The 67,089-nt window shown below is 46.3% G+C and overlaps 1 long non-coding RNA gene across 1 annotated transcript; it reads right to left on the reverse strand.

Annotated features, from left to right (window-relative positions):
- Positions 1-21,603: 21,603 nt before the first annotated feature.
- LOC135001353 (uncharacterized) lies at positions 21,604-60,639 on the reverse strand. Its single transcript, XR_010202859.1, has 3 exons — positions 60,220-60,639; positions 59,944-60,016; positions 21,604-22,219 (listed from the first exon to the last, which is right to left on the reverse strand). It is a non-coding gene; the product is annotated as an uncharacterized LOC135001353 (long non-coding RNA).
- Positions 60,640-67,089: the final 6,450 nt, after the last annotated feature.

The raw sequence follows: 67,089 nt of genomic DNA on the forward strand, positions 1-67,089 counted from the left end.
TCCATGAGGGCTAGGCAATCATGTGGAAATGTTTGTGTTGTATTTTCTGCGTCTGTAGCAGCATTTTCCTCCTCATCTGACGATTTACCATCATTACCATTTCCCCCTCTCCTCCCCTCTTTTGAATCGTTGATGGGAAGGAGTGTAGCTGGGTTTAGTACAGTGCATCTTGTGATGGTGACATGGGAGGCGCTTAATAGTGCTACTTCATATTTGGCAAGTCTGGCTGCAGAAAGATGCTTGCTTTTTTCTTCACTTAGTATTTCTGTTACAGCGTGCGGTACTTGTATACACAGTGGATGATCAAGCACAATGATGTCTGTCACCTTTTCCTTCAGTATTGCTGCTGGTGCCACTGCTCGGACACAGGATGGTGCTCCTCTGATAATCAGATCCAGCTGGGCTGAACAGTATGCCACTGGTCTTTGTTTTGGTCCGTATTTCTGGGTGAGCACCCCTAAAGAATGCCCTCTGTTTTCATGGCAGAATAGGTTAAAAGGCTTTTTGTAATCAGGCAATCCCAATGCTGGGGCTGTTATTATGGCTTGCTTTAGTTTTCTTACTGCTTCTTCAATGGTGTCCCTGTTTTCTGCTGACGCCTCCATTTTTGTTAATTCATATAGATGTTGCATCAGTAATGAAGCTGAGGGTATCCATTCTCTGCAATAACCAATAAGGCCCAGAAAAGCTCTGATTTCCTTTAATGTTCTTGGGGTTTTTGCTTGAGTTATTGCTTTTGTTCTTCCATCAGTAAGATGCCTTGTTCCTTGGGATATGCAGTGTCCTAAAAAGATAACTCTTTTCTGTACTAGCTGTAGTTTGGCTTTTGACACTCTGCAATCTTCTTCTGCCAAAAAGATGAGTAGTGCTGCTGTTTCCTTTTTTCACTTCTCTTCTGTCTGTGCAGCAATAAGCAGATCATCGACATATTGAACTAACTGGGTGTCTGTAAAGTGCGGTCTCCATTCCTGCAGGATTAATGCCATTGCCTCTGAGAAATCTGATGGACTGGTTGCTCCCCCTTGGGGTAATCGTGTCCAACAATATTGTTTACCTTCTGTTTTCCCCTCCTTTTGAATCTTGAGATTCAACACCTTTATTGATTAATGTTGGAAAAGGGTTGCTGCGTTGAGAGTAATACATCTTCTGATGGTTACTTGTCGCACTTTGGCAGTGCTACTTCATACATGGTCAGCCTTGCCACTGACAGGTGTTTGGTTCTTGCTTGTTGAAGCTTCTCTGTACCTGCATGTGGACCCTGGATGATAAGTTCATGATTCAGCACTATGCCTGTGCTCTTGTCCTCTTCTAGGACTTCTGATTCATCACTGTGTCTGTGCTCTTATACTCTTCTAGGACTGTTGCTGCTATCACTGCTCTGATGCCGGTAGGTGGTCTTTGATTACCGCTGTCAAGCTTGCTTGAGTTGTAGGCCACTGGTCTTCACCTCAGTTCATGATTTTGCATAAGGACTTCTATGTATGGCCTCCTTCTTTAATAGTCAGGTAGTTCTAGGGCTTGAGATGAGGCAACTGCTGTTTCCAATTGTTCAATAGCATAATGCATCTGTTGCTGTATGTAGGATGCGGACCCTCCTCCCTTTCAGTGTTATCATACAATGCTTGCATGTAGACTGGTGCTAGAGGTATCCGTGTTCTGTAGTGTTCTACTAGGCCCAGGAATGATCATCTGACTTGCTTGACACTAGTTGGCATCTTAGCTTGCAGTCTGAATCTTTTCCTTCTCACTTTTGTTAGATGTCGGGTACCTTGGGATTCCTAGGAAGATTACCTCTTGCTTGACTAGCTGCAATTTCTCCTTCTGAGGCTCTGCAGTCTTGGTCTTCCAGAAACTTCACTAAGGACACTGCCCCTTCTTGGTACTTCTTTTAGTGGTGGTGGCAATCAGCAGTTCATTCACATCCTGTATTTAGCTGTGTGTTTTGTGGATACATCACTTGGTGATATAGCCCCTCCACATGGCTATCCTGGTCCAGTAGTATTGCTTCCTTTCTTCTTCTGGTACTGCGGGAATAAGCCAATACTGAATTTCTGTTCTAACTTGCTTCTAAATGGCTTTTTGTTCTTTCCTTTGATAAGTTGCTGGAAAGTTAAACTTCTGCTGGTGTGTACTGTATTCTCCTTGGATAAGCTTTAGTACATTGTGCTTCAGCAAAGTCACTGGACATGTACTCCGAGGTCAAGAACTGGGCTGGTATTGGTGACTGTATTTCTTTCATCTCCTGTCCTTTTAAGAATTTCTGATATCATCAGTTCTTGTGGTATTTCCCTCTGCTGTCTTCTGCATGTGCTGGCTCCAGTATTCATTAGGCACAAACGTATTTCTCTAGTGGGCAAGGTGACTGTAATCATACCTTCTGCTGTTTCCTCTGGAGACATTATGTTCACTGGGGAGTACCTGAAGAAGCTTGTACTTCATATTGGCAGAAGAAGCATCATTCATTTGTCTTCTGGAACTTTTTCTGTCTTGTTCCTTATTATTTGCTTTAAACCCCGGAGCTTCTGTTGCTTTAAATCATGGCATTATCTCTGTAATCTTGCCATGTAGTACTGACCACTTGTCAGATGTCTTTCTTTGTCCTTCTTAAAGCAGACTTCCTTTAGTCTCCAAACTTTCATGCGACCTTCATATAGTTTCTCAACTTTTCTTTTTCCAATCACCTCTCTTTATGATTCATTCATTATTCTTCATACTTTGTCCTTTCTTTACTTGCATATTCTTTCTCACTGCTGCTGGCATGTCATCTTCTTAGTCCAAGTCCACCCAGGCTGGTGTTTAACATAATGATGTTTATGCTGGGAGTTGTTGTTCCTCTTTGTCTTACTTTTCCTGTGAGATAGTCTTGTATAGCAGCTTGTATTTTAGGTTACGTCTTTGCTTTCTTGCAGGGGTAGGGCTTAACCTCTCAATCCAGTCGTTGCAATGGCTTGATCTGTAAGTAAACGTAGAGGAATCTGGTTGTGCATAAAAACAGCTCTCGAAAACCCTTGGGTCTCCTGTGGGTAAAGTCACTTTTATCGAACTGCCAGTGGTGACTGAGTATACTGTTGCCGACACAGGAGTTGCACACCTTCATATTCTATCATCTTGTGTGTCGTATAGTGACTTTATCATAGTAAGTTCTGATGGACTCAGTCTTTTCCTGTTTCAAATCTGGGGCTGTTGGTGCTCTGAGTGTCTGTGCATGACACCATCTCTTAAGTCTTGTCATGTACATCTTTCCACTTTCAAACGTTGTTCTATTTTCCTCTGTCGGAACGTCCGTTATGGCTGGGCATTCATCTACTGCATCTGCTTTTAACATGGTGCTTACTGTTTGGGCAGTTGCTGGTCCTAGTATAGCCTCACACAACTGGTGGTAGTCGACCCATGCCGGTGTCCATATGGTTTGAATTCTTTCCATATAGGCATAAAATGCTGTTGGGTTTTTTCTAGGATCTGGGGACTCTGCAACTATATTTGCGAGGCCATTGCCATACCATGGTTTGTGGTGTTGGCTCTGTACGATGTATGGTTCGTTCGTCCTGGCTGCATTATCTGGGTTGCGTATTCTCTGTACTTGTGCTGGATACAGAGAAACAGGCAATGATGACCGTCTTTCAGTATTTCTAGTCGCATAGATATCTTGGCATGGTGGTTCATGGGGTGAAATCCAGTTTCCACAATTTGGGCAGTGTTCATATCCTTCTGGAACGCAAAACTGACATACCGGACACAATCTTTCTGGAAAATATGTCAGTTTATTCTGTACATTATGCACCTGGGCATGAAAAGCTGTAGAGGCTGTGTCTTGACCCCTTGCTTCTCCTCTTCACCTGATTTTCACCCTTTTGCCTATAGTTCCTGATTGTGGACAATTGTTTACTGGATTCCAGGTGTCTACCACTCGTTTAAACATGAGGGGAACTTTAGGTGCCCAGTTTCTTTGGTTTGATCTTGTTGGGGTTTCTTGTGATAAAGTATCAGGACACTGGGGCATACTCTGTACACATAGCTCAGGTAAATCATTCGGGTTTTCAACCACAGATCCTTCCAAGATAGGGCTGATTATTCGCCACTCTTTTCCTGGTTCATCTCTTTTCAATTTCACTGTTAGTGAGCTTGCAGATGATTCAATTCTGTTCATACTAGGGGTACCTGGGTGTGCATGCATGTCTGGGTATAGGGGTGGGGTATAGTGTGGAGGTGCTGTTGCTGGACTAGGTCTCAGTGGTCATTAATTCACTTGGTACCTCTTGCTGCTTTAAAATTGTTCGGCTTGCTCCCGAGTCTATAATGCATTGATATTGGTGACCTGTTGGCAGTACAAGGGTCACTTGATCATTTTCTTGTTCAGATGGTGTTTTGGCAGGGAGGTACCTCGGGAAGCCACTTCTTCATGCTTTAGGTATTTCTTGCTGGTTTTCACACCATTCCTTGTATTTTTTGCAATTCTTCTTGAAATGTCCTTTTTGCTTGCAGAAATAACACTTTCTGTCATCTTGCTTGGTTCCTTCTTTTGAGTTCCTTCCTGTGGCCCCTTGCGTTGGGCTTCTGATTTTCCACTTGCTTTGTTCCTGGACAACGTGAACTGTTACCTTCGGTATGGCATTCTTTTCTTTGGCTTTTCTTATGTTTTTCATTTTCTCTTTCTTGTGCTACAGTGATCCAGATGGATACTTGATCTCTACAATTATGCTTAATTATCCAACTCTTGTTACAGGAGGCAAATTTTTCCCATTTCTCTAAGTCTAGTGTCCCTTCTGACGGAAAACCTGCTCTTTTGAAAATTTGTACTTATTCCTTTCAAAGCTTTCCTCCCCTCCCTGTTACTAACAATATCCACGGGTTTGTCGGGCCCTGACATCTTTACAGACCGCGCTCCCATGCCTGGGTGAACGTGTGCGGAACCCCTCCTGATGTGGTATTTTAGTAACTCCTTTTGAGGGACTTAAAATCTCCTTTTAGAGTTTTCCTCCCCTCCCTGTTACTAACAATATCCACGGTTTTGAACCCATCCTGTTGTGGTATTTTAGCAACCCCTTTTGAGGGACTTAAAATCTCCTTGTGAGACGCTGACTCTGAAGAATCTCTTCTATCCTTGTACCTAAAAAGCTCCTTAAATCCATCTGTGGACAAATGACTGGGGTTGTAGTGTTGTCCCTTCCTCCCTGTGTTGGTGGAAAATCTGTTAGTACTGCTCCCCAAGTGAGACTTGCATAATAGATTATTTCTTCTGGATCACTGAGATGCGTCCCTAATATTAATGTTAAGTCACTCCAAGGGTCTATCCCTCTGCCTATATGGACTCCTGCTTGTACCAGTACCCCTGTTGTTCTTTGGGTTCTTGGTAAACTCCCCACTATTCTTGGAATACGTTCACCTTGTGTCTCTTTCAGATAGTAGCTGTTCTTTATTACTGACCCAATCCTACCCCTTAACTGTCTTGCATAGGGACATACAATATATACAGTACAATGTGTGCAGGAGAATCTAGTTACTGACACTGGTTTCATTATTCAGCAGACAACCCGACTCCCCCCCACCTTTTCAAAAGCATATTGACAGAGTACATACAACAGTGCAAGGATCCAAAAACAAGGATGATAGTAAATGCTATCTTCTAAAAGACGACCACTTCTTATATCTGATTTCTCTGTCTTCTGGATACCCTCTCACTGCTATATCTGTTATCTGTGTGCACGGCAGCTGTTTGAGGCTGCACGGGCAAATGGGTCTTAGACCTGGGATTATGTGGTTCCTAGGCCAATAGGTTATGATGTTAGATCAATCATTCTTAATGTAATGTTCCAACAATTCCCTTTTTTAAATGACAACCTATTTTACAATAAAATTCATCATCATTTTCCACATAACCAAATGAGACTTCAGTGCTTGTAATTGCCACCAATCTCGGTGCTACGGACCCTTTGTATTTTCTTAACACAACAACACAGGTACAAGATTTGCATATACCTCTTTGGTTATTAATCAATTCAAACTGTTTATCAGCATTAGAATACACCTTGGCCATACGCCACCTTTTAAAAATGTAAAATTTTTCTGGATATTTGATTAATTCCCCCTGTACACTTGTGACAAATTAGCTGAAGATATTTACCCACAATTCAACAATATAACATAAATGTATGGTACCTTAAAAAATTTCTTCTGACTGACACTGGGCTCTTTAAGATATTCTCTAACCTTCCCGACTGGACTTCCGCAGATTCATTCAAGAAACGCTGATTCAAATGAGCAGGTAGAAATCTACACATTAAATCTCACTTACCGGTTTTTTTTTATCAGCGGTTCCTGAAAGATCAGAGGATTTATTGCCAGTGGAGGAGATGCTGGAATATCTCCGGACGATGCTCCCAAATGTTAGGGTATGTTAACTTATTCAGGTCTGGTCTATAAACTCTCTGCAGTCATCAGTCAGAATTCTGTTTCTTTTGCAACCGGTTGGAGATCAGTGAATGAAAAGGTGACACAGGATCATGTGTAACCTAAGCAGTCCATAGTTGACCTGCCTTAGGGGCCATATAAGGTTTATTTTTATAGCTCAAAGACAAAGGATTCATGTTTGCCAATACATTTAGCCAATCAGAATACACCATGTATGTCTCAAAAACTGTAATACATCAATTGTCATACAAGATTATAATTAGCAATTAGAACATTCTAGAAAATGGTTAGGGCTTCGTTTATCAGTCTTTCGGACATAAACTTCTTTCCAATTAGCCTTGGATACATCTGGCGTTGTCTTGTCCTTGAACACGTCATACTTTAAAACAAGATATTCGAGGTATAAAGTCTGAATATATCTGTCCAATATTTTTAAGGGCACATGAACCCATTTTGTGATTAACAGTAAATATCTTAATCAATGCAAAAAAGCGTGAATCAATATATTTGCTATACTGCAGAAGCTCCTACACCATCAATATCATCACCGATGGTCACACATACTGAGATAATATATCATCACCGATGGCCACACACACTGAGATAATATATCATCACCGATGGTTACACACACTGAGATAATATATCATCACCGATGGTCACACATACTGAGATAATATATCATCACCGATGGCCACACACACTGAGATAATATATCATCACCGATGGTTACACACACTGAGATAATATATCATCACCGATGGTCACACATACTGAGATAATATATCATCACCGATGGCCACACATACTGAGATAATATATCATCACCGATGGCCACAAACACTGAGATAATATAGCATCACCGATGGCCACACACACTGAGATAATATATCATCCCCGGTGGCCACACACATTGAGATAGTATATCATCCTCGATGCCCCCACATACTGAGATAATATATCATCACCGATGGACACACATCCTGAGATAATATATCTCAGCGATTGTCACACATACTGAGATAATATATCATCACCGATTGTCACACATACTGAGATAATACTTTATCACCGATGGCCACACATACTGAGATAATATATCATCGCCGATGGTCACATATACTGAGATAATATGTCATCACCGATGGTCACACACACTGAGATAATTAATCATCACCGATGGCCACACACACTGAGATAATATATCATCACCGATGGCCACACACACTGAGATAATATATCATCACCGATGGTCACACATACTGAAATAATATATCATCACCGATGGCCACACATACTGACATAATATATCATTACCGATGGCCACACATACTGAGATAATATATCATCACCGATGGCCATACATACTGAGATAATATATCATCACCAATGGTCACACACACTGAGATAATATAATATCACCGATGGCCACACACACTGACATAATATATCATCACCGATGGCCACACATACTGAGATAATATATCATCACCGATGGCCATACATACTGAGATAATATATCATCACCAATGGTCACACACACTGAGATAATATAATATCACCGATGGCCACACACACTGAGATAATAAATCATCACCGATGGCCACACATGCCAAGATACTATATCATCACCAGTTATCACACATACTGAGATAATATATCATCACCGATGGCCATACATACTGAGATAATATATCATCACCGATGGCCACACATACTGAGATAATATATCATCACCGATGGTCACACATACTGAGATAATATATCATCACCGATTGTCACACATACTGAGATAATACATTATCACCGATGGCCACACATACTGAGATAATATATCATCCCAGATGGTCACACATACTGAGATAATATATCATCCCAGATGGTCACACACACTGAGATAATTATTCATCACCTATGGCCACACACACTGAGATAATATATCATCACCGATGGCCACACACACTGAGATAATTAATCATCACCGATGGCCACACACACTGAGATAATATATCATCACTGATGGCCACACATGCCAAGATACTATATCATCACCAGTTATCACACATACTGAGATAATATATCATCACCGATTGCCATACATACTGAGATAATATATCATCACCGAGTTCACACACACTGAGATAATATATCATCACCGATGGCCACACGTGCCAAGATACTATATCATCACCAGTTATCACACATACTGAGATAATATATCATCACCGATGGCCATACATACTGAGATAATATATCATCACCGATGGCCACACATACTGAGATAATATATCATCACCGATGGCCACACACACTGAGATAATATATCATCACCGATGGTTACACATACTGAGATAATATATAATCACCGATGGCTACACATACTGACATAATATATCATCACCAATGGCCACACATACTGACATACTATATCATCACCGATGGCCACACACACTGAGATAATATATCATCAACGATGGCCACACACACTGAGATAATATAGCATCACCGATGGCCACACACACTGAGATAATATATCATCACCGATAGCCACACACACTGAGATAATATATCATCACCGATGGCCACAGACACTGAGATAATATATCATCACCGATGGTCACACATACTGAAATAATATATCATCACCGATGGCCACACATACTGACATAATATATCATCACCGATGGCCACACATACTGAGATAATATATCATCACCGATGGCCATACATACTGAGATAATATATCATCACCAATGGTCACACACACTGAGATAATATAATATCACCGATGGCCACACACACTGAGATACTATATCATCACCGATGGTGACACATAGTGAGATAATATATCATCACCGATGGCCACACACACTGAGATAATATATCATCACCGATGGGCACACACACTGAGATAATATAGCATCACCGATGGCCACACACACTGAGATAATATATCATCCCCGATGGCCACACACATTGAGATAGTATATCATCCCCGATGCCCACACATACTGAGATAATACATCATCACCGATGGACACACATACTGAGATAATATATCATCACCAATGGTCACACATACTGAGATAATATATCATCACCGATGGTCACACTTACTGAGATAATACATTATCACTGATGGCCACACATACTGACATAATATATCGTCACCGATGGTCACACATACTGAGATAATATGTGATCACCTATGGTCACACACACTGAGATAATATAGCATCACCGATGGCCACACACACGGAGATAATATATCATCCCCGATGGCCACACACATTGAGATAGTATATCATCCCCGATGCCCACACATACTGAGATAATATATCATCACTGATGGACACACATCCTGAGATAATATATCATCACCGATGGTCACACATACTGAGATAATATATCATCACCGATTGTCACACATACTGAGATAATATATCATCACCGATTGTCACACATACTGAGATAATACTTTATCACCGATGGCCACACATACTGAGATAATATATCATCACCGATGGTCACATATACTGAGATAATATGTCATCACCGATGGTCACACACACTGAGATAATTAATCATCACCGATGGCCACACACACTGAGATAATATATCATCACCGATGGCCACACACACTGAGATAATTAATCATCACCGGTCCTGCGGTCGATCCCTCTGGAGCTAATGGTGTCCAGTAGCCTAAGAAGCCCAAGCTAGCTGCAAGCAGGTAAGTTCGTTTCTTCTCCCCTTAGTCCCTCGTTGCAGTGAGCCTGTTGCCAGCAGGTCTCACTGTAAAATAAAAAACCTAAAATATACTTTCTTTCTAGGAGCTCAGGAGAGCCCCTAGTGTGCATCCAGCTCGGCTGGGCACAAGAATCTAACTGAGGTCTGGAGGAGGGTCATAGTGGGAGGAGCCAGTGCACACCAGGTAGTCCTAAAGCTTTCTTTAGTTGTGCCCAGTCTCCTGCGGAGCCGCTATTCCCCATGGTCCTTACGGAGTTCCCAGCATCCACTAGGACGTCAGAGAAATCACCATTTAATGAGTTTTCAATGCATTTATTTAATCCATATCATAATCAATCATAAATAGTTCAGATAGGGTTTAATGTAAGTTAATAGTAAAATGAATATTTAATGTAAGAACCACACACAGAAACAAAACAAAGTTGTTGTTTTTTTTTTTTTCTTTCAAGAGTCTGTTTAACTCTGCTACTTGTGAGATGGGCCATTGAGATGCAAATGAACCTGTGTAACTGGTGATACTTCTCAACTGTTTTTTTTTCTCCCAGCAGTGAAGGAAATCGCCTTCATAGATAGTTAAAAGCACATTCATATGCAAATTAGAAGCACTGAATAAGGTCTCATAGATGTAATAGTGATTAGTACATATATGTAATATTATATGTGTGTGTTACATTAATGTATGTTATTAAATTAACTTAGAATTGCATTCTCATCTGTGTATTTTCACCTATCTACCTTCCTGTTTGCCATTTATCATTGATAACGTGCTGAGAAAGATTTGTGCTATTGGTAGTTAAAAGTAAAATTAATACATAAGGGAGTAATTTGTAAAACACGCACACGGCTTTGCCTAAGATACAAGGGAGATCTGTGTGGTGCTCGGTAAATGATTACAGTTAAATAGCATTTGCATTGATAGAAACGTGTTACTTGTGTTACTGTGGACGTGTCTGGCCTGTGTACACGTGTCCCTAACAAAGGGCGGGACAAGCGTACGCGACGCAAGGGCTTACACACGTAGCGTATATTACGCAACGGAGCGTATGGGTACGCCCACGTAATACAAATCACACGATAGTATTGTTTTAGGCGATACGGAGGCAACGCGATAATAGCACAAGTTAATCTCAGTGTCCTAAATTTTAGCGTAAAAGAACCTTCTCTAGTTGCAACTCCTCTGGGATTAGCCTGCGATACTGAATGAAAGGAATTTCTGTACAGAAAAGAAAGTAAAGAGTATATGAGGTGAAAGAGTGTGTGCATATATATATATGTTTCTCATTTTTGTTGGAACCCCCAAGTCGAGTTCTCGTGAGGTACATCCGTGAAAGTGACAGCGCGTGGTGGCTTAGGAGGCATCCCTTGTTAAATATTGAAATAAGAGCATTAGAGTATAGCAGATTAGGAGGTCTACTGTAGGCACAGACCAGGAGGTCACGGACCAGGAGGTCCAGAGAGACAGACCAGGAGGTCTAAGTTCAGCAGACTAGGAAGTCCGCTATAGATAGAGTCAAGAAGCACAACCCCAGGAGGGTTGGTGCGGTACCCATATAGGCCATTACGCTCTGGCTGAAGGAATTCGCAGCCACAATTATCGATTCCGTTGGTCGTTCCGCACATAAGATTAGTTGCTTATGTGCAGTACGATTGTACCGCATGTAAGTGTGTGCATTAGTTTGTAACTTGACCCAGTACCGTTTGCGTACGCTAGAGGTCATAAACGCTATTTGTACATTCTAACGTGATTTGTGTAATTTTTTTATTTTAAGGGAGGTTTGCTGGTCACTCAGAAATTCTCCAGCAACTGATATTTACTGGGAAGGGTAAGTGCTCTGCGGATCACACCCACATGTTCCAGTAAATAGAGGTTCAGGTTGCAGGGGCCCTGGGTTGAGTACGCCAGCGCTAAGACAGCGTGTGGGCATATTGGTCGACGTGGGCGAGTGTGTGAAGGTACTCGGTAAACTTTCACCGTCAGCCTACCCCGGACAACTTGGTTTTTGTAAGGGTTCGCTGAAGACCCTGATTTGAAGGTCAGAGGTAGTGAAAGCAACACCTGCAAGGATGGGGGCCAGTTGTTCAGGTAGGGGGCGGTCAACCCTGGTTCAGGTTGATTTAGTAAACCGGCCAATAGGGTCGGCAAGGTATATCATGTTTGAAAAATATGGATCACACACAGAGGTTTTGTGCAATGAATGGGAAAGAATGACTGTGCATGATGGGGAAAAGTTCCCACAAGTAGGCAGTTTTAGTCCCGAGGTGTTACAAAATCTAAGGAGAAGGATATGTCTAATTAAGTCCGCGAAGAGGCGGATCCAACATTATGATTACTTACAGTTATGGCAACGGGAAGGTGAAATACAAGGAGAATTAGCTTACACAGCTGACTCTCACTTTGGTAAGAAAAATATGGCAACAAGAGAGAAAGTGGTTACAGAGAATGGCACACTGGTATATGATAAAAATGCACTTAGGAACTGTATTGATAATTATGGTAGTAGTAAATGTAACAATGATAAAAGTAAAACTGTTTAATGTACAACTGTTAACCCGTGCAAGTTGCACCCCATGTTAAACTTCCCTCAGGATTACAAGCAAGAAAGTGAGCCCAGCACGATGTCGGCACCGTTTCCAGCAGCCATCATACAAGACATCCAGGTTGACGCAACCAAAATCGGTAAAGGCAGTAATCAAACCCCCTAACGGAGGGTCAGGTGAGGTCGTGTCCACAAGTAAGTACGGTGTTATATATCATGCACAAACAAATGTACCTCATATTGTAGAGCCAACACAAGATGATGTGGTTGAATTTAATCCTGTCAGGGTGATCACAGTCCCAAATGGACAGACTGACGCTCTGGGAATCACTCCCCCAGGAGCAGTGCAATGCCCTGCCCCTGGTCCCGGACAGAATTAAAGACAATTATGTCTGAATTCCCTGATCCTAGGAAAGATCTAGTTACATGTCAAAGGTTTATTAAAGAACTAGGAAACTCCACAGAACCCACCAACAAAGGTTGGCGGACAGTGCTGAGGGCATGTTTGCCTTCCAGTGTTGACCCTGCGAAATTTATTACTGATTGTAAATTAGACACAGAAGTACCTCGTATGGAGGAACACAATCAGGAATGTATTAAGCAGATCAACCGACAGTTAGGAGTATATTTCCCAGCCGTTGTCGAGTGGAACAAAATCTTCTCCATAAGACAAAAAGAAGGGGAAAGTACTTCTGATTATTTCAATCGAGCACTGAAAGTAATGGCTAGAGACACTAGGATCACGGATATTGAGAAAAATGCACATCATAGAGAAGTAGTGGTTTATGTGTTAATGGAAGGTTTAACAAAAGTGTTGAGAACAAGGGTACAGACCACCAACCCAAACTGGAGAAATATCTCGGTGGCTGTTTTGAGAGAGTCTGTTAGTGACCATGAATGGAACATCAAAAGACACCTGGAGTCACAGGGCAGTAAGCAAATGACAATCAGTAGACAAGCCCTGACAACGAAGCCACACCAGCTTAAGCCCCAAACCCCTGTGAGAAATTCAAATGTGGTAGTTTGTTACTATTGTCACAAAGAGGGACATTTTGCACGGGAATGTAGATCAAGAAATATACAAAAGTCATATCAACCCCCTAGACAATGACATGACCATGATATCCAAAGAAACAGGGAAGTACAGGGAGGTAAGAAGCCTCAGATCCCTGTGGGTAAGTCAAAGGTGATAAGATGTTATAATTGCCAGAAGGAAGGTCATTATGCACGAAGTTGTAGGTTTAAAGATCCACAGAAGGTAGATAAACCCCCTAGACAAAAACATGAGCAAAGTCATGATACACGAAATTGTAATCAGGAATCACCTAGGAAGAAGTTTGGGCCGCACCTGTAATGTGCAGTCAGTAAAGTTGATCATTAGTCGTGACAGTAAACTTGAGGTTAAAGTTAATGAAATTGGGAGGTCAGTTCCTTGTAGACACAGTGTCACGATCCGGGTATCTGGACGCCATTACTTACCCTTCAGATGCCTCCTGAGGCTGGCTCAGCGTTCCAGGACCGGATCCCATCTGTTGTACTGATGTCCACATTCCTGCCTCCTCTCCTGTCACTCTGAGACGCGGTCACCGCGGCGCCATGTTACATCTGGAATGGCGTCTCCCGCAGCCTCCGCCGCTGTTCCTGAGTTTCTGCATGCAGAGTGTCGATGACGTCAGCCGCGGCCTCCGCTGTGCCCGCGTGGTTTAGATGTGCACTCATCAGTCTGGCGTCTCCTGTCTCCTGTGGCCGGCGCCACCATTACTGTTTTAATTCCCACATGGATTACAAACCAAACTTCCCTCCAAGTGTCTGCATGGGCGCAGCCATCTTGGATTCTGTCATCTGTTCATTTCCACCAATCTGCTGTCTGCATTGTTAATCTGCATAATTGCCTAGCCAATGCCTTCCTTGCTGCAGGTATAAGTATGTTGTGCCTGAGCAGGGAAGGCGTCAGTGCTTTGGTTGTCAAACCTAGTTCCAGTTTGTCTCTCTCCTGTGGTTGTTTTCCAGGTTCCAGCTCCTGTCTCCACACTTCCACTAAAGAGACCCGCACCAGCATTCCACCTGCGGTGTAGCCTGACTCTCCTATCCTCTTGGATTCATCTGCTTCCAGCTACAGATCCACCTGCTTTCTGCATCGAGCTTCCAGCAGAGGTCAGCTCTTCTTAAAGTGCTGGTACCCTTTTCTGCAGATTATAATTTATCACCGGCATTATTATTTCACCGCTCTCAATCTCCAAACATCATCCCATATTTCATTGCTCTCAAATTACATTTATTATTTAACTGGTTCCAGCCAGTATTCACTCCGTGTCAACATCAGTCTGGTTCCAGCCAGTACCCACAGCAGCCGTTTTACCCTCAGCAGCCCAGCTTTTCCTGGAACACCAGCTGGTACGATCCTGGGCTATTTCCATTGCTACAGTCGGGCCTGGTAAGGACTTTCCACCTAGAAGATTATTACAACTATCTCATATTACCAGAGCCCTGTGGTCCCTGCCACCCTATAGTACCCAGGAACTGTATTATTTCCCTGCTGACTTTTATGTTTTCTTATTTGCTGCTGTGTTACGGAGTTTGTCATAATAAACATCATTGACTTTTATCCTGGTTGTCGTAGTCACGCCTTCGGGCAGTTATTCTACATGTTACTTACATGTCTAGGGGTCTGATACAACCTCCCAGGTTCCGTTACATCTCAGCCCCTACAACTGAGGCTGCCTCCCGTCAGCCCAGGCCCTCAGTTGTGACAGTAAGCACTGACCATATGAATCCAGCCGGAGACCAGGATCAAGCGGCCAGGCCGATGCAAGAACTGGCAGCCCGACTTGAACATCAGGAGGCTGCATAGGGCCACATCATCCGCTGTCTCCAGGATCTCTCTACTCGGCTGGATGGGATTCAGACAACCCTCCGTGGATCAGATGCGTCCGGTGCGTCAACCACAGTGACTCCAGCTATAACCCCACCCACCTTACCCATTTCTGCTCCACGTCTTCATCTTTCAACGCCAGCAAAATTTGACGGATCTCCAAGATTCTGCAGGGGATTTCTCAACCAGTGTGAGATTCAGTTTGAGCTACAACCTGGCAATTTTCCCAGTGACCGTACAAAAATTGCCTACATTATCTCTCTTCTCAGTGGCTCAGCCCTTGATTGGGCATCACCGTTATGGGAGAGGTCCGACACCCTGCTATCCTCCTACACTGCATTCATGTCAACATTCAGGCGTATCTTCGACGAGCCAGGCCGGGTAACTTCAGCTTCATCTGAGATTCTCCGTTTACGCCAGGGATCACGTACTGTAGGACAATATCTTATACAGTTCCAGATCCTGGCATCCGAACTGGCATGGAACGACGAGGCCCTGTATGCTGCATTCTGGCATGGCTTATCTGAGCGTATTAAAGATGAGTTAGCTACCAGAGACTTACCTTCCAAGTTAGATGAGCTAATCTCACTCTGCACGAAAGTTGATTTACGTTTCAGAGAGAGAGCAACTGAGCGTGGAAGATCATCTGCTCCAAAATCTTCTGCTCCTCCTCCTCGCCAACTGTCGCCATCTAAAGACGAGCCCATGCAAATTGGCCGTTCCCGTTTAACTCCTGCTGAGCGCCGAAGACGTCTCTCTGAGTCTCTTTGTCTTTATTGTGCAGCTCCGTCTCACACCATTAATGCCTGTCCCAAACGTCCAGGACTCCAGACCCTAGCTCGCCAAGGAGAGGGCCGGCTAGGAGTAATGATCTCCTCTCCATCTCCTCATGATTGTAATCTCCCAGTCTCGCTTCAAGTTGCTCAACGTTATCGGAACGTCATTGCCCTCCTTGATTCCGGAGCAGCTGGGAACTTTATTACCGAAGCCTATGTTAAACGGTGGTCCCTACCCACCGAGAGACTTCCTTCGTCCATCTCCTTAACTGCCGTGGATGGCAGCAAGATTTTTGATGCAGTTATTTCTCTAAGGACTCTACCAGTTCGTCTGAGAGTGGGAGTTCTTCATTCCGAACTTATTTCTTTTTTAGTGATTCCAAGAGCCACACATCCTGTGGTCCTGGGCCTTCCATGGCTCCGTCTTCACAATCCTACAATTGATTGGACGACTACGCAAATTCTGGCATGGGGTTCTTCCTGTGCTGAGACATGTTTGTTTAAAGTATTGCCTGTCTGTTCTTCCTCCCCCAGGTCGTCTGATGTTCCACCTCCTCCATATCAAGATTTCACGGATGTGTTCAGTAAAGCTTCTGCTGATATCCTTCCTCCTCATAGAGAATGGGACTGCCCGATTGATCTCGTTCCAGGGAAGGTTCCACCTCGAGGCCGAACTTATCCGTTGTCTCTGCCTGAGACGCATTCTATGGAGGAATACATTAAAGAGAACCTAGCAAAGGGGTTCATTCGACCTTCCTCTTCTCCAGCCGGCGCAGGCTTCTTTTTCGTAAAGAAGAAAGATGGTGGTCTGCGGCCGTGCATCGACTACAGAGGTTTGAACGACATTACCATCAAGAACCGCTATCCTTTACCCCTGATTACTGAGCTCTTTGATAGAGTTAGCGGAGCTACCATCTTCACAAAGTTGGACTTGAGAGGTGCATACAATCTCATCCAGATCCGTGAGGGTGACGAGTGGAAGACCGCCTTTAACACCCGTGACGGACATTATGAGTACCTCGTCATGCCCTTCGGATTGAGCAATGCCCCAGCTGTCTTCCAGCATTTTGTCAATGAGATCTTCAGAGACATTTTATACCGTCATGTCGTGGTCTATCTAGATGATATCCTCATTTTTGCCAACAATCTAGAGGAACATCGTTTTTGGGTAAAAGAGGTTCTGTCCCGTCTCCGTGTCAATCATCTCTATTGCAAATTAGAGAAATGCGTCTTTGAAGTCAGGTCCATTCCGTTTCTAGGTTACATTGTGTCCGGTTCCGGACTAGAGATGGATCCTGAGAAACTACAAGCAATCCAGAATTGGCCGATACCCTTAACCCTCAAGGGGGTCCAGAGGTTCTTAGGGTTCGCCAATTATTACAGAAAGTTTATACGAGACTTTTCCACCATTGTGGCGCCTATTACTGCTTTAACTAAGAAGGGTGCTAACCCGTCCAAGTGGTCTGAAGAAGCTACGCAAGATTTTCATCTTTTAAAACAACGGTTCATCTCAGCACCAGTTCTGAAACAGCCCGACATCGACTCCCCTTTCATCTTAGAGGTGGATGCCTCCTCCGTTGGAGTAGGAGCAGTGTTATCTCAGAGGGCTAAAGCTGGTCATTTACACCCTTGCAGTTTCTTCTCCCGGAAGTTCTCCCCAGCTGAGCGCAACTATGCCATTGGCGACCAGGAGTTGCTAGCCATCAAGCTCGCTCTAGAAGAGTGGAGGTATCTGTTGGAGGGAGCTTCTCATTCAATCACCATACTTACAGACCACAAGAATCTTTTATATCTGAAAGGCGCACAATGTCTCAATCCTCGTCAGGCCAGATGGGCACTTTTCTTTTCCAGGTTCGACTTTAAGCTCCAGTTCTGTCCTGGCTCTCAGAATCGCAAGGCCGATGCCCTTTCCCGCTCATGGGAGCAAGAAAATGAGTCAGAGTCTTCAGACAAGCATCCTATTATAAATCCGTTGGCATTCTCCACGGTAGGGATGGACTCTACGCCCCCACCAGGGAAAAGTTTTGTGAAGCCGATGCAAAGGAAGAAGCTCATGCATTGGGCCCATGCTTCCCATTTTGCCGGACATACAGGTATCCAAAAAACCCTGGAGTTTATCTCTAGGTCCTATTGGTGGCCAACTCTGAAAAAGGACATCATGGAGTTTATTGCATCTTGCCCAAAGTGTGCCCAACATAAGGTATCCCGCCAGTCGCCTGCGGGGCAACTGGTTCCACTATCCGTTCCCCGTCGACCATGGACCCATTTGTCGATGGATTTCATTACAGACTTACCCATGTGCAACAAGTTCAATACCATCTGGGTGGTAGTTGACCGGTTCACCAAGATGGCACACTTCATTCCTCTCACCGGTCTTCCGTCAGCTTCCAAGTTGGCTCAAGTATTTATACAAGAGATCTTCCGACTCCACGGTCTTCCTGAAGAAATTATCTCAGATCGAGGAGTACAATTCACAGCCAAATTCTGGCGAAGTTTATGTCAAGTCCTCCAAGTCAAACTTAAGTTTTCCACGGCCTACCATCCTCAGACCAACGGTCAAACTGAGAGGGTAAATCAGGACTTGGAGGCCTTCCTCCGCATCTACGTGTCTTCTTCTCAAGATGACTGGGTTCAATTACTTCCATGGGCCGAGTTCTGTCATAACAACCAATATCATTCCTCATCTTCTTCTACACTATTCTTCACTAACTATGGGTTCCACCCTAAAGTTCCTGAATTCCAACTGCTTCTAGCAACTTCTGTTCCAGCAGTAGATGTCACCTTGCATCAGTTTGCTAACATCTGGAAGAGTGTACGATCAGCTCTGCTCAAGGCATCGTTCAGGTACAAGAGGTTTGCGGATAAGAAGCGTAGAGCGGTTCCTGCTCTCAAGGTGGGTGATCGGGTATGGTTATCCACGAAGAATTTGAGGTTAAGAGTTCCCAGTATGAAGTTTGCACCTCGCTACATCGGTCCTTTCAAAATTGAACTAGTCATCAATCCTGTTGCTTACAGACTTCAGTTACATCCCTTCTTAAAAATACCCAGGACATTCCATGTTTCCCTGTTGAAACCGCTGATCCTGAATCGGTTTCATTCCTCACTTCCTCCAACTTCGAAAGTCCAAACTCAACGAGGCGTTGAGTATGAAGTGGCCAAGATCCTGGACTCACGTCACCGTTACGGTCAATTACAATATCTTATTGACTGGAAGGGTTACGGCCCCGAGGAACGCTCATGGACCAATGCTTCTGATGTCCATGCTCCTGCCTTGGTCCGGAAATTCCATTCCAAGTTTCCTCAAAAGCCAAAGAAGTGTCCTGGGGCCACTCCTAAAGGGGGGGGTGCTGTCGCGATCCGGGTATCTGGACGCCATTACTTACCCTTCAGATGCCTCCTGAGGCTGGCTCAGCGTTCCAGGACCGGATCCCATCTGTTGTACTGATGTCCACATTCCTGCCTCCTCTCCTGTCACTCTGAGACGTGGTCACCGCGGCGCCATGTTACATCTGGAATGGCGTCTCCCGCGGCCTCCGCCGCTGTTCCTGAGTTTCTGCATGCAGAGTGTCAGAGTGGCGATGACGTCAGCCGCGGCCTCCTCTGTGCCCGCGTGGTTTAGATGTGCACTCATCAGTCTGGCGTCTCCTGTCTCCTGTGGCCGGCGCCACCATTACTGTTTTAATTCCCACATGGATTACAAACCAAACTTCCCTCCAAGTGTCTGCATGGGCGCAGCCATCTTGGATTCTGTCATCTGTTCATTTCCACCAATCTGCTGTCTGCATTGTTAATCTGCATAATTGCCTAGCCAATGCCTTCCTTGCTGCAGGTATAAGTATGTTGTGCCTGAGCAGGGAAGGCGTCAGTGCTTTGGTTGTCAAACCTAGTTCCAGTTTGTCTCTCTCCTGTGGTTGTTTTCCAGGTTCCAGCTCCTGTCTCCACACTTCCACTAAAGAGACCCGCACCAGCATTCCACCTGCGGTGTAGCCTGACTCTCCTATCCTCTTGGATTCATCTGCTTCCAGCTACAGATCCACCTGCTTTCTGCATCGAGCTTCCAGCAGAGGTCAGCTCTTCTTAAAGTGCTGGTACCCTTTTCTGCAGATTATAATTTATCACCGGCATTATTATTTCACCGCTCTCAATCTCCAAACATCATCCCATATTTCATTGCTCTCAAATTACATTTATTATTTAACTGGTTCCAGCCAGTATTCACTCCGTGTCAACATCAGTCTGGTTCCAGCCAGTACCCACAGCAGCCGTTTTACCCTCAGCAGCCCAGCTTTTCCTGGAACACCAGCTGGTACGATCCTGGGCTATTTCCATTGCTACAGTCGGGCCTGGTAAGGACTTTCCACCTAGAAGATTATTACAACTATCTCATATTACCAGAGCCCTGTGGTCCCTGCCACCCTATAGTACCCAGGAACTGTATTATTTCCCTGCTGACTTTTATGTTTTCTTATTTGCTGCTGTGTTACGGAGTTTGTCATAATAAACATCATTGACTTTTATCCTGGTTGTCGTAGTCACGCCTTCGGGCAGTTATTCTACATGTTACTTACATGTCTAGGGGTCTGATACAACCTCCCAGGTTCCGTTACATCTCAGCCCCTACAACTGAGGCTGCCTCCCGTCAGCTCAGGCCCTCAGTTGTGACACACAGGAACGGCCGGGTAAAACTTTGTAATTTATCTTAGAATGTTTTCTTCTCATCTGTAACTTTCATCGGCAGAACTCAAACATCACATGGCTACTTGGTCTTTGCAGAAGTCTACCTAACCCCAGTATGTCTTACCAGCATCGTTGTGTTTGGCCAGACACAAAGGGTGGAGAGGGGAAATACTGGTGGGGGGGGGGGGGGGAGAGATTATGCAGAGATACTGGTGGACATGTTGATGTGACATAATAAAACAGAGTGTTGAGAAGGTAAATCTGCGCTTAGGATGCAAAGCAGCCCACAGCCAGTGGAAAAGGTATCACCAAACCTTAAACATACAGCCCATGCAAGAAATACCACTGTTTATATAGGCGCTCAAAATGAACCGGATGAACTCAATAATTCATTTGTTGTTTGCAAATAGTTTCCAGAAAGGATGGTCTACTATGGGTAGACAAACGAGCATAGAAAGCGGATCTTTTACCGATCATGTTCTTTTCATCATGATGATGTTAAGCTCCGTAGATCACATGTGAAACATAAATGGAAAGACTCCACATAGTGTAACACAATTTTTATTACTATAAAATCCTTTAAAAACAATTCAGTGAAATAGCACAGAGGGGAATAAAGGTGGACTCTCACCAGAAATGATGGTCTACACACAAGGCAGACTAAAATCGCATAAGTGTAAATCACAGGCGTCCCTGGACAGATGTTCCACACCACAGAGAGTACAAACGATATTCCCCTTTCCTCCTGACCAACGCGTTTCGATACCACCCAGGGTATCTTTTTCAAGGTATAAGGAGGTCAGTATACCGGTACCAATATTTATACCCCTGATAATTAGGGGAGGGATTTGTATCTAAAGCCTAATGCCAGACATGGAGTTCCTAACCGACTAAAGTCCTATACAAAATATATGAAAAGAGAAATTAATCCAGTCCGTTTCTTCCAAACGTCTATGCTTGTGTAGCGGTAGTTAATTTCCGGCTTCCCGCTCGTGTTCACCGGAAGTTGTCGCCCCGTTTGCGTTTCATATCATAGCACTTCCGCTTTCATTTGCGGTCCAGCTGACGTCACTTCCGGTGACGTGTTTCCTCCTTCCATGTTACTTCCTATTATATCGTAGCGGCGGCCATCTTATAGGTTTGAAATTGGCGATATCATATAGCAGCATCATGGTGGAGGCCATCTTATTGGTTTGTTGCTATCATTGTTATATAGAGCAGCAGCATCATGAGATTAAAACATAAAAAAATATTATTAGTACATGAATCGATAAAAATCCAATTAAACAACTTAGCTTACACTGTTCCAAAATAAAAAGGTCGATCTAAAAGGACATTCGTAATAAAAAGAGACTGAGAGGAGGAAAGTAGAGTAAGATAAGAAACAAAAAATTAAAATAAAAATAAAAATAAAAAGGCAATCCATCAGAGAAACCATTTGGTCTCAAAATCTTTATTGAGGCCATTTGGTATTAAAGTTTTATATTTAAAAATCATCTCCATTTCAGTGCGAGCTAATATCGACATTGAATCTTGATGTCTGATATTTTTATTTACTTTTTTGATACCATAAAAATTTAAAATATGTGCTGTATCACACTGATGTACTTCCTTAAAATGGAGTGATAAGGCATGTGTTTCTATGCCTTTACGGATATTTCGTAGGTGTTCGCCAATCCTAATCTTTAATGGGCGACTTGTTCTACCTATATAAAATTTATTACACCTGCATTCAATTCCATATATAACATTTGCTGAATGACAGGTAATAAAATCTCTGATGGAATGTTTCTTATTATTTATAATTATATCCACCTTTTTGTTTCCAAAGCTATTTGGAATGGTCCTACATCCTACACACATCCCACAACGATGAAAGCCCTCTGTTAAATTGATACCTTTTTTAGGAGACCCCGGGTGTAAGCTTTTAACTAATTTATTTTTTAAGTTTGGGGCTCTTCTAAATATACATACAGGTTCTTTCGGTAGATCTTGTCCTATTACAGGGTCTTGTTGTAATAGAGACCAATGTTTATTTAAGATCTTCTTAATCGATAGGTGTTGGGATGAAAAGTTAGTTGTAAAAGCCCATTTAAAATTGTCTTCATTATTCAATTCTTTCCTTTTTCTATTCTTTTGAATGATATCTTCTCTTTTTAATTTCTTTACTTTAGTGAGGGCTTCGGAAACTTCCTCTTGTGCGTACCCACTAGCTAAAAATTGACCACTCATTTCATCAGCTTGGGATATAAACACATTCTCCTCTGTACAGTTTTTCTTTAATCTCTGAAATTGGCCATAAGGTATTGTCCTAAGCCAATTATCGTGGTGACAACTTTGTCTTTCCAAATATGTTCTCGAATCTGTAGGTTTTACATAATTTTTGGTTTTTATCATTCCTCCCTCAATATATATAGTCAAATCTAAAAAGTTTATCTCTTGAGTACTAATGTTAAAAGTGAGACCTATGTTTCTATCGTTAGTGTTGAGAAGGGTACAAAACATATTCAACATTTCTCTATCTCCCTTCCAAATAAATAAGATATCATCAATATATCTATACCATGACACCAGGTTCGCCCCATATGGGTTGCCGGACCACACTTGCTTTTGTTCCCAGCAACCCATAAAGATGTTGGCATAACTTGGGGCGAACCTGGTGCCCATGGCTGTTCCGCGTTTTTGTAAAAAGAATTGATCTTTAAAAATGAAAAAATTATTGTGTAGGATGAAATGTATACCCTCTAAAAGACATTCTTGTAAATCTTCACTAAGTGTGGATACACTGAGAGTATGTTTCACTGCATCTATTCCATGGTTATGATCTATATTGGTGTACAGAGAATTGACATCCGCTGTCACCAATATAAAATCCTCCTGCCATTGAATGCCTTCTAAGATACGTAATATGTCCCCCGTATCTTTCAGATGGGATGGATTCTCGAGTACCAATGGTTGCAGATAATAGTCAATTAGTTGCGACAAATTAGCTGTAATGGACCCAATTCCCGAAATTATCGGTCTTCCGGGGGGTTTACTTGCATCTTTGTGCACTTTAGGAAGAACATAGATAGTCGGAATAACCGGTTCCTCTATTATAAGGAATTTACTTTCTTTATCTGATAATACACCCTTTTTATTGTATTTATCTACGAATTCTTTAAATGATATCATTGTTTTTTTAGTGGGGTCTCCCCTAAGTCTTCTGTAAGTATTTTTATCCTCCAATTGTCGGTAGACTTCGGATTCATAATCTTTCCTGTCTAGAAGGACGACACCCCCCCCCCTTATCGGAGGGTTTGATGACAAGTTCTTTATTTGATGTTAAACTCTTTATAGCGTCTCTTTCTATTTTAGACAGATTAGGTTTTATTTTTTCTGTGTGGAGTTTATCTATATCCTCCTTTACTAAAGCCCCAAATGACTCTATAAAGCATCCTTTCAGGTAAGAAGGAAAAAAGGATGACTTTGGTTTAAATGGAGTTTTTTCATTAATTAATAATTAATAATTAGTCGGTTAGGAACTCCATGTCTGGCATTAGGCTTTAGATACAAATCCCTCCCCTAATTATCAGGGGTATAAATATTGGTACCGGTATACTGACCTCCTTATACCTTGAAAAAGATACCCTGGGTGGTATCGAAACGCGTTGGTCAGGAGGAATGGGGAATATCGTTTGTACTCTCTGTGGTGTGGAACATCTGTCCAGGGACGCCTGTGATTTACACTTATGCGATTTTAGTCTGCCTTGTGTGTAGACCATCATTTCTGGTGAGAGTCCACCTTTATTCCCCTCTGTGCTATTTCACTGAATTGTTTTTAAAGGATTTTATAGTAATAAAAATTGTGTTACACTATGTGGAGTCTTTCCATTTATGTTTCACATGTGATCTACGGAGCTTAACATCATCATGATGAAAAGAACATGATCGGTAAAAGATCCGCTTTCTATGCTCGTTTGTCTACCCATAGTAGACCATCCTTTCTGGAAACTATTTGCAAACAACAAATGAATTATTGAGTTCATCCGGTTCATTTTGAGCGCCTATATAAACAGTGGTATTTCTTGCATGGGCTGTATGTTTAAGGTTTGGTGATACCTTTTCCACTGGCTGTGGGCTGCTTTGCATCTTAAGCGCAGATTTACCTTCTCAACACTCTGTTTTATTTTGTATTAGTTTTTCACCAAGTTTTGGAGGTTTGGGTCAGCAGCTAAGGATGTTTAAATTACGGGAAGAAAGAGTACAAAAACTAGATTCCCTATTTTCTGATGTGCCGATAGACATCGATTTAATTGATGAAGATTTTGACGGTGTCATGGTCAAATTAGAAAATACACTCATTAAAGAACATAAACTGTGGTGGGAGATAACCACATTGGAAAAGTATCTAAAGGGTTAAAGATAAATAAGGTGGCCAGTTTCACCACAGCACAGTTTCACCACAGCAAGCAGTCATTTTACTGAAAATTGGAACCTGATTTTGCATGAATGTTCCACAAGATTAATCAAATTAATTGTGGTAGAACGAAAGAAAGATTTAAATAAATTAGACAATGAAATCAATGAATTAAAGGGATTAGTCACTCCCATCATAAATTCAGCAGATTTCATTGAGAGAGAAAAGAGAATTATAGAGAAATTAAATAAGTTGGAGATTAATCTCATTCAAAGGAAAACCAAAAAATTTATAAGAGATAAAAAAGATGCAGAAGACTATCAGGAAACAGTCTCTCCCAGAAAACCAGAGTTCCAACATAAACGGAATAGAAGGCTACTAAGTAGACAGGTAGACAATAGAGAAAATGAAGGTAATAAAATCACCTCTCCCCATAGAACTACTAATACAAACAGACCAAATAGAGCATGGGGAAATAGAAGGAATCAAATTAGAAAAAATAGATTAAGTTATGGGAATAGAGATGAAATAGAAGTAAACAATTACACACCAGAATGGAGACAATGGAATAGACAGGGACCAAATAAAGTTCAAAGGGGCCCAATAAGATCGTACATTCAGGAACCACATAATGATTGGAATCATTATAATAGAAGGAGTAGGGAGGAATGGGGACCTATTTATGAAAATAGTAACCGTTATGCAATATTAAACTCAGATGATCTCTCCACACCTTTTTTAGAGAGAGGGAGGAGAACACGAAATATGAGATAAAGAAAAAACATAGGGGTACTAGAGGAGGATCCAAAAAAGAGTACAAGAAAAAAAGGAAAAAATATAGAAAACAACAGCGGTATAAAAAAGGACAAATGGATAAATTGAATATCACAAAAAGTAAAGTTAAGATATTCAACCTAAGTTCTCATATCCTATTAGAAGGTGAAAGATCATTGTTAGAGAAAGGGCTAAAATATGCCCCCTCCACCAAATTAAATCAATTTGATGTTTTTGTAGACTTACAAAAATTTATGAGAAAATTAACCCTAAAAAAATTCTTTAAGTTAAAATCAGATGAAACAGAAGTAGAGGAGTTGATTAATGAAAAAACTCCATTTAAACCAAAGTCATCCTTTTTTCCTTCTTACCTGAAAGGATGCTTTATAGAGTCATTTGGGGCTTTAGTAAAGGAGGATATAGATAAACTCCACACAGAAAAAATAAAACCTAATCTGTCTAAAATAGAAAGAGACGCTATAAAGAGTTTAACATCAAATAAAGAACTTGTCATCAAACCCTCCAATAAGGGGGGGGGTGTCGTCCTTCTAGACAGGAAAGATTATGAATCCGAAGTCTACCGACAATTGGAGGATAAAAATACTTACAGAAGACTTAGGGGAGACCCCACTAAAAAAACAATGATATCATTTAAAGAATTCGTAGATAAATACAATAAAAAGGGTGTATTATCAGATAAAGAAAGTAAATTCCTTATAATAGAGGAACCGGTTATTCTGACTATCTATGTTCTTCCTAAAGTGCACAAAGATGCAAGTAAACCCCCCGGAAGACCGATAATTTCGGGAATTGGGTCCATTACAGCTAATTTGTCGCAACTAATTGACTATTATCTGCAACCATTGGTACTCGAGAATCCATCCCATCTGAAAGATACGGGGGACATATTACGTATCTTAGAAGGCATTCAATGGCAGGAGGATTTTATATTGGTGACAGCGGATGTCAATTCTCTGTACACCAATATAGATCATAACCATGGAATAGATGCAGTGAAACATACTCTCAGTGTATCCACACTTAGTGAAGATTTACAAGAATGTCTTTTAGAGGGTATACATTTCATCCTACACAATAATTTTTTCATTTTTAAAGATCAATTCTTTTTACAAAAACGCGGAACAGCCATGGGCACCAGGTTCGCCCCAAGTTATGCCAACATCTTTATGGGTTGCTGGGAACAAAAGCAAGTGTGGTCCGGCAACCCATATGGGGCGAACCTGGTGTCATGGTATAGATATATTGATGATATCTTATTTATTTGGAAGGGAGATAGAGAAATGTTGAATATGTTTTGTACCCTTCTCAACACTAACGATAGAAACATAGGTCTCACTTTTAACATTAGTACTCAAGAGATAAACTTTTTAGATTTGACTATATATATTGAGGGAGGAATGATAAAAACCAAAAATTATGTAAAACCTACAGATTCGAGAACATATTTGGAAAGACAAAGTTGTCACCACGATAATTGGTTTAGGACAATACCTTATGGCCAATTTCAGAGATTAAAGAAAAACTGTACAGAGGAGAATGTGTTTATATCCCAAGCTGATGAAATGAGTGGTCAATTTTTAGCTAGTGGGTACGCACAAGAGGAAGTTTCCGAAGCCCTCACTAAAGTAAAGAAATTAAAAAGAGAAGATATCATTCAAAAGAATAGAAAAAGGAAAGAATTGAATAATGAAGACAATTTTAAATGGGCTTTTACAACTAACTTTTCATCCCAACACCTATCGATTAAGAAGATCTTAAATAAACATTGGTCTCTATTACAACAAGACCCTGTAATAGGACAAGATCTACCGAAAGAACCTGTATGTATATTTAGAAGAGCCCCAAACTTAAAAAATAAATTAGTTAAAAGCTTACACCCGGGGTCTCCTAAAAAAGGTATCAATTTAACAGAGGGCTTTCATCGTTGTGGGATGTGTGTAGGATGTAGGACCATTCCAAATAGCTTTGGAAACAAAAAGGTGGATATAATTATAAATAATAAGAAACATTCCATCAGAGATTTTATTACCTGTCATTCAGCAAATGTTATATATGGAATTGAATGCAGGTGTAATAAATTTTATATAGGTAGAACAAGTCGCCCATTAAAGATTAGGATTGGCGAACACCTACGAAATATCCGTAAAGGCATAGAAACACATGCCTTATCACTCCATTTTAAGGAAGTACATCAGTGTGATACAGCACATATTTTAAATTTTTATGGTATCAAAAAAGTAAATAAAAATATCAGACATCAAGATTCAATGTCGATATTAGCTCGCACTGAAATGGAGATGATTTTTAAATATAAAACTTTAATACCAAATGGCCTCAATAAAGATTTTGAGACCAAATGGTTTCTCTGATGGATTGCCTTTTTATTTTTATTTTTATTTTAATTTTTTGTTTCTTATCTTACTCTACTTTCCTCCTCTCAGTCTCTTTTTATTACGAATGTCCTTTTAGATCGACCTTTTTATTTTGGAACAGTGTAAGCTAAGTTGTTTAATTGGATTTTTATCGATTCATGTACTAATAATATTTTTTTATGTTTTAATCTCATGATGCTGCTGCTCTATATAACAATGATAGCAACAAACCAATAAGATGGCCTCCACCATGATGCTGCTATATGATATCGCCAATTTCAAACCTATAAGATGGCCGCCGCTACGATATAATAGGAAGTAACATGGAAGGAGGAAACACGTCACCGGAAGTGACGTCAGCTGGACCGCAAATGAAAGCGGAAGTGCTATGATATGAAACGCAAACGGGGCGACAACTTCCGGTGAACACGAGCGGGAAGCCGGAAATTAACTACCGCTACACAAGCATAGACGTTTGGAAGAAACGGACTGGATTAATTTCTCTTTTCATATATTTTGTATAGGACTTTAGTCGGTTAGGAACTCCATGTCTGGCATTAGGCTTTAGATACAAATCCCTCCCCTAATTATCAGGGGTATAAATATTGGTACCGGTATACTGACCTCCTTATACCTTGAAAAAGATACCCTGGGTGGTATCGAAACGCGTTGGTCAGGAGGAAAGGGGAATATCGTTTGTACTCTCTGTGGTGTGGAACATCTGTCCAGGGACACCTGTGATTTACACTTATGCGATTTTAGTCTGCCTTGTGTGTAGACCATCATTTCTGGTGAGAGTCCACCTTTATTCCCCTCTGTGCTATTTCACTGAATTGTTTTTAAAGGATTTTATAGTAATAAAAATTGTGTTACACTATGTGGAGTCTTTCCATTTATGTTTCACATGTGATCTACGGAGCTTAACATCATCATGATGAAAAGAACATGATCGGTAAAAGATCCGCTTTCTATGCTCGTTTGTCTACCCATAGTAGACCATCCTTTCTGGAAACTATTTGCAAACAACAAATGAATTATTGAGTTCATCCGGTTCATTTTGAGCGCCTATATAAACAGTGGTATTTCTTGCATGGGCTGTATGTTGATGTGACAGCCTGTTGATGAAGCTCTGACAATGTTTTTTTTATGTTGTGTCTTATGTACATATATATACTGTTCTCTCTCTCTCTTTAGTTTTTTTTCCTTCATGTTCTCATGCTTTACAGATGGTATGTCACACATCAGTTAGACAAATGGTAATGCAAGATTTTTTGCTCCTTACAGAAAGATCGCTGAGTCGGAAAGAATATTGCATCACCGGAATGTTCATTTGGAAGACTGAGAGACAGCACCGTTTAGATGACGACAGAACAAGAAGAACAACAAGACTAGAAGACATCGTAACATTTTTCTTTCCCCTCAATTATTTTCTGTACCCCCATTACAAATTTCTCTTTCTCCTCCTGTAAGATGGACTCGCCCCAAGAGACTGCAGTCCGTGTTTTCCTGTTGACCCTGATGTTGACCAGAGCAGTCTGTTTCGGTGAGAGTACCAGTGAGGTCGAGAAAGGATCTAGAATGGAATCTGATGACCAGGATGGAGACATAGATTTCCAAGAGCAACACAATCACCGAGTAAAGGCGAGTACCAGAAAACGATCCAGTAGCCATGTTATTAATAGACATTGATGGGTGCATCAAGAAATGTCAGTCCAGTTTTAATATCCACATGGACCGCCATCCATTGAGTGACTATCACTCCTTAGTGGGTAAAGTGTTAAACCAGACAGACTGTTGGGTGTGCACTCAAGTACCTCAAGATCATAGCAAATCAGGATTAGTACCATTTCCTTTAACAACAGGAGAGGTACTTGAGTTAAGTGGTGGGAGGCCGGTGGACAAGAGGTTTAATATCTCTAGTCCTCCTAGTTTGAAGCTCCACCAAGATCATGTGGATAGGTCCTTAGTACGCTTTAACATTTCCAATCCCTGAAAGCCGGGAAATTGGGAAGTGTCATGGAGTAATCAAACCATGACCTTTTCACACAGAGCCGACAGAATGCCCATAGATACAGAGCTTATACGCCACATAGTCAACAGTGGAAAATATTTCCGGTATAGGTATACTCTAGGAAGTAGGACCATGCGAGTTGGAGAAGTATAATTAGGATACTGTGCACATATCATACAATCGGATATGTGTACTAGACAGATGGGAGAATTAGGGTTAGGAGATTTCACATGGAAAGTTTGTAACATGGTTAGGTCATACTCCGTCCCATATGTTCTCCCCGATGATTCATATTTCATATGTGGGAGAAAGGCGTATAGGTTCCTTGCCCCAAACTCAGAGGGATTGTGTTACATTGGAAAAGTACTGCCTGAAGTAATGACTGTATCCCATAACAATATGAAAAACATTCACCGCGGTGCCCAAGCTCCTTATACTCACACTCATTACGAGCACATCGTTAAACGACACCTGATAGAGAGGACAGAGCATCCGGCCTCTGATCTGATCCATGAATCCACCGGGATTCAATTCCTACTCGCGTTAGCTGTCACTCGTACCGCCAGAGGAGTGATAAACTTTAGGTATATAAACGCACTTGCACTTGCGAATCTGATAGACAATATCACTGAAATGTATGACGACACGTTCAGGTATACTGGGAGAGAGTTACAAGCCTACAAAACAGAGCTGGTTCAGCATAGAATGGTTCTCAATTACCTCACAGCAGTGACAGGCGGGTATTGTGTTACCCTAGCAACTCAATGTGGTATTAAGTGCTGCACGTATATTACCAACAGCACTGAGGCCCCGGCCGAGGTCATAGACCAAAAGATGGATGACATTTTGCAATTAAAGTGGGAGTTCCGAAGGAAGCACAATCTTACACTCGCTGCTGTGGGTAATGAGCTGACCAGTTGGGTGTCATGGTTGAACCCACGAAATTGGTTCTCTGGTTTAGGAGAACGGGCCCAAGGTATCATGGATGTAGGGAAATTTCTCTTGTGTATCCTGGGAGTCGTTATATTGTTTGGTCTGATATTTAGATGCGTACGGACTCTCACAAAATGTAAACGTAATATCAGAGTAATGAGTCTGAGGAGCGAGGACACTGTAATAACAACAACTAATTTGATTTATGACCCAACGATTGAGACAATGTTGTGATGAAAATGTGATTCCACGGTCCGTTTCTTTCACCCGTTTCTCCTTTGTTTTCCTCCAAGGTACAAAGACATCCGCTTGGAAGAAGAATTTGACAACCTCTTTATGCAGACCATTGATGAACTGTGTCACAGACACCCAATACTTTTAGTGACTTTAACTATCTACGGGAAACCCAATACTTTAGAGACTGTAATTTTATGGACACTGGAACAGCTTTTGTTCGCCACTTACAGCAAAAGCACTGAGAGACATCAGACAACATGTACATCAAGACAAGACATCAACAAGACCCCAATCGGCGACTGTCTATTAAAACTCACATAGTTTTATGACTGCATTTATAATGATTGTTTCTTATTTTCATCTCTACAACCCCCAGGTAGTATCCCACATAGTCGACAGGTGATTCTCACATATTAGCATCCACATACTCTCCCCCTCATGTATCAACTAATGTGTACCCCATTTGTTGCAACCAAAAGCCGATAAGAGCTCGGTAGAGTTTGACAGCCCATCCACAAACCCTTAATACGGGATAAGAAGGATTCAAATGTATACTTCGTAATACCTCGAAGCTTGATTTAGAACACGTACGGCACGATGATACATGACCCCTCAGACATGGATTCATACACAAATGCTTTACTATCTCACTAGGTCATATCTTTCCCACCTTCTCCTCTCCTCCCTTTACCCAATCATAAAAAGGTATTTAAGTGATGACATATATTTTTCTGTTTGAATTGTTTAGGAAGTGGCAGTTATTGGTGACTGCCAAAGGGTGGACTGTCAAAGTCGAAAAATATCATGCTTCACATTGCCATATATTAACCCCATGCACATGCTCGCTGCTTGTGCATATAGTCTGCTGTACGTGCACATGTCCGCAAATTGCGTACGCTCGCTCCGGCGAATACGCACGGTATATGTGTATTTACGGTAGAGTTTATGAGCTTGTAGCGGGCGATTCGTTTATAGTATATTTAACCCACATAGCATGTTTTGTAGGTAATATTCCCTTTAATAATATCTGTAAGTATGTTTAGTGTAACTGGTTCATGGACAAAGGAATTCCTCTTTGCATGATACGAAGGGCCAGACAGGGTCTGAGCGGTGGTGTTTAGTACCTAACCGAAGAGTATTGTATTAGAAACATTCCAGTGTTGGTTAGGAAGAGATCGGTCGCTCCAGCGTATAGTTATGTTTAAAAGAAGTTTATGGACATTTACAATATTTGCAGTTTAATTACACATGCAGGGGGAATCCAGAGGATACCTCCCACCTGAGCAGTTTGAAATAGTCACAGCCCACCTGTTCAAACAAACCTATGACCTTTGGTTATAATGCGAAGACAGATTCCTGTGTCCAATGAACAATAAGATTGTAGGGCCCTTTGTAGTGTACTGTACTTTGTGTATAAAAGCAGCCAGCCTGGGCTAGCTCACTCACTACTCTCTACAAAGGTTTTCATCATTGATTAACTTAGAGCTGGTTTCCAGATAGCGCAGGCGATTCATTCCCACGTGTGTAAGTTTTTCTCTGTGACCATCTTATTCTCTGTCTGTATTTGCCATACTCTCTCTCTCTCTCACTGTTATTGTTCAGGATTAAGACGCTATTGTATATTTATGTCCAGTTATTCTGTTTAGGTGTTTTATGTTAGTGCTGTAGTGTATAAGCTGTTAACTGTATTTTCCCTTTTTACATAGCTAAATCTCGTTAGTAAAGGTGTTGGAACCTCAGCAAGGTGTCTGTGTTTCTCTAGCTAGTATAAAGGGTTTCTGAGTATCTCAATCACTCAAACAGCTTGCTTAAATATCCAGGTTAACCAGTGGTAGATCATTACAGTATCTCAATACTAAGACTTACAGTATAATCATAGTCTGTGTTTAAGGTTTATAAGGTTATTATCTGTGTGTACGCTCGCTGTGTGTATTCCGTACACTCAGCGCAGCGTGTGTACGTAACTTGTGTACCACGTGCGAGGTCTTTGTACGCAAATAGCGTGCGGAGTGCGTAGCACGTGCATGTGGTTTAGCGGCCATTACGGCTTGAAGGTATTAGTAAATAGCTTGTGTTAAAAGGTAGAAAACTGACTCTATCAGGTCCAAGTGGCTACCACACCGAAGGCAGCATCCTGCGCGATGACCAGCGCGGACGGTCCAGCGGCAGCAGCACCGACAGCAAGTCCCAGCGTAGCTGGAGGGGAATCCTCACACGGGAAGGGTGAGACCAATGTTGATATGAACAGTTTGTGCAATGTTATCGTGTCTCCAGATATCTCGCAGAATGTTAGTAATGTTATAGTTAAGTTCACGGGGGTGGTTGGTAATGGCGGAGCAGGTCAGGGGAGGGAGCAGGGGGACAGCTCAACGGATTCGGATGAGGACGAATCATGCAGAGTGTTGAGGGAGCAGCTAAAGTTAGCCAGAGCGACTTGTAAGAGAAAGAAAGGTCTTACCCCTGGGACAGACGCGGTTAGGGAGCGGATGGGGCAGGTGCAGCAGGACACAGCTAAGAAATTTTTGCAGACAGGGACCGCAGTGGGTTGTGAGTTCAGTTCAGTGGCAGGCCACCTGCCAAAGCAAACCAGAAAGGAGATTGAAAAAGGGGCTTTGAAAGATATATGCTCATTGACAGAGAAAGGCCTGAGCGACAAGGAAAAGGCAAAACCAAAAGGGGGTACACAAGCCGATAGCTACAAGACTATTGAGAACTGGCTGAGCGGAATGTTCGCCTACTCCGGCTGTTACATAGAAGCGTACCCCGAGGTAGCGATGAGCATGCTAAAATATACGGATTTTATATACTCCGTGTACAAGGAGCAAGGGGGATCAGTCTGGCTGAGGTACGACGAGAGGTTCAGAGCGAAGGCGGAGGGCGGTAAGCCCATTGACTTCGGAGTTAGGGACTTTGTTGCTTGGCTCAAGGCATTAGCCAGCGGTTTAGGCGAGAAGGCCACACCGGCACATGCAGCCGGGGCGGGGAGGCCTAGCACGCAGAAGCATGACCTTAAATGTAGGGCGTTTAACGAATCACAGTGCACCCGCATGCATTGCAAGTTCAAGCACGCGTGTTCTTTTTGCAATGCAAGCCCTGCCGCAAAGGATTGCAATAGGAAAAGGGCTAATCACCCAAGAAAGCTACCCGCGGCAGCAGGGGCTGGGAAAAGCGGTTAGCCCAGTGAACCTAAGCAGGATCCTGGGGTGGCTAGCCAGGTATCCCAAGCAGCAGGAAGCCAAATTGCTGCGGGACGGCTTTAGGGAGGGTTTTAGAATACCGATAATAAGAGAGGTCCCGCTCATAAGTAAAATAAGAAACCTGAAATCCGTTAAGGAACAACCGGGGGTGGTGCGTGAGAAGATCAAAAGGGAGCTAGAGTTATGTAGAATGGCGGGGCCATTCACAGTCCCCCCAATACCGGATTTGATAGTTTCACCTTTGGGACTGGTCCCAAAAAAGGCACTGGGGAAGTTCAGGCTCATTCAGCACCTGTCCTACCCAGAGGGTGGGTCAGTCAATGACGCTCTGGACAAAGAGCAATGCTCAGTGCAGTATCAATCATTTGACCAGGCGGTCAAGATGGTAAGAGCACAAGGGAAAGGAGCTCTCATGGCGAAGCTAGACATCGAGTCGGCTTTCAGACTGCTCCCCCTGCACCCAGAGAGCTTCAGACTGATGGGGTTAAGCTTTGACGGGGTTTTCTTTGTGGACAAATGCCTGCCAATGGGTTGTGCCATTTCGTGCGCTTTCTTCGAGGCATTTAGTTCATTTCTACAATGGTGTTTGCAGGAACGCGCTGGGTCGAGGGCCATAGCTCATTATCTGGCCGATTTCCTGGTGGCAGGCCCACCGGAGTCGGAACAGTGCAGCCACCTTTTACACGAGCTACAGGGTATGCTGGAGGATTTCAGCGTAACCATCGCAGTGGAGAAGACTGAGGGTCCTAAGTAGAGATGAGCAGGTTCGGTTCCTCGGAATCCGAACCCCCCCGAACTTCACCCTTTTTACACGGGTCCGAGGCAGGCTCAGATCTTCCCGCCTTGCTCGGTTAACCCAAGCGCGCCCGAACGTCATCATCCCGCTGTCGAATTCTCGCGAGACTCGGATTCTATCGCGAGACTCGGATTCTATATAAGGAGCCGCGCGTCGCCGCCATTTTCACACGTGCATTGAGATTGATAGGGAGAGGACGTGGCTGGCGTCCTCTCCGTTTAGATTAGATTAGAGACACTTGAGTTGATTTACTAATTTTGGGGAGCATTAGGAGGAGTACTCAGTACAGTGCAGCAGAGTTTTGCTGATAGTGTGACCACCAGTTTCATTTTAATCCGTTCTCTGCCTGAAAAAAACGATACATACCATATCTGTGCTCAGCCTCAGTGTGCTGCATGATATATCATCTATGTATATCTGACTGTGCTGAGTGCTCACTGCTCACACAGCTTAATTGTAGGGGAGACTGGGGAGCAGTTATAGCAGGAGTACAGTGCACACTTTTGCTGCCAGTGACCGACCACCAGTATATTGTCTGCCTGAAAAAGTTAAACACTCCTGTGGTGTTTTTTTATTTTTATTCTAACTATAAACGCATTCTCCTGACAGTGTCCAGCAGGTCCGTCATTCATTATATTATATAAATATTTACCTACAGTAGTGTTATATATATATTTTTTTCATCTCTATCATCTTTATCATCTCTATATTAGCAGACGCAGTACGGTAGTCCACGGCTGTGGCTATCTCTGTGTCGTCAGTGCTCATCCATAATTGTATACCTACCTACCTGTGGTGGGGGTTTTTTTTCTATCTTCTTCATACTAGTAGTTTAGGAGTCTGCTGACAGTGTCCACCAGGTCCGTCATTATATTATATATACCTACAGTAGTTATATATATTTTTTTTTATATCATTAATTATCATCTCTATACTAGCAGACGCAGTACGGCTGTAGCTACCTCTGTGTCGTCAGTCACTCGTCATCCATAAGTATACTAGTATTCATCCATCTCCATTGTTTACCTGAGGTGCCTTTTAGTTGTGCCTATTAAAATATGGAGAACAAAAATGTTGAGGTTCCAAAAATAGGGAAAGATCAAGATCCACTTCCACCTCGTGCTGAAGCTGCTGCCACTAGTCATGGCCGAGACGATGAAATTCCATCAACGTCGTCTGCCAAGGCCGATGCCCAATGTCATAGTACAGAGCATGTAAAATCCAAAACACAAAAGATCAGTAAAAAAAGGACTCAAAAATCTAAATTAAAATCGTCGTCGGAGAAGCATAAACTTGCCAATATGCCATTTACCACACGGAGTGGCAAGGAACGGCTGAGGCCCTGGCCTATGTTCATGGCTAGTGATTCAGCTTCACATGAGGATGGAAGCACTCAGCCTCTCACTAGAAAAATGAAAAGACTTAAGCTGGCAAAAGCACAGCAAAGAACTGTGCGTTCTTCGAAATCACAAATCCACAAGGAGAGTCCAATTGTGTCGGTTGCGATGCCTGACCGTCCCAACACTGGACGTGAAGAGCATGTGCCTTCCACCATTTGCACGCCCCCTGCAAGTGCTGGAAGGAGCACCCGCAGTCCAGTTCCTGATAGTCAGATTGAAGATGTCAGTGTTGAAGTACACCAGGATGAGGAGGATATGGGTGTTGCTGGCGCTGGGGAGGAAATTGACAAGGAGGATTCTGATGGTGAGGTGGTTTGTTTAAGTCAGGCACCCGGGGAGACACCTGTTGTCCGTGGGAGGAATATGGCCATTGACATGCCTGGTGAAAATACCAAAAAAATCAGCTCTTCGGTGTGGAAGTATTTCAACAGAAATGCGGACAACAGGTGTCAAGCCGTGTGTTGCCTTTGTCAAGCTGTAATAAGTAGGGGTAAGGACGTTAACCACCTCGGAAACATCCTGCCTTATACGTCACCTGCAGTGCATTCATCATAAGTCAGTGACAAGTTCAAAAACTTCGGGCGACAGCGGAAGCAGTCCACTGACCAGTAAATCCCTTCCTCTTGTAACCAAGCTCACGCAAACCACCCCACCAACTCCCTCAGTGTCAATTTCCTCCTTCCCCAGGAATGCCAATAGTCCTGCAGGCCATGTCACTGGCAATTCTGACGAGTCCTCTCCTGCCTGGGATTCCTCCGATGCATCCTTGCGTGTAACGCCTACTGCTGCTGGCGCTGCTGTTGTTGCTGCTGGGAGTCGATGGTCATCCCAGAGGGGAAGTCGTAAGACCACTTTTACTACTTCCACCAAGCAATTGACTGTCCAACAGTCCTTTGCGAGGAAGATGAAATATCACAGCAGTCATCCTGCTGCAAAGCGGATAACTGAGGCCTTGGCATCCAGGGCGGTGAGAAACGTGGTTCCGGTATCCATCATTACTGCAGAGCCAACTATAGACTTGTTTGAGGTACTGTGTCCCCGTTACCAAATACCATCTAGGTTCAATTTCTCTAGGCAGGCGATACCGAAAATGTACACAGACCTCAGAAAAAGACTCACCAGTGTCCTAAAAAATGCATTTGTACCCAATGTCCACTTAACCACGGACATGTGGACAAGTGGAGCAGGGCAGACTCAGGACTATATGACTGTGACAGCCCACTGGGTAGATGTATTGACTCCCGCTGCAAGAACAGCAGCGGCGGCACCAGTAGCAGCATCTCGCAAACGCCAACTCTTTCCTAGGCAGGCTACGCTTTGTATCACCGCTTTCCAGAATACGCACACAGCTGAAAACCTCTTACGGCAACCGAGGAAGATCATCGCAGAATGGCTTACCCCAATTGGACTCTCCTGTGGATTTGTGGCATCGGACAACGCCAGCAATATTGTGCGTGCATTATATCTGGGCAAATTCCAGCACGTCCCATGTTTTGCACATACCTTGAATTTGGTGGTGCAGAATTATTTAAAAAACGACAGGGGCGTGCAAGAGATGCTGTCGGTGGCCAGAAGAATTGCGGGACACTTTCGGCGTACAGGCACCACGTACAGAAGACTGGAGCAACACCAAAAACGCCTGAACCTGCCCTGCCATCATCTGAAGCAAGAAGTGGTAACGAGGTGGAATTCAACCCTCTATATGCTTCAGAGGTTGGAGGAGCAGCAAAAGGCCATTCAAGCCTATACATCTGACCACGATATAGGAGGTGGAATGCACCTGTCTCAAGCGCAGTGGAGAATGATTTCAACCTACGTTGTATCTCTCTTTCCGGCAGACACAAGTCTGCAGGGGTTTAAAGACCTGCTGGTGAGAAAATTATCAAGTCAAGTGGAACTTAATCGGTCAACAGCTCCTCCTTCACATTCTCCCGCAATTGGGGGTGCGAGGAAAAGGCTCAGAATTCCGAGCCCACCCACTGGCGGTGATGCAGGGCAGTCTGGAGCGACTGCTGATGCTGACATCTGGTCCGGACTGAAGGACCTGCCAACGATTACGGACATGTCGTCTACTGTCACTGCATATGATTCTCTCACCATTGAAAGAATGGTGGAGGATTATATGAGTGACCGCATCCAAGTAGGCACGTCAGACAGTCCGTACGTATACTGGCAGCAAAAAGAGGCAATTTGGAGGCCCTTGCACAAACAGGCTGTCACGATCCGGGTATCTGGACGCCATTTCTTACCTATAAGATGCCTCCTAAGGCTGGCTCAGCGCTCCAGGACCGGATCCCATCTGTTACCCTGATGTGCACATCTCCGTATCCTCTCCTGTCTCTCTGGACGCAGTCACAGTACGCCTTATACATCTGGCATGGCGTCTCCCGCGGCCTCCGCCGCCGTCCCTGAGCTTCTGCATTCAGAGTGGCGATTACGTCAGCCGCGGCCTCCGCTGTGTCCGCGTGGTTGGATGTGCACCTGTCAGCCTGGCGTCTCCTGTCTCCGGTGGCCGGCGCCGCCATTACTGTTTTCCAGACTACATGGATTACAAACCAAACTTTCCTCCAAGTGTCTGCATGGGCGCAGCCATCTTGGATTCTGTCATCTGATCATATTCACCAATCTGCTGTCTGTATTATTATTATTTGCATAATTGCCTAGCCAATGCCTTCCTTGCTGCAGGTATAAATAGGTTGTGCCTGAGCAAGGAAGGCGTCAGTGCTTTGGTTGTCAAACCTTGTTCCAGTTTGTCTCTCTCCTGTGAATGTCTTCCAGGTTCCAGCTCCTGTCTCCAGACTTCTGCTATAGAGACCCGCACCAGCATTCCATCTGCGGTGTAGCCTGACTCTCCGATCCATTCTGGACTCACCTGTTTCCAGCTACAACAATCACCTGCTTCCAGCTCAGCTTCCAGCAGTGTACAGCTTCTCTTAAAGGGCCGGTGTCCTTTCTGCAGTTTACCTCTCTCCACCGGTATTATTATTTCTCCGCTCTCAAATTCTACATTTCATCTATATTGCATCGCTCTCAAGCTTTATTTATTATTTAACTGGTTCCAGCCAGTATCCACTCCGTGCCAACACCTGTCTGGTTCTAACCAGTACCCACAGCAGCATTTTACCTACAGCAGTCCAGCTTTCCCTGGAACACCAGCTGGTACGACCCTGGGCTTTCCTCATTGCTACAGTTGAGCCTGGTAAGGACTTTCCAACTTGCAGATAATAAGAACTGTCTCATACCACCAGAGCTCTGTGGCCCCTGCCACCCTGTAGTACCCAGGAACTGTATTATTATTTCTCTGCTGATTTTTATGTTTCTTTTACTGCTACTGTGATGCATGGAGTTTGTCATAAATAAACATCATTGACTTTTATTCAAGTTGTCGTGGTCACGCCTTCGGGCGGTTATTCCTCATGTTACTTACATGTCCAGGGGTCTGATACAACCTCCCAGGTTCCGGTGCATCTCAGCCCCTACAACTGAGGCTGCCTCCCGTCAGCTCAGGCCCTCAGTTGTGACAGTAAGCACTGACCTAATGAATCCAGCCGGAGACCAGGATCAAGCAGCCAGGCCGATGCAAGAACTGGCAGCCCGACTTGAACATCAGGAGGCTGCACAGGGCCACATCATCCGCTGTCTCCAGGATCTCTCTACTCGGCTGGATGGGATTCAGACAACTCTCCGTGGATCAGGCGCATCTGGGGCGTCAACCACAGTGACTCCAACTATAACCCCACCCACCTTACCCGTTTCTGCTCCACGTCTTCATCTTCCAACGCCAGCAAAATTTGACGGATCTCCAAGATTCTGCAGGGGATTTCTCAACCAGTGCGAGATTCAGTTTGAGCTACAACCTGGCAATTTTCCCAGTGACCGTACAAAAATTGCCTACATCATCTCTCTTCTCAGTGGCTCAGCCCTTGACTGGGCATCACCATTATGGGAGAGGTCCGACACCCTGCTCTCTTCTTACACCGCATTCGTGTCAACATTCAGGCGCATCTTCGACGAGCCAGGCCGGGTAACTTCAGCTTCGTCTGAGATTCTCCGTTTACGCCAGGGATCACGTACTGTAGGACAATATCTTATACAGTTCCAGATCCTGGCATCTGAACTGGCATGGAACGACGAGGCCCTGTATGCTGCATTCTGGCATGGTTTATCCGAGCGTATTAAAGATGAGTTAGCTACCAGAGACTTAACCTCCAAGTTAGATGAGCTAATCTCACTTTGTACGAAAGTTGACTTACGTTTCAGAGAGAGAGCAACTGAGCGTGGAAGATCATCTGCTCCAAAATCTTCTGCTCCTCCTCCTCGCCAACTGTCACCAACCAAAGATGAACCCATGCAAATTGGCCGTTCCCGTTTAACTCCTGCTGAGCGCCGAAGACGTCTCTCTGAGTCTCTCTGTCTTTATTGTGCAGCTCCGTCTCACACCATTAATGCCTGTCCCAAACGTCTGGGAAACTCCAAAATCCTAGCTCGCCAAGGAGAGGGCCGGCTAGGAGTAATGATCTCCTCTCCATCTCCTCAAGATTGTAATCTCCCAGTCTCGCTTCAAGTTGCTCAACGTTATCGGAACGTTATTGCCCTCCTTGATTCTGGAGCAGCTGGGAACTTTATTACCGAAGCCTATGTTAAACGGTGGTCCCTACCCACCGAGAGACTTCCTTCCTCCTTTTCCTTAACTGCCGTGGATGGCAGTAAAATTTTTGATACAGTTATTGCTCTAAGGACTCTACCAGTTCATCTGAGAGTGGGAGTTCTTCATTCCGAACTTATTTCACTTTTAGTGATTCCAAGAGCCACACATCCTGTGGTCCTGGGCCTTCCATGGCTCCGTCTTCACAATCCTACAATTGATTGGACGACTACGCAAATTCTGGCATGGGGTTCCTCCTGTGCTGAGACATGTTTGTTTAAAGTGTTGCCTGTCTGTTCTTCCTCCCCCAGGTCGTCTGATGTTCCACCTCCTCCATATCAAGATTTCACGGATGTGTTCAGTAAAGCTTCTACTGATATCCTTCCTCCTCATAGAGAATGGGACTGCCCGATTGATCTCGTTCCAGGGAAGGTTTCACCTCGAGGCCGAACTTATCCGTTGTCTCTGCCTGAGACGCATTCTATGGAGGAATACATTAAAGAGAACCTAGCAAAGGGATTCATTCGACCTTCTTCTTCTCCAGCCGGCGCAGGCTTCTTTTTTGTAAAAAAGAAAGATGGTGGTCTGCGGCCGTGCATCGACTACAGAGGTTTGAACGACATTACCATCAAGAACCGTTATCCTTTACCCCTGATTACTGAGCTCTTTGACAGAGTTAGCGGAGCTACCATCTTTACAAAGCTGGACTTGAGAGGTGCATACAATCTCATCCGGATCCGTGAGGGTGACGAGTGGAAGACCGCATTTAACACCCGTGACGGACATTATGAGTACCTCATCATGCCCTTCGGATTGAGCAATGCTCCAGCTGTCTTCCAGCATTTCGTCAATGAGATCTTCAGAGACATTCTATACCGTCATGTCGTGGTCTATCTAGATGATATCCTCATTTTTGCCAACAATTTAGAGGAACATCGTTTTTGGGTAAAGGAGGTTCTGTCCCGTCTCCGTGTCAATCATCTCTATTGCAAATTAGAGAAATGCGTCTTTGAAGTCAAGTCCATTCCGTTTCTAGGGTACATTGTGTCCGGTTCCGGACTAGAGATGGATCCTGAGAAACTACAAGCAATCCAGAATTGGCCGGTACCCTTAACCCTCAAAGGGGTCCAGAGGTTCTTAGGGTTCGCCAATTATTACCGAAAGTTTATACGAGACTTTTCCACCATTGTGGCGCCTATTACTGCTTTCACCAAGAAGGGTGCTAACCCGTCCAAGTGGTCTGAAGAAGCCATGCAAGCTTTTCATCTTTTAAAACAGAGGTTCATCTCTGCGCCTGTCCTGAAACAGCCTGACATCGACTCTCCTTTCATCTTAGAGGTGGATGCTTCCTCCGTTGGAGTAGGAGCGGTGTTATCTCAGAGGGCTAAAGATGGCCATTTACATCCTTGCAGTTTCTTCTCACGGAAGTTCTCCCCAGCGGAACGCAACTATGCCATTGGCGACCAAGAGTTGCTAGCCATCAAGCTCGCTCTAGAGGAGTGGAGATATCTGTTGGAGGGAGCTTCTCATTCAATCACCATCCTTACAGACCACAAGAATCTTCTATATCTGAAAGGCGCACAATGTCTCAACCCTCGTCAAGCCAGATGGGCACTTTTCTTTTCCAGGTTCGACTTTAAACTCCAGTTCTGTCCGGGCTCTCAGAATCGCAAGGCCGATGCCCTTTCCCGCTCATGGGAGCAAGAAAATGAGTCAGAGTCTTCAGACAAGCATCCTATTATAAATCCGTTGGCATTCTCCACGGTAGGGATGGACTCTACGCCCCCATCAGGGAAAAGTTTTGTGAAGCCGACACTAAGGAAGAAGCTCATGCATTGGGCCCATGCTTCCCGCTTTGCCGGACATACAGGTATCCAAAAAACCCTGGAGTTTATCTCTAGGTCCTATTGGTGGCCAACTCTGAAAAAGGACGTTTTGGAGTTTATTGCATCTTGCCCAAAGTGTGCTCAACATAAGGTATCCCGCCAGTCGCCTGCGGGGCAACTGGTTCCACTATCTGTTCCCCGTCGACCATGGACCCATTTGTCGATGGACTTTATTACTGATTTGCCCATGTGCAACAAGTTTAATACCATCTGGGTGGTAGTTGACCGGTTCACCAAGATGGCACACTTCATTCCTCTCACCGGTCTTCCGTCAGCTTCCAAGTTGGCTCAAGTATTCATACAAGAGATCTTCCGACTCCACGGTCTTCCAGAAGAAATTATCTCAGATCGAGGAGTTCAATTCACAGCCAAATTCTGGCGAAGTTTATGTCAAGTCCTCCAAGTCAAGCTAAAGTTTTCCACGGCTTACCATCCTCAGACCAATGGTCAAACTGAGAGGGTGAATCAGGACTTGGAGTCCTTCCTCCGCATCTATGTGTCCTCCTCTCAAGATGACTGGGTTCAATTACTTCCCTGGGCCGAGTTCTGTCATAACAACCAGTATCATTCTTCATCTTCTTCAACACCATTCTTCACCAACTTTGGATTCCACCCTAAAGTCCCTGAGTTCCAACCGCTTCCGGCAACTTCTGTTCCCACAGTGGATATCACCTTGCATCAGTTTGCCAATATCTGGAAGAGCGTACGATCAGCTCTGCTCAAGGCATCGTTCAGGTACAAGAAGTTTAAGGATAAGAAGCGTCGAGCAGTTCCTGCTCTCAAGGTGGGTGATCGGGTATGGTTATCCACGAAGAATTTGAGGTTGAGAGTTCCCAGTATGAAGTTTGCACCTCGCTTCATCGGTCCTTTTAAAATTGATCAAGTCATCAATCCTGTTGCTTACAGACTCCAGTTACCTCCTTTTTTAAAAATACCCAAGACATTCCATGTTTCTCTGTTGAAACCGCTAATCTTGAATCGGTTTCATTCCTCACTTCCTCCATCTCCGAAAGTCCAAACTCAACGAGGCGTTGAGTATGAAGTGGCCAAGATCCTGGACTCACGTCACCGTTACGGTCAACTTCAGTATCTTATTGACTGGAAGGGTTATGGCCCTGAGGAACGTTCATGGACCAATGCTTCTGATGTCCATGCTCCTGCCTTGGTCCGGAGATTCCATTCCAAGTTTCCTCAAAAGCCAAAGAAGTGTCCTGGGGCCACTCCTAAAGGGGGGGGTGCTGTCACGATCCGGGTATCTGGACGCCATTTCTTACCTATCAGATGCCTCCTAAGGCTGGCTCAGCGCTCCAGGACCGGATCCCATCTGTTACCCTGATGTGCACATCTCCGTATCCTCTCCTGTCTCTCTGGACGCAGTCACAGTACGCCTTATACATCTGGCATGGCGTCTCCCGCGGCCTCCGCCGCCGTCCCTGAGCTTCTGCATTCAGAGTGGCGATTACGTCAGCCGCGGCCTCCGCTGTGTCCGCGTGGTTGGATGTGCACCTGTCAGCCTGGCGTCTCCTGTCTCCGGTGGCCGGCGCCGCCATTACTGTTTTCCAGACCACATGGATAACAAACCAAACTTCCCTCCAAGTGTCTGCATGGGCGCAGCCATCTTGGATTCTGTCATCTGATCATATTCACCAATCTGCTGTCTGTATTATTATTTGCATAATTGCCTAGCCAATGCCTTCCTTGCTGCAGGTATAAATAGGTTGTGCCTGAGCAAGGAAGGCGTCAGTGCTTTGGTTGTCAAACCTTGTTCCAGTTTGTCTCTCTCCTGTGAATGTCTTCCAGGTTCCAGCTCCTGTCTCCAGACTTCTGCTATAGAGACCCGCACCAGCATTCCATCTGCGGTGTAGCCTGACTCTCCGATCCATTCTGGACTCACCTGTTTCCAGCTACAACAATCACCTGCTTCCAGCAGTGTACAGCTTCTCTTAAAGGGCCGGTGTCCTTTCTGCAGTTTACCTCTCTCCACCGGTATTATTATTTCTCCGCTCTCAAATTCTACATTTCATCTATATTGCATCGCTCTCAAGCTTTATTTATTATTTAACTGGTTCCAGCCAGTATCCACTCCGTGCCAACACCTGTCTGGTTCTAACCAGTACCCACAGCAGCATTTTACCTACAGCAGTCCAGCTTTCCCTGGAACACCAGCTGGTACGACCCTGGGCTTTCCTCATTGCTACAGTTGAGCCTGGTAAGGACTTTCCAACTTGCAGATAATAAGAACTGTCTCATACCACCAGAGCTCTGTGGCCCCTGCCACCCTGTAGTACCCAGGAACTGTATTATTATTTCTCTGCTGATTTTTATGTTTCTTTTACTGCTACTGTGATGCATGGAGTTTGTCATAAATAAACATCATTGACTTTTATTCAAGATGTCGTGGTCACGCCTTCGGGCGGTTATTCCTCATGTTACTTACATGTCTAGGGGTCTGATACAACCTCCCAGGTTCCGGTACATCTCAGCCCCTACAACTGAGGCTGCCTCCCGTCAGCTCAGGCCCTCAGTTGTGACACTGGCTTTATTCTACCTAAGTTGCCCTCCCACAAGTGTGTACTCCGAAAGAGTGTTTAGTGCCGCCGCTCACCTTGTCAGCAATCGGCGTACGAGGTTACTTCCAGAAAATGTGGAGAAGATAATGTTCATTAAAATGAATTATAATCAGTTCCTCCGTGGAGACATTGACCAGCAGCATTTGCCTCCACAAAGTACACAGGGAGCTGAGATGGTGGATTCCAGTGGGGACGAATTGATAATCTGTGAGGAGGGGGATGTACATGGTGATGAATCGGAGGATGATGATGAGGTGGACATCTTGCCTCTGTAGAGCCAGTTTGTGCAAGGAGAGATGAATTGCTTCTTTTTTGGTGGGGGTCCAAACCAACCCGTCATTTCAGTCACAGTCGTGTGGCAGACCCTGTCACTGAAATGATGGGTTGGTTAAAGTGTGCATGTCCTGTTTATACAACATAAGGGTGGGTGGGAGGGCCCAAGGACAATTCCATCTTGCACCTCTTTTTTCTTTAATTTTTCTTTGCGTCATGTGCTGTTTGGGGAGTGTTTTTTGGAAGGGCCATCCTGCGTGACACTGCAGTGCCACTCCTAGATGGGCCAGGTGTTTGTGTCGGCCACTAGGGTCGCTTAGCTTACTCACACAGCTACCTCATTGCGCCTCTTTTTTTTCTTCTTTGCGTCATGTGCTGTTTGGGGAGTGTTTTTTGGAAGGGCCATCCTGCGTGACACTGCAGTGCCACTCCTAGATGGGCCAGGTGTTTGTGTCGGCAACTAGGGTCGCTTAGCTTACTCACACAGCTACCTCATTGCACCTCTTTTTTTCTTTGCGTCATGTGCTGTTTAGGGAGTGTTTTTTTGGAAGGGCCATCCTGCATGACACTGCAGTGCCACTCCTAGATGGGCCAGGTGTTTGTGTCGGCCACTAGGGTCGCTTAGCTTACTCACACAGCTACCTCATTGCGCCTCTTTTTTTCTTCTTTGCGTCATGTGCTGTTTGGGGAGTAGTTTTTTGAAGGGCCAGCCTGCGTGACACTGCAGTGCCACTCCTAGATGGGCCAGGTGTTTGTGTCGGCCACTAGGGTCGCTTAGCTTAGTCACACAGCTACCTCATTGCGCCTCTTTTTTTCTTTGCGTCATGTGCTGTTTGGGGAGTATTTTTTGGAAGGGCCATCCTGCCTGACACTGCAGTGCCACTCCTAGATGGGCCAGGTGTTTGTGTCGGCCACTAGGGTCGCTTAGCTTAGTCACACAGCTACCTCATTGCGCCTCTTTTTTTCTTTGCGTCATGTGCTGTTTGGGGAGTATTTTTTTGAAGGGCCATCCTGCCTGACACTGCAGTGCCACTCCTAGATGGGCCAGGTGTTTGTGTCAGCCACTAGGGTCGCTTAGCTTAGCCATCCAGCGACCTCGGTGCAAATTTTAGGACTAAAAATAATTTCTCTGACGTCCTAGTGGATGCTGGGACTTCCGTCAGGACCATGGGGAACAGCGGCTCCGCAGGAGACTGGGCACAAAAGTTAAAGCTTTAGGACTACCCGGTGTGCACTGGCTCCTCCCCCTATGACCCTCCTCCAAGCCTCAGTTAGATTTTTGTGCCCGAACGAGAAGGTGGCACTCTAGGTGGCTCTCCTGAGCTGCTTAGAAAAATAGTTAAAGTTAGGTTTTTTATTTTCAGTGAGTCCTGCTGGCAACAGGCTCACTGCATCGTGGGACTAAGGGGAGAAGAAGCGAACTCACCTGCGTGCAGAGTGGATTGGGCTTCTTAGGCTACTGGACATTAGCTCCAGAGGGATCGATCACAGGCCCAGCCATGGATGGGTCCCGGAGCCGCGCCGCCGGCCCCCTTACAGAGCTGAAGGCAGAAGAGGTCCAGAAATCGGCGTCAGAAGACGTCCTGTCTTCAGTAAAGGTAGCGCACAGCACCGCAGCTGTGCGCCATTGCTCTCAGCACACTTCACACTCCGGTCACTGAGGGCACAGGGCGCTGGGGGGGGGGCGCCCTGAGACGCAATATAAACATCTTTCTGGCAAAAAATACATCACATATAGCTCCTGGGCTGTATGGATGTATTTAACCCCTGCCAGTTTTTCCATAAAAAGCGGGAGAAAAGGCCGCCGAGAAGGGGGCGGAGCCTATCTCCTCAGCACACAAGCGACATTTTCCCTCACAGCTCCGCTGGAAGGACGTCTCCCTGACTCTCCCCTGCAGTCCTGCACTACAGAAACAGGGTAAAAAAGAGAGGGGGGGTACTAATTTGGCATATATAAATTACATAGCAGCTATAAGGGATAAACACTTATATAAGGTTGTCCCTATACATATTATAGCGCTCTGGTGTGTGCTGGCAAACTCTCCCTCTGTCTCCCCAAAGGGCTAGTGGGGTCCTGTCCTCTATCAGAGCATTCCCTGTGTGTGTGCTGTGTGTCGGTACGTGTGTGTCGACATGTATGAGGAGGAAAATGATGTGGAGGCGGAGCAATTGCCTGTAATAGAGATGTCACCCCCTAGGGAGTCGACACCTGAGTGGATGGTCTTATTTAAGGAATTACGTGACAGTGTCGGCACGTTACAAAAGACTGTTGACGACATGAGACAGCCGGCAACTCAGCTAGTGCCTGTCCAGGCATCTCAAACATCGTCAGGGGCTCTAAAGCGCCCGTTACCTCAGTGGGTCGACACGGACCCAGACACGGACACTGGGGTAAATTTACTAACATTCGTAATTTTCGGGAAAAGGTCAAAGTTCAATCACGAATGACATCGAAAGTGTAAAACTGCAACTTTTTGAATTGATTACGACTAATTTACTAAGCTGTCGTATTCGGGTTTTTCTTTTGTTCCGATGTCGATGTCATTCGTTTTTTGTTTTTGTTTTTTACGGCAGTGATTAGCAAAACACTGCCGACTTTTTTTACAATTAATCTCGGCCGGATCTGTGTGATCCGTGCTGGGGTTCATTTTTTTATTTTTTTAATTAAACACTGTAAAATCTAAAAAAAAAATTGCGTGGGGTCCCCCCTCCTAAGCATAACCAGCCTCGGGCTCTTTGAGCCGATCCTGGTTGCAAAAATATGGGTAAAAAAATGACCGGGGTTCCCCCATATTTAAGCAACCAGCATCGGGCTCTGCGCCTGGTCCTGGTCCCAAAAATACGGGGGACAAAAAGAGTAGGGGTCCCCCGTATTTTTAAAACCAGCACCGGGCTCCACTAGCTGGACAGATAATGCCACAGCCGGGGGTCACTTTTATATAGTGCCCTGCGGCCGTGGCATCAAAAATCCAACTAGTCACCCCTGGCCGGGGTACCCTGGGGGAGTGGGGACCCCTTCAATCAAGGGGTCCCCCCCCCCAGCCACCCAAGGGCCAGGGGTGAAGCCCGAGGCTGTCCCCCCCCATCCAATGGGCTGCGGATGGGGGGGCTGATAGCCTTTTGTGTAAATGAAAAGATATTGTTTTTAGTAGCAGTACTACAAGTCCCAGCAAGCCTCCCCCGCATGCTGGTACTTGGAGAACCACAAGTACCAGCATGCGGCGGAAAAACGGGCCCGCTGGTACCTGTAGTACTACTACTAAAAAAATACCCAAAAAAAGACAAGACACACACACCTTGAAAGTATAATTTTATTACATACATACACACAAACATACATACATACTTACCTTATGTTCACATGCAGGTCGGTCCTCTTGTCCAGTAGAATCCAAGGGGTACCTGTTGAAAAAATTCTACTCACCAGATCCAAGGTCCCAGGGTCCTCGTCGTATCCAAGTGTAATCCACGTACTTGCATAAAAAAACAAAACGCTGACCCGAGCCACGAACTGAAAGGGGACCCATGTTTTCACATGGGTCACCTTTCCCCGAATGCCAGAAACCCACTTTGACTTCTGTCTAAGTGGGTTTCTTCAGCCAATCAGGGAGCGCCACGTTGTAGCACTCTCCTGATCAGCTGTGTGCTCCTGTCCTCACTGACAGGCAGCACACGGCAGTGTTACAATGTAGCGCCTACCTGTAGTTTTTCCAGAATCAGATGAATTAAATGAAGTGTGTGATGATGCGTGGGTTTCCCCCGATAAAAAACTGCTAATTTCAAAAAAATTATTAGCATTATACCCTTTCCCGCCAGAGGTTAGCGCGCGTTGGGAAACACCCCCTAGGGTAGATAAGGCGCTCACACGCTTATCAAAACAAGTGGCGTTACCGTCTCCTGATACGGCCGCTCTCAAGGAGCCAGCGGATAGGAAGCTGGAAAATATCCTAAAAAGTATATACACACATACTGGTGTTATACTGCGACCAGCAATCGCCTCAGCCTGGATGTGCAGTGCTGGGGTGGCTTGGTCGGATTCCCTGACTGAAAATATTGATACCCTGGACAGGGACAGTATATTATTGACTATTGAGCATTTAAAGGATGCATTTCTATATATGCGAGATGCACAGAGGGATATTTGCACTCTGGCATCAAGAGTAAGTGCGCTGTCCATTTCTGCCAGAAGAGGGTTATGGACGCGACAGTGGTCAGGTGATGCGGATTCCAAACGGCACATGGCAGTATTGCCGTATAAAGGGGAGGAGTTATTTGGGGTCGGTCTATCGGACCTGGTGGCCACGGCAACAGCTGGGAAATCCACCTTTTTACCCCAGGTCACCTCTCAGTAGAAAAAGACACCGTCTTTTCAGCCTCAGTCCTTTCGTCCCCATAAGGGCAAGCGGGCAAAAGGCCAGTCATATCTGCCCCGGGGCAGAGGAAGGGGAAAAAGACTGCAGCAGACAGCCTCTTCCCAGGAACAGAAGCCCTCCCCCGCTTCTGCCAAGTCCTCAGCATGACGCTGGGACCTTACAAGCGGACTCAGGTACGGTGGGGGGTCGTCTCAAGAGTTTCAGCGCGCAGTGGGCTCACTTGCAAGTGGACCCCTGGATCCTGCAGGTAGTATCTCAGGGGTACAAATTGGAATTCGAGACGTCTCCCCCTCGCCGGTTCCTGAAGTCTGCTTTACCAACGACTCCCTCCGACAGGGAGGCGGTATTGGGAGCCATTCAAAAGCTGTACTCCCAGCAGGTGATAATCAAAGTACCCCTCCTACAACAGGGAAAGGGGTATTATTCCACACTGTTTGTGGTACCGAAGCCGGACGGCTCGGTGAGACCGATTTTAAATCTAAAGTCCTTGAACACTTACATACAAAGGTTCAAATTCAAGATGGAATCACTCAGAGCAGTGATAGCGAACCTGGAAGAAGGGGACTACATGGTGTCTCTGGACATCAAGGATGCTTATCTCCATGTTCCAATTTACCCTTCTCACCAAGGGTACCTCAGGTTTGTGGTACAGAACTGTCATTATCAGTTTCAAACGCTGCCGTTTGGATTGTCCACGGCACCCCGGGTCTTTACCAAGGTAATGGCCGAAATGATGATTCTCCTTCGAAGAAAAGTCGTCTTAATTACCCCTTACTTGGACGATCTCCTGATAAGGGCAAGGTCCAGAGAACAGTTAGAGGTCGGAGTAGCACTATCTCAAGTAGTGCTACGACAGCACGGGTGGATTCTAAATATTCCAAAATCGCAGCTGATTCCGACGACACGTCTGCTGTTCCTAGGAATGATTCTGGACACAGTCCAGAAAAAAGTGTTTCTCCCGGAGGAGAAAGCCAGGGAGTTATCCGAGCTAGTCAGGAACCTCCTAAAACCAGGCCAAGTGTCAGTGCATCAATGCACAAGAGTCCTGGGAAAAATGGTGGCTTCTTACGAAGCGATTCCATTCGGCAGATTCCACGCAAGAACTTTTCAGTGGGATCTGCTAGACAAATGGTCCGGATCGCATCTTCAGATGCATCAGCGGATAACCCTGTCTCCAAGGACAAGGGTGTCTCTCCTGTGGTGGTTGCAGAGTGCTCATCTTCTAGAGGGCCGCAGATTCGGCATTCAGGACTGGGTTCTGGTGACCACGGATGCCAGCCTGAGAGGCTGGGGAGCAGTCACACAGGGAAGAAATTTCCAGGGCTTATGGTCAAGCATGGAAAAGTCATTTCACATAAATATCCTGGAACTAAGGGCCATTTACAATGCCCTAAGTCAAGCAAGGCCTCTGCTTCAGGGTCAGCCGGTATTGATCCAGTCGGACAACATCACGGCAGTCGCCCACGTAAACAGACAGGGCGGCACAAGAAGCAGGAGAGCGATGGCAGAAGCTGCAAGGATTCTTCGCTGGGCGGAAAATCATGTGATAGCACTGTCAGCAGTGTTCATTCTCGGAGTGGACAACTGGGAAGCAGACTTTCTCAGCAGACACGATCTCCACCCGGGAGAGTGGGGACTTCATCCAGAAGTCTTCCAATTGATTGTAAACCGTTGGGAAAAACCAAAGGTGGACATGATGGCGTCCCGCCTCAACAAAAAACTAGACAGGTATTGCGCCAGGTCAAGGGACCCCCAGGCAATAGCGGTGGACTCTCTGGTAACACCGTGGGTGTACCAGTCTGTGTATGTGTTCCCTCCTCTGCCTCTCATACCAAAGGTACTGAGGATCATAAGACGGAGAGGAGTAAGAACTATACTCGTAGCTCCGGATTGGCCAAGAAGGACTTGGTACCCGGAACTTCAAGAGATGATCACGGAGGATCCGTGGCCTCTACCTCTAAGAAGGGACCTGCTTCAGCAAGGACCCTGTCTGTTCCAAGACTTACCGCGGCTGCGTTTGACGGCATGGCGGTTGAACGCCGGATCTTGAAGGAAAAAGGCATTCCAGATGAAGTCATCCCTACCCTGATCAAAGCCAGGAAGGATGTCACCGCACAACATTATCACCGTATTTGGCGGAAATATGTTGCGTGGTGCGAGGCCAGGAAGGCCCCGACAGAGGAATTTCAACTAGGTCGTTTCCTGCATTTCCTGCAAACAGGACTGTCCATGGGCCTAAAATTAGGGTCCATTAAGGTTCAAATTTCGGCCTTGTCGATTTTCTTCCAGAAAGAATTGGCTTCAGTTCCTGAAGTCCAGACTTTTGTCAAGGGGGTACTGCATATACAGCCTCCTTTTGTGCCTCCAGTGGCACCCTGGGATCTCAATGTGGTTTTGGGATTCCTAAAATCACATTGGTTCGAACCTCTTGCCACGGTAGATTTAAAATATCTCACATGGAAAGTGGTAATGCTGTTGGCCCTGGCTTCAGCCAGGCGCGTTTCAGAATTGGCGGCTTTATCCTATAAAAGCCCGTACCTGATATTTCATTCAGATAGGGCGGAATTGAGGACTCGTCCTCAATTTCTTCCTAAGGTGGTTTCAGCGTTTCACCTAAACCAACCTATCGTGGTGCCTGCGGCTACTGGGGACTTGGAGGATTCCAAGTTCCTGGATGTAGTCAGGGCCCTGAAAATATATGTTTCCAGGACGGCTGGAGTCAGGAAATCTGACTCACTGTTTGTCTTGTATGCACCCAACAAGCTGGGTGCTCCTGCTGCTAAGCAGACTATTGCTCGTTGGATTTGTAGTACAATTCAGCTTGCACATTCTGTGGCAGGCCTGCCACAACCAAAATCTGTAAATGCCCATTCCACCAGGAAGGTGGGCTCATCTTGGGCGGCTGCCCGAGGGGTCTCGGCGTTACAACTTTGCCGAGCAGCTACGTGGTCAGGGGAGAACACGTTTGTAAAATTCTACAAATTTGATACCCTGGCTAAGGAGGACCTGGAGTTCTCTCATTCGGTGCTGCAGAGTCATCCACACTCTCCCGCCCGTTTGGGAGCTTTGGTATAATCCCCATGGTCCTGACGGAAGTCCCAGCATCCACTAGGACGTCAGAGAAAATAAGAATTTACTTATCGATAATTCTATTTCTCGTAGTCCGTAGTGGATGCTGGGCGCCCATCCCAAGTGCGGATTGTCTGCAATACTTGTACATAGTTATTGTTGCCAAAAATTCGGGTTTTGTTGTAGTGAGCCATCTGTTCTGGAGGCTCCTCATGTTATCATACTGTTAACTGGGTTTTGATCACAAGTTTTACGGTGTGATTGGTGTGGCTGGTATGAGTCTTACCCGGGATTCAAAAATCCTTCCTTATTGTGTACGCTCGTCCGGGCACAGTATCTTAACTGAGGCTTGGAGGAGGGTCATAGGGGGAGGAGCCAGTGCACACCGGGTAGTCCTAAAGCTTTAACTTTTGTGCCCAGTCTCCTGCGGAGCCGCTGTTCCCCATGGTCCTGACGGAAGTCCCAGCATCCACTACGGACTACGAGAAATAGAATTATCGGTAAGTAAATTCTTATTATTGTGAGGTGTGAGGTGTTCAGAATAGACTGAAAATGAGTGGAAATTATGGTTATTGAGGTTAATAATACTTTGGGATCAAAATGACCCCGAAATTCTATGATTTAAGCTGTTTTTTAGGGTTTTTTGAAAAAAACACCCAAATCCAAAACACACCCGAATCCGACAAAAAAAATTCGGTGAGGTTTTGCCAAAACGCGTTCGAACCCAAAACACGGCCGCGGAACCGAACCCAAAACCAAAACACAAAACCCGAAAAATTTCCGGTGCACATCTCTAGTCCTAAGGATGTTATATCCTATTTAGGCATAGAAATCGACACGGTTAGGCAGGAGTGCAGACTCCCCACAGGTGGTAAGGTTGGTCAGGGAGGTGAGCGACTGTGCGAAGGCCAAGAAGGTCACGTTGGGGCAGTTGCAATCATTACTGGGGAGCCTAAATTTCGCTTCAGGGTGATTCCCATGGGCAGAATCTTCAAGAGGCGGCTGGAACAAGCCACAGCAGGCATGGCAACGAAGCACCACTTCATACGTATCACCAGGGAGCTTAGGGAGGACCTGCGGGTGTGGGAGGAGTTCCTCCTACATTTCAACGGTGTGCAAATCTGGCCCAAGGCAGTAGCGTCAAACCGCGCGCTGCAGTTATTTACAGACGCAGCAGGAGCTACGGGGTTTGGGGCATACTTGCAGGGCGAATGGTGCGCCCAGCAATGGCCACCTGAATGGGAGGCCGCTGGGATCACAAAGAATTTAGCGGCATTGGAGTTGTTCCCGATAGTCGCAGAGGTTGATATATGGGGAAAAAAGCTGGCAAACAGGCAAATCCAATTCTGGTGCGACAACATGGGGGTGGTGCAAGCCGTGAACAACCAGCGGGCATCATCGCCGCCAGTTGTCAGGTTGCTTAGGAGGTTGGTGGCGGCATGCTTGCACCACAACATAACATTCAAAGCTAGACACGTGCCTGGGGAGAAGAATGTAATAGCGGACGCATTGTCCAGGCAGAAGTGGGACGTCTTTAGGGCCGCAGCACCTGGAGCAAGTGCGGTAGGTTTAACATGCCCCTCCTATCTCTGGCAGATAGTCGATCAGAATTAGACAGCTTGGTGGAACGGTCCCTGGCACCAAAGACCTGGAAGGCCTACAAGGCCGCATGGGAAAAATGGCGGCAGTTCCAAGTGGCAGGGGATACTGAATCCAAGCCTCCACAGCATCAATTGTTGGCAATCTTGGACAAGCTCAGAAGGGAGCAGACTTCCAGGGCCAGAGCGAACGCGATACTGGCAGGTGTATCCTTTTTTCAGAAACTGGCAGGCAAAAGGGACGAGACAAAGAGTTTCATAGTACGCACTATAATGAGGGGCTGGGCAAGGGCGGAGGTTAGGAAACCAGATGCTAGAGAGCCAATCACAATTGAAAGGCTGAGGAAGCTGATAGAAGCGGTCCCAAGCGTCTGCCGTGACCAGAGCGAGGCGAGGTTGTTTACAACGGCGTTTATCATGGCTTTTAGTGGGGCATTCAGGGTTAGCGAATTGGTAGCGTAGTCCAAAAAGGTAAAGGAAACTGGCCTGCAGCACAGTAGCGTTAACGTAACGAAAGACGCGGTATTGTGCAAAATACGTCGATGTAAGACAGACCAGAACGGAAAGGGAAAATGGGTGCAGCTACGTAGGCACGCCGACGCTACGGTCTGCCCGGTAAGGGCGGTCGAAGCTTTTGTGGTCACAAGACCGGCAGGCGGGGAGAATTTTCTTGTGCACAAGGACGAGACTGCGCTCACCAGGTATCAGTTCTCAGCAATATTGAAGAGATGCGTAAGAGCACTTGGCTGGCAGGCGGAGAAGTTCGGGACACACTCGTTTAGAACAGGGGCGGCCACGTCAGCCACTAGCGAAGGGTGCGCGATCGAGGAGATCAAAGCATTAGGCAGGTGGGGTCCAACAGCTATAGGCGCTACATTAAACCCCTCACCGACGAAACAGAAAATATCTAACTATCATATCCCCCTCCCTCTCGCACACATCCCCATCCGCAGGAAAAAAGGAGGCAAGGCAGATATGGATCGTCGGCCATTCATACATTCACTGGGCGGCAGCAAGGGCCGCCGGGAGGTCGTATGGAAGGCAGTTGGGGCTAGCGGAGAAAGATGGGAATGTACGCTGGTTCGGGCAAAGAGGGATGAAGTGGCATGGCCTGAGGGGCACCTTGTTATTCGGGGAAGAAGCGGCTGGCAGCCCGGACACCATAGTATTACACCTGGGGGGTAACGACTTGGGCGACATGAAATCCCTCGACCTGATCAGGATAATACGGGCCGACCTAGCGTGGGTAAACAAGCGATGGCCGGACGTAGAGTTAAAATGGTCTAACATCATCCCCAGGCTATCTTGGCACGGAGCATGGAGAGGTGCTGGAATAGAGAGGGCCCGAAAAAGGGTCAACGCTGCCGTGGGCAAGTGCGTTGCAGCGCTAGGCGGACGGGTCATACGGCAAAAGGACATCAGCCAAAAGAACGGGGGCATGTATAGGGGCGACGGGGTCCATTTGTCGGACATCGGGATTGACCTGTTCAATAATGCGCTTCAGGAGGCGCTGGAGGCCGGGGGTCAGTAGCTGGTTGCAGGGTGGGGGCTTCGGGTCTCGGGGGGGCATCCGAGATCCTCGTGTGGCGGGAAGAAGCGGCATGGCAAACGGGAGGAGCCAGCTGAGGTTGGCAGATTCACCCTCGGTGAATGGGCACACGCTCGGCTCCAGCCTTAGACGGTTGGGCCAGTGAGCTGTGTGCCAGGCGAGCGTGATATGCGCCCGGAGGGCTGGTTCCCCAGGGGCATTGCCGCGGTGCCTACCGGGTAGGCAGGGCACGCCTCCAGGTAATCAGGAGGGGTCAGTGACCCATTTGCGCCTTGCCCACCATTTCTGTCCGTGCCCTGCAACCTTGTAAGGTAACATGGAATAAGGTAATGGAAATAAACTGTGGCCAGTAATTCGATCCAAAAGACATGTGTCAGACTCTTATTTAAAGGGGAGTTTATTTGAGCGGTAAAAAGGGGGACGCCGTGGGTCGACCTCTCCCCCTTAGTCTCATATACTACTGAATGGTAACTTGAAAATGTGAATTTATTCCGATAGGTCGACTTTTAATCAATAATATTTCCAGCGTACAGAGACGAGTTTATAGATATTTTTTAGACATAATCTTGGTTTGTTCTGTGGTCACATCTGAATTTCCTCAATAAAGCACTCCTTCTGCTTCCTCTCTTCCCTCCCTCTACTGCTGTCTGAGATTCACATTCACACTACTGTGTGGCTGCTGCACTCATTCCGGCAAGTAAGATGGAAAATTAGATCTTTTTGTCCTTCGTGTTCTACAGTACTCTCCTGATCCTGAAAATGTACATCTTGGCTAGAATCACGGGCCAGATCCGGCTGCGGAATAAAGTAAGTGGCACATTCTTTTTCATGATCCAAATGTAGTGTCGTGTGTCTGTGGTGAGGCAGGTAACTGAGAACCGCTTCATCGCAAGGGGCAGTGTCGGACTGGGGCATGTAGGGCCCACCAGGGGAATGCAGTGGTAGGGGCCCATGTTTAGGGGTGTGGTCAGTCTGCAGAGGGGGTGTGGCCTGCCACCTCATTGGTTTGACTAACCATTAGAGAGTACAATGTCTGGGCCCCTTCATAAATATATACAGTAAATTCAGCTGCTGCATGCATGATAATGTACCAGATTAATAACAGCAATGCACTGTAGAAAATACACCATAGTCCAGTATAAGGTAACGTGTATAATGTATAATTCAAGTGCACAGTCTGGAACCTGATCCTTAGAGCAGGCAGAGGGCCCACCAGTGGTTTCCCATGTACCCCTATGGGCCAGTCCAAGCCTGGCAAGGGGTTAAACTTTCTCTGAAAAGTTTATAACCCTTGTAATTCCGCCAGGGCTGACACTGAAGCCAGGAGTGCACAGTTCTAGTTGAACAGCTCAGTCCCAGGAGATAAAACATTCCCTACTGTGGCTGTCTTTCTTATGGTAAAGATAAAAGTAACATAATGCTATTAGCATCTCACACTCCACACTCCACAAAGGGCTTCAGACTGCAATCGCTGCCGCTGCAGTGATCCAGTCTGAATTACCCCCATAGCAGTAGCGGAACTACCACCAGTGCAGGCGGTGCCATGCACTGGGGCCCGCCACTGTCCAGGGGCCCAAAGCCAGAGCGGCATGTAATGAGTCAAACTGACTCATTACATGCCGCCTGGCTGTAGCTGTGTGCCGCCGCCGCTGAGGAGAGGGGCGCACTGATTATGAGGGGGGGGGGGGGGGGGGGGGTGAAGGAGGAGGAGGGAGGTGAAGGAGGGAGCCGCAGCAGCGCTTTGTAATTGGTGGAGGCGCTGCTGCTGCTGTCCCTCTCATTCACCATAGGCTGTCCTCCGCCGCTGTGAATGCTGGGATGCGCTTCCCAACATTCACAGTGGCGGAGGGCAGCCTATGGTGAAGGAGAGAACCAGCAGCAGAAGTGCCTTCACCAATTACACGGTGCTGCTGCGGCTCCCTCCTCCCCCTCCCTCCTCCTCCTCCTTCTTCTCCCTGGCTGCCCTGGATGTGCCAGAAGCTGCACGAGGAGCCTGAGCCAGCGGGAACAGTAAGTATGTCTATTCTATCTATCTATCTATCTATCTATCTATCTATCTATCTATCAATCCTGCCTTAATATGTAAAAAGTGGGGACTGTCTGCCGTAATGTGTAAAAAAGCGGGACGCTGTCTGCCTTAATGTGTAAAAAAGAGACGCTGTCTGATGTAATGTGTAAAAAAGGGGGACGCTGTCTGCCGTAATGTGTAAAAAAGGGGACGCTGTCTGTCGTAGTGTGTGAAAAAGGGGACGCTGTCTGTCGTAATGTGGAAAAACGAGGACGCTATCTGCCGTAATGTGTAAAAGGTTGATGCTGTCTGCCGCAATGTGTAAAAAGGGAAATCTATCTGCTATAAGGTGTAAAAGGGGCTCTACCTGGTGTAGGGGTGCTACCGTGCGGTGTAATTTGAATAATGGAGACTACTGTGCACTGAATTGGTATTATTTTGTGGCCACACCCCTTCCCCACGAAGCCACACCCCTATTTTTTTTGCGCGCGCCTAAGGTGTGCACTGCTCCTGTTTTACATGTAGTAGGGGGCTCTGATGCCATTTCTTGCCTGCGGTGTCCGGACCAAACCCCACGAAACAGCGCCCAATCGCCACCGTTCCACCCCCTCCCGCCCAGCGATCGACTCTGCCTGTCAATCAGGCAGAGGCGATCACATCCCTGCTATGGCCTTCGGCCGTCTGGCGTGCGCCGGTGCACTACGGTGCCGGCGCATGCGTAGTAAGGACCTGTTTGCTCTGTTGCGTTAAAACGCAGCAAGCGATCGGGTCAGAATGACCCCCTTTATCTGTAAATGAAATCACTGACTTACCAGATGTAAATGCAGAAGGCCAGCATTACCACCAATGAGAAGAAGTAGAAACATGTCGCTGCAATCAGCAATCCTGCAAGAAAGAAACAGGTTCTGTGAATAAGCGTCATGTCATTTACAGCTGTGTTACACATAGATCAATTCCTTATGGGCATAAGCGCAATACTAGACAAATGATGCCCCAATGTCACCCAGCTGCTGCCAGCGGAAGATGTCACTGATCCCTATTACTAACACATAGCACATATATGTCTGACTTTCATCACTGTTAGTTACCTGTGTCTGTAGGAACATAAGGGTCTTCTGTCCCCTGGACACCGGCATGGTCTGCGGAGACACCTACATGTGTGGCTGATGTAAGGCCACGGAGAGAATAGAGAAGATTAGCAATGTGTAGGAAGATGGCACTTACCTTCAGTTGCACAATAGGTGCTCCCTGACCTGCTGTAATAATGAGAAATATCATCAAAAATGTCTGTAAGTATGAGAACATTTCTGCACGTCTTTCTCTGACAAAAACTACCTATCGAAAGCAGAGGCGTAACTAAGGGGGGTCGAGCAGGGCATGTGCCCTGGGCACCGTGGCAGACCCAGTAGAAGGGGGTGCCACTGGCCAGGGCATTGTACCTGCTCGTCCGCCTCCATCAATGTGCTGCTGATGCCGGGTGCCTGCTCTGTGACAATGAGCAGCAGAAGCAGAGAGTGACAGTGGGGGTCAGAGGAGCATGTGCTGAGCCCCGATTGGTGGAACCCAGCACATGCTCATATGACACAAGTAAGGGGCGGGGCAACAGCAGCATCTTCTACAGCTCTTCTCCTGGGCCCTGGCTGGCAGCGTGGAAGAGGAGGGAGCAGCAGCTTGAGGCTACAAGTCATCAAGGTGAGGGCACCTGTGTGTGTGTCAGGAGCGGTTCTTGGTGTGGACAAGCAGTGCCTTCGCCCGGGGCGCTGCGGCCTGGGGGCGTGGCCGCAGTAACCCCGCAGGCACGGCTGCCTACCCGCTCCCCGCTCCACGGCTGCAGGAGACGCCGTGGGCAGTGTGGGCGTCCACTGCAGCCGGCTCCAGTGACAGACACTAGAGGTCAGTATTGACCTTTAGTGTCTGTGCGGTGCTGCTATGGGAAAAACGTCATGACGTCTCTCCCATAGAGAGGAGCCGGTGGCCACACGGAGCAGCAGCAGTGGTCGGGAAGCAGGAGCGGGGCAGTGGTAAGTATTGTTTATCTTTATTTTTGTGCGTGTATGTTTGTAAGCAGCGACAGGGGGCACAGCGACAGGGGTCAAAGCAACAGGGAGCACAACTACTGGGGGCAAGAAAGAGGGGGCACACCTACTGGGGCAAAGAAACGGGGCACAACTACTGGGGGCACAGCTAATGTGAGCATGACTGTGGCCACAACCCCTCCCCTATGAATCCACGCCCCTATTATTATTTTTGCACGCACTAACTGTTCTGCTGCGGGGGGGGGGGGCATTGGAGACTTTCGCACTGGGCGTCACAAGGTGTAAAAACCGGCCCTGGTGTGTGTGTGTGTGTGTGTGTGTGTGTGTGTGTGTGTGTGGGACCTTGACCCTGACTGTATACGTGTCCATGTCCCTCTCCCCCCACCAGTGTGTCTCCATATCCCTCTCTCCCCGCCAGGGTGTCTCTCCATGTCCCCCTACGCTCATCAGCAGTGTGTGTCTCCATGCCACCTACCCCTCATCAGCAGTGTGTCTCCATGCCCCCACCCCCTCCAGTGTGTGTCTCCATATCCCACTCCCATATTAGCAGTGTGTGTCTCCATGCCCCCTACCCCTCATCAGCAGTGTGTCTCCATGCCCCTCCCCTCATCAGCAGTGTGTCTCCATGCCCCCACCCCCTCCAGTGTGTGTCTCCATATCCCACTCCCATATTAGCAGTGTGCGTCTCCATGCCTCTCTCCCCCCACCAGCAGTGTGTGTCTCCATGTCCCCCTACCCCTCATCAGCAGTGTGTCTCCATGCCCCCACCCCCTCCAGTGTGTGTTTCCATATCCCACTCCCATATTAGCAGTGTGTGTCTCCATGCCTCCCTACCCCCATCAGCAGTGTGTGTCTCCATATCCCTGTCCCCCACCAGTGTCACCATGCCCACCACCCCCTCCAGTGTGTGTCTCTATGCCCTACATCCCCCCACCAGTGTGTCTCCATGCCGCCCCCCCCTCCAGTGTGTGTCTCTATGCTCTACATCCCCCCCACCATTGTGTCTCCATGCCAGCCCGCCTCCAGTGTGTGTCTCCATGCCCCCTCCCCCACCACCAGTGTGAGTATCTCCATTCAACATCACAGGGGAGCTTGTCTACCACATTGCGGTGTTAGTTGCATATGTTAGTACATATGTGATTAGCATCGCTGCGGTAGGGGGCGAGGAGCAGCAATGTATTTTAATACATCCCACCCTCTCTGTCAGAATGCCAGCACAGGGCGCTCAGGTGCGATCTCCCTGACAGCAACAGCATGGGCTCCCAGCGCATGGGACACACACAGAGACGCAGAGTGCGATGGCGTGTGCTGAATGACGACGCAGGGGGAGGTGATGGTGTGCTGAATGATGATGCAGGGGGAGGTGATAGTGTGCTGAATGATGATGCAGGGGGAGGTGATGGTGTGCTGAATGATGATGCAGGGGGAGGTGATGGTGTGCTGAATGATGACGCAGGGGGAGGTGATGGTGTGCTGAATGATGACGCAGGGGGAGGTGATGGTGTGCTGAATGACGACGCAGGGTGAGATGACGGTGTGCTGAATGATGATGCAGGGGGAGGTGATGGTGTGCTGAATGATGACGCAGGGGGAGGTGATGGTGTGCTGAATGATTACGCAGGGGGAGGTGATGGTGTGCTGAATGATGACGCAGGGGGAGGTGATGGTGTGCTGAATGATGACGCAGGGGGAGGTGATGGTATGCTGAATGATGACGCAGGGGGAGGTGATGGTGTGCTGAATGATGACGCAGGGGGAGGTGATGGTATGCTGAATGATGACGCAGGGGGAGGTGATGGTGTGCTGAATGATGACGCAGGGGGAGGTAATGGTGTGCTGAATGATTACGCAGGGGGAGGTGATGGTGTGCTGAATGATTACACAGGGGGAGGTGATGGTGTGCTGAATGATGACGCAGGGGGAGGTGATGGTGTGCTGAATGATGACGCAGGGGGAGGTGATGGTGTGCTGAATGATGACGCAGGGGGAGGTGATGGAGTGCTGAATGATGATGCAGGGGGAGGTGATGGTGTGCTGAATAATGATGCAGGGGGAGGTGATGGTGTGCTGAATGATTACACAGGGGGGGGTGATGGTGTGCTGAATGATTACGCAGGGGGAGGTGATGGTGTGCTGAATGATGATGCAGGGGGAGGTGACGGTGTGCTGAATAATGATGCAGGGGGAGGTGATGGTGTGCTGAATGATGACGCAGGGGGAGGTGATGGTGTGCTGAATGATGATGCAGGGGGAGGTGATGGTGTGCTGAATGATGATGCAGGGGGAGGTGATGGTGTGCTGAATGATGATGCAGGGGGAGGTGATGGTGTGCTGATGATGCAGGGGGAGGTGATGGTGTGCTGAATGATGATGCAGGGGGAGGTGATGGTGTGCTGAATGATGACGCAGGGGGAGGTGATGGTGTGCTGAATGATTACGCAGGGGGAGGTAATGGTGTGCTGAATGATGACGCAGGGGGAGGTGATGGTGTGCTGAATGATGACGCAGGGGGAGGTGATGGTGTGCTGAATGATTACGCAGGGGGAGGTGATGGTGTGCTGAATGATGACGCAGGGTGAGGTGATGGTGTGCTGAATGATGATGCAGGGGGAGGTGATGGTGTGCTGAATGATTACGCAGGGGGAGGTGATGGTGTGCTGAATGATTACACAGGGGGAGGTGATAGTGTGCTGAATGATTACACAGGGGGGGTGATGGTGTGCTGAATGATGACGCAGGGGGAGGTGATGGTGTGCTGAATGATGACGCAGGGGGAGGTGATGGTGTGCTGAATAATGATGCAGGGGGAGGTGACGGTGTGCTGAATGATGATACAGGGGGAGGTGATGGTGTGCTGAATGATGATGCACGGGAGGTGATGGTGTGGCTGAGAGATGACACGAGAGAGATGATGGTGTGGCTGAGAGACGCTGGGGGCAGGGTGTGACACAGGGGGCAGGATGTGACACAGGGGGCAGGATGTGGTCTTGTTGAACCACTGTTGCATGATGCTGACCTTGTTAATATTCCTTCACATACAGGCATCTTCTGGATGATGGGATCTCCTACAAGAATACTGATTACCGACTGAAGACTCCGTCTGCCTCAGAGGATACAGTTCTTCAGAGGTTCCATATCATGAGAAACCATCATACAGGTACGCTGCATGTTGAATTGAAAAGAATGTTCCCAGTGGCACATGAAAAGGGTTGCGTGCCATGTTGCCACACCCCATTTTCAGTGGCCACGCCCCTTCTGTTATGTGACCATGCCCATTTTTTTCCAGCACGCGCACACAATTTCTTTATAAGGCTTTTGATTTCTTTTTGGGTGGGGCATTCTAAATTTTATCACTGGGCTCCAAAAACCCTAGTTACGCCTCTGGTGAATAAATTCCATGCGCATGTGCGTGGTGTCTACTCTGTGGAGAGAGGGACTGGGGGGCGGTGCCAGCAGCTCCCACAGTGACAAAAACAGAAGGTGTGGCTCACGGGCACAGCATTTCCCACAAAGCCACACCCCGTCATGAGGCCACGCCCCCAAGTGCAGTGGTGCAGATTTCAGTTTACAAGAATGCGGAAGGTAAGACAATGCAGACTTGTGTGTATCCCGCATTTACACCTCCTTATAACTGAAAAGATGGAACAGTGGAGAGGAAATGCGTGTAAATACAGGGTGAGCACAGTAGGTGTGGGTTCATGTAAATGTGGGTAAGGGTGGGTTCATACAAATGCGGGTAAGGGTGGGTTCATGCAAATGCGGGTAAGGGTGGGTTCATGCAAATGCAGCTAAGGGTGGGTTCATGCAAACGCGGCTAAGGTTGGTTCATGCAAATGCAGCTAAGGGTGGGTTCATGCAAATTCGGGTATGGGTGGGATCATGCAAATGAGGCTAAGGGTGGGTTCATGCAAATTCGGGTAAGGGTGGGATTATGCAAAGTCGGGTAAGGGTGGGTTGATTCTAATGCAGCTAGGGTGGGTTCATGCAGATGCGGCTAAGGGTGGGTTCATTCAAATTCGGGTAAGGGTGGGTTGATGCAAATTCGGGTAAGGGTGGGTTGATGCAAATGAGGCTCTTGTATACCTGCAGAAACGTGTATACGCCTGTAAGGCACCATGGGAGTTTTAGCAGCCGTGCAAACGCTAAGCCGCCTCCCTCTGGGAGTGTATCTTAGCAGAAGTGCGAACGAAAGGATCACAGAGCGGCTACAAAAAAAATTGTGCAGTTTCAGAGTAGCTCCAGACCTACTCAGCGCTTGCGATCACTTCAGACTGCTCAGTTCCTGTTTTGACGTCACAAACACGCCCTGCGTTCTCCCAGCCACGCCTGCGTTTTTCCAAACACTCCCTGAAAACGGTCAGTTGACACCCAGAAACGCCCACTTCATGTCAATCACTCTGCGGCGGACATTGCGAATGATAAGCCTGGCTAGATCTTGTGTAAAACTACATTGGCTGTTGTGAAAGTACGTTGCGCGTGCGCATTGCGCTGCAGAAGTGCCGCTTTTTCACTTAATCGCTGCGCTGCGAACATTTTTATCTTGCGATCAACTCGGAATGACCCCCAATGTTGATGACTTTGAGGAAACCGAGCATTTGTGCTGCAGAAGTGGCGTCAGACCCCTCTTGGGTGTAAACCGTTCTGCATAAGGGCGACAGGAAATATGCTCTTTTTACATGACATGTGCATTTTTCTGAGCAGTTTAAGCCCATATGTGACTAACTCAGCATAGATCATAAGAGAAATGCTGAGTACTGCTAAAGAGAAGTTGTACTGTGCTCTTGTTATTTGAAAACTAACAGATATTCTCTGGAACAGATCTTTAGCTATCAGACTCCCCAGGAAATCAAAGGCAGATGGATAATCCCAGGGGCAGATTGGGCCCCCGGGATGCCATGATAGATTCCGTTGAGCCGGTCACGTACCCCCCTGCTTGGCCGGCCCACACTAATGTACTTGCTGGCGGCCGTGCTTCCGGGATCTGCATTACGCTGTGGAACGCAACCCGGAAGCTCCCATTGCACAGCCAGCGGCCTCTCTCTGCAGCCAAGCGCGCGGAGCAGGGAACTCGGCATCTCAGTGTGAGTCTGGGAGTGGGACAGTCTGGGAGTGTGAAAGACCAAAGAGTAGCCCCACAATGCAGGCAGCAGCAGCACGCAATGCCGAATAGAGGGAGTAGAACGCCGGACCAGCCCAGCTGAAGAATGGCGCCTCCTCAGCAGTCGGAGCCAAACAGTTAGGGAAGGTTAAGGTACGGGCTGCTATGCTGGGACCATTCCTCGCCACCACTCCTCCTCATCCTCAGCACCTTTCCTCGCCACCACTCCTCCTCATCCTCAGCACCTTTCTTTGCCACCACTCCTCCCCATCCTCAGCACCTTTCCTCGCCACCACTCCTCCTCATCCTCAGCACCTTTCCTCGCCACCACTCCTCCTCATCCTCAGCACCTTTCCTCGCCACCGCTCCTCATCCTCAGCCCCTTTCCTCGCCACCACTCCTCCTCATCCTCAGCACCTTTCCTCGCCACCACTCCTCCTCATCCTCAGCACCTTTCCTCGCCACCGCTCCTCATCCTCAGCCCCTTTCCTCGCCAACATCTCCCTTTCCTTTCTATCTCTCTCACTCTTCTTACACCCGGTGCCTCCTCCCACATTCTTCCTTCCACCACCCACCTCCCGCTGCACTGCTCTGTGACCACACCACACTGTTACGTTCACTGTACTCGGTACTCAGGGAACATGGTGGACAAGCTCTGAGTACAGGAAGGTAATGCTGCAGGAGGAACCCTGACTCAGTTGTCCCACCAGCGTGGTCAGTCTACGCCTGCGAGACTATGTTTGCTTGGTACCACGGCAAAAACTGAAACCCAGAGTTAGGGGCAACTACAGAACTCTAACAAAGTATGTGCGGCTCAGCCGTCG

Source organism: Pseudophryne corroboree, unplaced genomic scaffold (assembly GCF_028390025.1).
Source record: "Pseudophryne corroboree isolate aPseCor3 unplaced genomic scaffold, aPseCor3.hap2 scaffold_1640, whole genome shotgun sequence".
Lineage (NCBI taxonomy): Eukaryota > Metazoa > Chordata > Amphibia > Anura > Myobatrachidae > Pseudophryne > Pseudophryne corroboree.